General features: G+C 35.3%; 3 pseudogenes; all 3 read left to right on the top strand.

Moving 5' to 3' along the window:
* Positions 1-5,081: 5,081 nt before the first annotated feature.
* LOC147793124 (14 kDa proline-rich protein DC2.15 pseudogene) lies at positions 5,082-5,429 on the top strand (annotated as a pseudogene).
* A 17,418-nt stretch (positions 5,430-22,847) lies between these two features.
* On the top strand, positions 22,848-23,258 carry LOC147793123 (14 kDa proline-rich protein DC2.15 pseudogene; annotated as a pseudogene).
* A 34,111-nt stretch (positions 23,259-57,369) lies between these two features.
* Positions 57,370-57,717, top strand: LOC147793122 (14 kDa proline-rich protein DC2.15 pseudogene; annotated as a pseudogene).
* Positions 57,718-72,089: the final 14,372 nt, after the last annotated feature.

The following is a 72,089-nucleotide window of genomic DNA, read 5'->3' as shown; positions in this document are numbered from 1 at the left end:
GGGCTGAAGGTCATCTTCATCAGCTATGAACCCGGAGCAAGGCGTACAAACTCTATGATCCTGTAGGGGGCGAGCTCACGTGTCTCGCGACGTCGTCTTCGACGAAAGCACCTTCTGGCAGTGGAATGACGTGATCGAGGCAGACCATAATCCAAATCAATTTACGGTGGAGTACCTCGTCACCGAGACGGAAGAAGAAGGAGCCCAGCATCAGGAGCCGTCACCGCCGCCAGCAGGTGCACCCCTTGAACTAGTGGAATTCGCAACACCACGGACTGCGGATTCGACACTGGATGTCGATCACGATACTGATCTGGAGGCCAGGTACTAGAGGATGGACGATCTAGTGGGAGGAGGTGAACCACCTGGACTGGCAGCGCGCGAGCTCGAAGAAGTTGCCGAACTACATGCCATCAGTGCAGATGAACCGAACACATTCGCCGAAGCAGAAAAGAACCCGTGCTGGCTGAAGGCAATGCAGGAGGAGATGACATCCATCACCGAGAACCAGACATGGAGTCTGGAGGATATGCCGCCGGGACACTAAGCCATAGGGCTCAAATGGGTCTTCAAACTGAAGCGCAACGAAAAAGGAGAAGTTGTGAAGCACAAGGCCCGTCTGGTGGTGAAGGGCTATGTCCAGAAGCAAGGAGTGGACTTCAAAGAGGTATTTGCGCCAGTGGCAAGGTTAGAATCCGTTCGTTTCTTGCTGGAAATTGCGGCACATTACTCTTGGGAGGTTCACCATATGGACGTAAAGTCTACTTTCTTTAACGGAGAGCTGAAGGAGACCGTCTATGTCCGACAACCACCTGGCTTCCTGGACAACGACAACTCCAATAAGGTACTGGGCCTGCACAAGGCACTCTACGGGTTTCGACAAGCCCCACGAGCCTGGAACGCGAAGCTCGACAGTACCCTACTGTCACTGAAATTCAAACGTTGTGCCTCTGAGCATGGCATGTACACACACGGCCATGACACTCGTGGAAGTGTACGTCGACAACCTCATAATCACTGGAGGCGACGTGGAAGTCCTCGGAAGGTTCAAGAAGGAGATGTCGTAAAACTTCGAGATGAGCGATCTCGGCGTGCTCAGCTACTAAATTATACCGGCATCTCCATCTGCCAAAGTGCATAGGCGAAGAAGCTGTTGGACACAACTGGGCTTGTGGACAGTAATCCTACAAGGACGCCAATGGAGGCCCGACTCTAACTAAGGAAGGTCGGCACTACATCGACAGTCGACTCCACCAATTACCGTAGCATTGTCGGGAATCTGCGCTATCTGGTAAACTCTCATCCTGATCTTGCTTATTCTGTTGGATATGTGAGCAGGTTTATGGAAGCACCTAGGGAGGAGCATCTAGTGGCTGTCAAGCGCATCCTGAGCTATGTAGCCGGAACCAGAGGTTGGGGTGTAAGATACTGTGCAGGGAGCGAAAAGGAGAAACTCAAGCTAGTCGGCTACAGTGATAGTGACATATTTTTGTTGTATATATATATTTTTTTTTTTCAAAATTATCTATTGATATTGACATTTCCATAAAATCGAGACTTCCACATTTTAAACATTAATGTTAAGTAACTAATTTTGATATCTAACCCAAAGGCTATAATTTGAATAGAAAATGCAACTATCATACCTTCATTCTCATAGCCTATATAGTGACCCTACATGGTTCTCTTGCCTTCATCTAAAAAAAATAGCACTTGGTTTGATAATTTAAAAAAATACTCAGTAAATAATCACACTGTTGCGGTCGGAAAATGCAAATACATGCAACGATCTCTACTCTTCAGTCTTGATAGAGTTGAATGTGTAATATTTCTCTACACATGTACACATAGATACACCTAGCAGACTCGTATACGTATCCTCTAAGTTTACTTGTTGGGCTAGCATAAACTCACGTTGGCAGAAGCTATGGAGGGAAAGGAGCATGCATAATACCACGACGTACATGATATCGTAGTTTATGTAGTGTAATATATGGAGGTTTATGCATCATACCACATCAATATCACAACATAGTTCCATAACATGACATAATCATATTATAGTACATCTTGTATCATTGCATAAACATAACATAACACAAAACGCATCAAACAATCATGAAAAATTCGTCATTCGTACATCATACAAGTCATTCAACCAAGCCAACATTAAAGCCATTTCGTAGGCGAAGTTATTAACGTATGGAAAATTAGAGTATCTTTGTTTAAGACCTACCTTGATCGGCACAAATGTGAGGATTGTTAAGCTATTCTTAGATATATTTATATTTTAAGTCTCTCCTTTCTACGGTAGAGTTGAAGCCTCAAGAAAAACAGCCTAATAAATAGTTCATACTCGCAATTGTACTCCGTACATTAAACCTATGATAATTACCCATACTATCAAGTTTGAATAGTTCATGACACTATGGGGTTCCGCTAACTTCCAGACGTTGTTACAGATTAGCTTGATTAGAGGGTCCAAGCGAGCGCCCAGAGGATTCACGCTCGCACGTGTGGGTCATGTGTAAAGAAGTACTACACATCCAATTTGTTCGAGATTGGAGGTCACTCCTAGATGAGTTAGAGCTCAATCCCAAGAGCATGTTGCACGTGTTTGCATCAGCATGACCCCTACAGTGGGTCACTTACTGAGTATTCTTCGAAATACTCAAGCCGTGTGCCAAATATCATTTTTCAGGTAAAAAGAAGACGCCCATGTACGGACGACGACGACATCGGAAATAGATACTGTGGCTCGTGCATAAGGTAGTTGCATGTTTAAATTCTTAGTCATAGGAGTATAGGACGCTTTTATTTCATTATTTACATTATTCCATTTGTAATTGTTTTGTTTTAATTTTAAATTCCAACGTTATATTTTGAAACACGTAAGACCGATAATGTGTTCTGGTAGTTTGAAGTGTTCTGAATGTGTTTTAAATTTTCCGTTATTTATGATGAGTATCTAAGAGCTATATTCCGCATTTAAGAGATAAGCATGAGACTTGGTAGTGACTCTGAGTATGTAAAAATTTAGTATCGTTACATAAAACATTAACTTGAGACTAAAGGAGAAGCTAAACCTTAATGGGAATGAGTGAATAAAAATGCCAAACCGAATCAAATAAGTTAACAAATCAAAATTTGTTACCCATGCAGTATTAGAAAGCCATTTCAAAGGGATGATCTTAGAGTCAAGGTCGAGGCCTAAGCCATCGAGGCTAGAAATAAGTCACTTAGGTTGAGGCCACCTTGGTCGAGTTGAGAAAATCTTAATGAATAGCTTTACTGAGTAAGCCTAGGTCGAGGCAAACACATTCATCCAAGTCTACGATGAATCTCTCTGCCTTCTTTGTCTTAATGTAGACCAATTTCGAGGCTAGGCTAAGCTCATTCGCCTCCTGAATTCTTGGTGAATTCCTATTGTTTTATACATGTGGCCATGCTCAAGTAATACTCTTCTCATAATGTCGTGTGATTACACCACCATTAGGACTGAGAAACACATTTGTGCATCATCCTAGAACATGAACGATGCACAAGATACTTTATGGTCATCTAAACTCTTCAATAGATGAAATATCATCTCCATTATGAATCTATTCCTCCTTTCACTGACGTCATTCTGTTCAGGAGTGTATAGTGCTGTCAATTGATGTTCAATTCCAGCCTCTTCACAAAACCTGTTAAAAGTTTCTGAAGTGTACTCCTTGCCATTATCTGATCTTATAGTCTGAATCAAGCATGCACTTTCATTCTCAACTCTGGCTTTGAATTTCAAAATACGCCCGCTACTTCTGGCTTTTGCTTGAGCAAGAAGATCCAACACATTCTCGTTGGATCATAAATAAAAACAATGTAATAAAGATTACCATTTAATGATGTTGTTCGTTGACGACCACGAAGATCAGTATGAACCAGCTGCAGTTTTTTCGAGGCTCTCCATGAATGTTTAGGAAAGGGTTGCCTATGTTGCTCCCCAAAATTACAAGCACGGCAAAGAGGAATGTAATCATTAATGTCAGCGAGTCTTTTTACCAGCTTCTTTGACTGCATCTAAAGCAAACCTCGATGATGAAAGTGCCCAAGTCTTTTGTGCCAAATCTCAGTGGCACTAGCTCTTGGTATAAAGGTCATCTGCTCTCTCTCCATCGGATTTAGAGCAAAGCTTTTTCCTTTCATTTTGACATTGAACAAGTCTTTGCCACTACATCTCTAATCAATCACTGCTTATTCGCAAACAACGGTCCAATTTATGTTTTAGAATTCATTTTTGGGATCCTAAAAAAATTCTTTTTTTTTTTTTTTTTTTTTTTGAGAGATCTTTTATCTTATAACCATTTTCATCTTAAGTAAACTTTAAAAGATTTTCAAAGCATGAATGTAATAACAATCTTGTTAATATATATTTATCCGCTTTGACTCATTATATATCGCCGCCAATTTTACAATTTACTAGGGAGAGGTTTCCACACCCTTATAAAAAAAAAAATGTCTCGTTACTCCTTCAAAATGACGTGGAATCTCATAGTTATATTTAAAAAGAAACCATATTATATTTGTAAAAATTATTTGTGCTAAAAATAATCTCTAGATTATCATCTATTACCTACTTGTCTGGAAGGGTTCTATCAAATATTATTTTCCAACCATACAAACCACAATAATTTATATCAAATATTATTTTCCAACCATACAAACCACAATAATTTATTTTAAAAAGTATGTGATATCTTATTATCGAACATCACTATGTCTAGTTTGTAGGCCATTTGACATTTTTATAATACTTTAAAAAAAGACAAACTAATTAAAAACCCATCTCTCAAATCAATTCCTCAAAACTTAATAAAGTAACTGAAAGAGTTAAGTGTTTCATATCCAGCAATTTATAAGGAATTTTTGTTTTAAAATACAACAAATTCCCAAACCCCATTTATAAAAACCCTAACCCTTCTCATAATTCTTCACAAGCCATCCCACAAACCTACAAACCCTTCAATATCTCTCCATCAATGGCTTCCAAGCTCTCTTCACCCATTGCCCTCCTCCTCCTCCTCAACCTCCTCTTCTTCACTATGGTCAGCTCCACCTATGTCCCTTGCCCACCGCCGCCACCCAAGCCCCACAAGCCCACCCCGTCAAGGCAGCAACCATCACTCTCCAAGTGCCCCAGGGACACCCTCAAGCTTGGCATCTGCGCCGACTTGCTGGACGATCTAGTGCACTTAGTGATCGGCTCACCACCAAAATCCCCATGCTGCACCCTAATCCAAGGCCTTGTTGACCTGGAAGCTGCTGTGTACCTTTGCACTGCGGTGAAGGCCAGAGCCTTGGGTCTCAAGATTGACCTCTCAGTTTCCCTCAGCTTGCTTTTGAACTACTGTGGACAGAAGGTTCCGTCCGGCTTCCAATGCCCTGCTTGAAACCAAATCCTTTCATTTCCGTTTCTTGTTTCTTCTTCAATTTTCCATTTCAATGTCGTGTTTAAATAATCGGTTTGGTCGTACGTCGTGTTATGATGGGTTTGGAAATCTTCTTAGAATTCCACCATCTTTTTATAGTTTCTTTTAATGCAATGTAACATAATGGTACGTAGTTCTTTTTTCAAATGAACAACGTTGTTCGTCTATTCTTGTGTCTTATTACAAATTCAACGATGCATATGTTTGAAACCTCAAATCTTGTTTCACCTGTGTCACTTGCATGAAATCATAATAAACCCTTAACTCCAAAATTTTCATGACGAAAAATTAAAGAGATGTAACGACTCGAAATTTTTTACTTAATTTAAGGTCGCTACTGTATACATACCATAAACATTGAATGCGGAAGACTTCATTTAAATTTCATAAAACATAACCTTTAACTTAAAAACACAGCCATGGACTTACGTGTTTCGAAAACATCTTTAAAACGACAAAACAAAAGACTCGAAATAAAATAAATAAGCGTTTAAGTTTAAAACATCCTATTCTATCCTAAGTCTAAGAAAATAAATACCACTATCATATGCATGTGCCATGATCTCGAGTTGCGATGCCGTCGTCAGCCGTACAGGAATGCCTTGCCTTAACCTGAAAAATGTAGTAGCACATGGCCTGAGTATTTAAAGAAATACTCAGTAAGTGACCCCACTATTGGGATTAGATGCAACAATCACATGCAATGAAATGATGGGACCTATCTTTCGTTTCGTTTCATTTCGTTTCGTTTCTTTTTCGTTTCGTTTCGTTTCATTTTCCCTACGGTGTAATCCTAACAGGTAATCGTGGACGTGTACCATATACTCTACACGCAGCCCATACGTGCGAGTATGAGCTCACCAGCTAGTTCGCACACCGCTGGGCCACTGTCCCTAGCCGGTGGGCATGCTCTGGGGGCCCACCGAGACCCGTTAAAACTAAAACCGTCACGGCAGCGCTATGCAGGGCATAACGATCGTTGTCCTGCCATTTGGATGTACGCGTCCGTACCCTCGTGATGGGATAGGGGTATCCCCCCAAATGCATGATCACACAATATGCATGAGGTCCCACTAGTCCTACAGTCATCATTTAATGAACATAACCCCGTGTCACGTTTTCATGCTTACATGTCATTCTCTTTCTCATTCTGTTACATATCATACATATTCCTAGCGAGGTTATGTATCATGCAATTTACTGTATTTCATGTCATATAATTCATTCAGTTACATTCCAATACTCATACAACAAGCCATAATCGTACAAGGGTCACACATCGTCACATGCATTCATATCACATCAACTAAGCAACATAAATAACATACATTCACGTTCACATGATTTCGTACTTAAGCACAATAATCTAGCATACAATGTATCACATCATAACCAAGTCATAACGTAAACACTTCATAGTCATATCGTTCTCTAACTTACCATAGCCTTAACGTTCCTATACCTATCACAGACATATCATTACGTGACGTACCTTGGTCATATCGTCACAAGAACGTACCCTAACGATATCGTTCTATCAATCTATCACAAACCTATCCCTTTCTACCCATAACCTGACCGTATTCTTTCATCAATCTCTCCTATCCATAGCACTCTGGTATGTAACCTCACTCTAACATTTCATGAACGTATCTTACTCCTATCGTTACATTTCGTTTTGTGCATCCTTCTTGTACCCTATCTCAAACATCTCCTAGAGCACATCGTACCATAATTATTATCATACAATCCACATATAATAACATAACATAACATAACATATAGGAAGCATATCGATCCTCAGACAACAAACACATATCAATATATATGACACGTGCAGAACCACAGGACACGTGTCAACATCAAATATAACCTTGCCGATAGTAAGGTCACTTACTGAGTATTTCTTTAAATACTCAGGCCATGTGCTACTACATTTTTCAGGTTAAGGCAAGGCATTCCTGTACGGCTGACGACGGCATCGCAACTCGAGATCATGGCACATGCATATGATAGTGGTATTTATTTTCTTAGACTTAGGATAGAATAGGATGTTTTAAACTTAAACGCTTATTTATTTTATTTCAGGTCTTTTGTTGTGTCGTTTTAAAGATGTTTTCGAAACACGTAAGTCCATGGCTGTGTTTTTAAGTTAAAGGTTATGTTTTATGGAATTTAAATGAAGTCTTCCGCATTCAATGTTTATGGTATGTATACAGTAGCGACCTTAAATTAAGTAGAAAATTTGAGGTCGTTACAGTTGGTATCAGAGCTCTAGGTTATAGATCTTGTAGACTAGCCTACGATGTAGGCTTGGCATGTTCCATGGTCCCACCGTCGGTGCCCCGTCTCCGTCAGGTATGTCTTGCGTAAGATAAGAAAATGAAATGTCGTTGATTGTGTATGTTGTTATTGTTTGGTCATTATAAAATATAACTCATAATTGGACTTTATTTTATTGATTGTAATATTATTTACTGCATTCATGTTAGCTCAATTCTATATTTATTATAATTTAGAATACGTTATGTTTTACCTTGCATGGAATGTGAATGTAAATTGTTGTATTGAAGATGTTTAGATTTACTGAGATTGTTGGTGTGAATTAGTAGCTATAGTTTTAGTAAGCTACTAAATGTTAGGGTTGCTATGAAAATGACTTTGCCAAGCAAGATCATATGTTTTAGTTAGACGTCTTGAATATAGATAAACTACACAGTCTTATGATCATAGAGATGGGGAGGACTATACCAATGTATACGGAACAGTAAGTAGTTTTAGATGAAATAAAATGACCTAAGAAGCTTGATATAGATGTCAATATCCTATAGCCTTTAATGGAAGCTGAGCTTTGGAAGTACTTTGGAAGTACTGAGATTAGAAAATTGTTGTCCTACCTTAATACAAGTTGAAAATTAAAATCATAATAATAATAATAATAATAATAATAATAATAATAATAATAATAATACAACCAATTATAAGGTGATTTAAAAGCATAGAGCCACAGTTTGGACGAGGCATTACGATTATGGTCAAAATTTTAGAGGTATACGGGGAGGGACTACGGTATGAGATTGTCAAGATACCTTAAATTTAAGAAACCATAATTTAAGATGAATTTGAGTGGGGGATACACGAGGATTAGGGTGGAACATTGTCTCTAAATCAACTAGAAGTTTTGTGGTAACCCTCCTTAGGGTACATGAATGCACTCCGGAAGCTCAACGTAAACAAATTGTAGTAGAAAATTATCGAACAATTTTTCCAGCAATGTCAATCTGGTTAAAAGGTATTACCATAGTTAAGGTATCAAGACTGTAATTTTATGTTGGATTTTTTTTTATGTATCCCAAGTTTATGGCATTTGAGGATATCCACCATGCTTATATAATACCAATTTTTAGAAGAGAATTTTGTTAAGCCCATTCTTGATATTACAAAGGCGTTGAAAGGGTTGTGTTGTCTTTCCGTTATGGTTATAGGAGCATTAGTTTTGGGCTGTACTAGATAAGGTATACCAAGAGAAAAGCCTATTTGACAATGTTTCCTATGAAAGTTACCAAATCCTCCAACTCTAGCTTGGCCACAAATCAAATACAGGAAGTCGTTCCTAGATCCATGTGATTTACTAGTGCATTCTATTTGCATTGGGATAGGGTGGAGTTCTTACCCAGGTTCATGTCATGATTTTGACTCCAAAAAATTTACTAGAATTGGTATAGGTAGCCAAAAGAGAAAAGTATTACAAATTTCTTGATTTTGTATGGGAAAATAGGCAAATTTGTATATGAAATTCATCTACAAAGATGAGACATTAATGATGAACCAAATCAAGTGAACACAAACAATAATGAGGAAAGGAAAGCAATTCTTTCTTCTTTTTAATTATTAAAAATATAGAGAACGAACAATTTTAATTGGAAATATTCCTCTAATGAATTCCTGGGGAACTCCTATAGTAAATGGACTATACAGAATTGTGATCAGTTAAATATTGCAAAGCCCGGTATCTATTACCGGTCAGTATTGGACTGTAACGAAATTTCGGTCTACCGGCACCATAATATTTGATTGGGGAGGAAGATTAGAATTAAAGATTGATCGAGAAACAAAGGTACGAGTGCGTGTGAGTAGGAAACAAAAAATATCTATTCTAGTTCTATCATCAGCTATGGGTTCGAATCTTAAGAGAAATTCTCGAGAATGTTTCTAACCCAGAATATTTTTCTTTTCTTTTCTTTTCTTTTTTTTTTTTTTTTTTTTTTTTGTATTTCTTTAATGATAGGGAGAGAAAAAAAAATGGATCAAAAGAAAATGCCATTTTGGATATTTAAAAATGAGATTTTGAGAACGCATGGACAAACAGGTCAATTAGTGAACCTTTAGCTAAGTGTAGAAAATTGGATTTGGAGAACAATGTAGAGCAGAAACTAGTAAAACTATTGATCTAGTAGATGGAATCATAGTAATAATAATAATAATAAAAAAATTAAAAAAAAAAAAAAAAAAAAAAGTGAGGAACTAGGTAAGTTTTCCAACCTTATTGTATACATGAACATTTATTTCAATGAAGTGCCAGAGCCACAAACCTTAGATGAATTATGTTGTCCATGAAATTTTAGAAGAAGACCCAATATGACATGATAAGGCTATGTACGAAATTTGGTGACCATTAGGTTATGATAATGGGCTAGGTGTAAAATGACTAAAATGCCCCTATAATTACGTACCACTAGTTAATGACCAAAGTGACCTCTAAATGACATGAAATTTGAGGAGGAGCCTTATATCATGGTGTATAGGGATTACACAAAGTTATAAGGCCATTAGAATATGTTGAAGAATTAAACCAAGATTTGGGGGTAAATGACCAAAAGACCCTTTTGGAGTATGAATTAAGATTTAAAATATCTAACTATCTGACAAGACACCTTATAAGGATTCAAAGATTTTATGAATGCAAAGTGATAGACTTATGAAAGTTTTATGCATGCAAATAAATGTTATGACTCATACGAATTAAGGTATACTTGTTAAGAATTTTTACTTAGTGGAACTTGAAGACTTAACAGAGAACTCTTAGAATAAGGACCCGAGTTATTCCAAGATTAAAACACTTTCGAGGACGAAAGTTTCTTTTAGAGGGATATAATGTAATAGCCCAAACCTAAATAAAGAAATAAAGAATAAAAATAATTATAAAAAATAGTTAAAATTATAATAATAAAAAAATAAAATTAATTAATTAATTAATTAAAAAAAATAAACCTTTCCCCATCTCTCTCCACTAACCTCTCATCCCTTCCCACAATTATCTCTCCTCTGCCCATCTACGCTGCAAAAAAGAAACAGAAAACCTGACAAAAAAAAAAGAGAGAAAGAAACAGAAAACAACCATCGTCATATTTGAGAAGAAGTATTTGAACAGATTGCAGATTTAGAGATTTTTGTCAGTTATTACGGTAAAATTCTATCTCACAACTCCTTTTCCTTTATAGTTATGCTTATAAGAAATTAATTTAGGATCAAATCTTCTTTCCTATCTTACCGTATGTAATAATCAGATCCCATGTTCAATTAATTAGATTTTTTTTAGCATCGGAAGTGATAGGAAATAAGGTTAGAATCAATATAATTTTAGCTGGCAGATCCATCAATCTGTAAGATAGTAGCCAAATTAAAATTGGCCAATAATATCGATTTACAGAAGGAAAATAAATATAGAATTAGAGTAATATCTTATTTACAGAGGTTTACAAAACTGAGAATCTATTTACATAATGGGAATGAAAATAATTACCATGAGGGAGGAGGGAAGATTGAGGGAAGATTTGTTAAACAGAATTTAAAAATATAACCGGAGATATCAGAGTGCATGAAACTCCATTAAAATTTTGTCTAACAGTAAATATCATTATTTTAACAAGGTAAATTAGAGAAATAATTGTATAGAGTTCAAACTTGAAACTGATGTTATGGGCTCACATAGGTTGGCTTGGATTTCAAAGGACGGAATCGAACTTTCAGTAAGGATATATACGTGACAACGACTTAAGCTAGCCAGGTAAGTGACCTTACTATCGGCAAGGTTATATTTGATGTTGACACGTGTCCTGTGGTTCTGCACGTGTCATATATATTGATATGTGTTTATTGTCTGAGGATCGATATGCTTCCTATATGTTATGTTATGTTATGTTATGTTATTATATGTGGATTGTATGATAATAATTATGGTACGATGTGCTCTAGGAGATGTTTGAGATAGGGTACGAGAAGGATGCACAAAACGAAATGTAACGATAGGAGTAAGATACGTTCATGAAATGTTAGAGTGAGGTTACATACCGGAGTGCTATGGATAGGAGAGATTGATGAAAGAATACGGTCAGGTTATGGGTAGAAAGGGATAGGTTTGTGATAGATTGATAGAACGATATCGTTAGGGTACGTTCTTGTGACGATATGACCAAGGTACGTCACGTAATGATATGTCTGTGATAGGTATAGGAACGTTAAGGCTATGGTAAGTTAGAGAACGATATGACTATGAAGTGTTTACTTTATGACTTGGTTATGATATGATACATTGTATGCTAGATTATTGTGCTTAAGTACGAAATCATGTGAACGTGAATGTATATTATTTATGTTGCTTAGTTGATGTGATATGAATGCATGTGACGATGTGTGACCCTTGTACGATTATGGCTTGTTGTATGAGTATTGGAATGTAACTGAATGAATTGTATGACAGTAAATTGCATGATACATAACCCTGCTAGGAATATGTATGATATGTAACAGAATGAGAAAGAGAATGACATGTAAGCATGAAAACGTGACACGGGGTTATGTTCATTAAATGATGACTGTAGGACTAGTGGGACCTCATGCATATTGTGTGATCATGCATTTGGGGGGATACCCCTATCCCATCACGAGGGTACGGACGCGTACATCCAAATGGCAGGACAACGATCGTTATGCCCTGCATAGCGCTGCCGTGACGGTTTTAGTTTTAACGGGTCCCGGTGGGCCCCCAGAGCATGCCCACCGGCTAGAGACAGTGGCCCAGCGGTGTGCGAACTAGCTGGTGAGCTCATACTCGCACGTATGGGCTGCGTGTAGAGTATATGGTACACGTCCACGATTACCTGTTAGGATTACACCGTAGGGAAAACGAAACGAAAAAGAAACGAAACAAAATTAAACGAAACGAAAGATAGGTCCCATCATTTCATTGCATGTGATTGTTGCATCTAACCCCAATAGTGGGGTCACTAACTGAGTATTTCTTTAAATACTCAGGCCATGTGCTACTACATTTTTCAGGTTAAGGCAAGGCATTCCTGTACGGCTGACGACGGCATCGCAACTCGAGATCATGGCACATGCATATGATAGTGGTATTTATTTTCTTAGACTTAGGATAGAATAGGATGTTTTAAACTTAAACGCTTATTTATTTTATTTCAGGTCTTTTGTTGTGTCGTTTTAAAGATGTTTTCGAAACACGTAAGTCCATGGCTGTGTTTTTAAGTTAAAGGTTATGTTTTATGGAATTTAAATGAAGTCTTCCGCATTCAATGTTTATGGTATGTATATAGTAGCGACCTTAAATTAAGTAGAAAATTTCGGGTCGTTACAAGAGAGTAATATTAACACTCAAGTTTTAAATGACAATGTTGATGAAAAATGTAGAGACCTCAATTGAATGAAAATATGGATGTAGTGTAATAGCCCAAGTACGCCGCTAGTAGATATTATCCGTTTGGAATCGTTATGTATGGCCGTCAGCCTACAGTTTTAAAACATGTTTGTTAGGGAGAGGTTTTCACATTCCTATAAAGAACGCTTCGTTCTCCTCTCCAACTGACGGTGGATCTCACAATCCACCCCCTTGGGGGCCAGCGTCTTTCTTGGCACACCGCTCGGTGTCTGGCTCTGATGCCATTTGTAATAGCCTAAGCTCGCCGTTAGCAGGGATTATCTACTTTGGCCCGTTACGTATCGCCATTAGTCTCACGGTTTTAAAATGTGTATGTGAGAGATGTTTCCACATTACTTTAAAAAATGTTTCGTTCTCTTTTTCAACCGACGTGAGATCTCATAGTCCATGGGAACTTTTGAAAAATTTATGAGAATATTTAAAGAATAAGAATTTACTATTCTAAACGAGGAAGAGGGTTATTATTAATATTATGTGTTGATATTTTTATTAAATATAAGGTCAATTTTATACAATATGATTAAAAAGAGGATTTGGTGGACAATATTAGATATCGACATATTAATGAAAAAAAAATACAATGGTCCGTGTCAATACTCTCGGTCACGGTCAATGAAAAGCAAATTGTAGAGATAATTGCTACATTTTTCTTTTTCTTTTATATATTAATTTATTTAATTATTTATAGAAACAACTTTAATTTTAATTTTGAAGAAGACGATGAATAATTCGTGGTTCACTAAGCTGGGCAATTAATTTTTTTTTTCTAATAATTATTTATTACAACCTTTTCATAATTTTTTGAATTGTTATCCATTATACTTCATATTAATTACATCATCATATGCCTCTTTTATCTCGAGTCAATGATAAGTATTTTAATGTATTTAAAATTGTAAAATAGGTTTTTTTTTTTATTCTTATTAATTTAATTTATTAGTATTTTTGTTGTATATATTTTTTTTTTTTTCAAAATTATCTATTGATATTGACATTTCCATAAAATCGAGACTTCCACATTTTAAACATTAATGTTAAGTAACTAATTTTGATATCTAATCCAAGGGCTATAATTTGAATAGAAAATGCAACTATCATACCTTCATTCTCATAGCCTATATAGTGACCCTACATGGTTCTCTTGCCTTCATCTAAAAAAAATAGCACTTGGTTTGATAATTTGAAAAAATACTCAGTAAATAATCACACTGTTGCGGTCGCTTTTCAGTCTTGATAGAGTTGAATGTGTAATATTTCTCTACACATGCACACATAGATCCATCTAGCAGACTCGTATACGTGTCCTCTAAGTCTACTTGTTGGGCTAGCTTAAACTCACGTTGGCAGAAGCTATGGAGGGAAAGGAGCGTGCATAATACCACGACGTTCATGATATCGTAGTTTATGTAGTGTAATATATGGAGGTTTATGCATCATACAACATTAATATCACAACATAGTTCCATAACATGACATAATCATATTATAGTACATCTTGTATCATTGCATAAACATAACATAACACAAAACGCATCAAACAATCATGAAAAATTCGTCATTCGTACATCATACAAGTCATTCAACCAAGCAAACATGAAAGCCATTTCGTAGGCGAAGTTATTAATGTATGGAAAATTAGAGTATCTTTGTTTAAGACCTACCTTGATCGGCACAAATGTGAGGATTGTTAAGCTATTCTTAGATATATTTGTATTTTAAGTCTCTCCTTTCTATGGTAGAGTTGAAGCCTCAAGAAAAAACCCCAATAAATAGTTCATACTCGCAATTGTGCTCCATACATTAAACCTATGATAATTACCCATACTATCAAGTTTGAATAGTTCATGACACTATGGGGTTCCGCTAACATCCAGAGGTCGTTACATATTAGCTTGATTAGAGGGTCCAGGCAAGCGCCCGGAGGATTCACGCTCGCCCGTGTGGGTCATGTGTAAAGAAGTACTACACATCCAATTTGTTCGAGATTGGAGGTCACTCCTAGATGAGTTAGAGCTCGATCCCAATGGCATGTTGCAGTGTGCGAATTAGCTGGTGAGCCCATACTCGCACATATGGGCTGTGTGTAGTACTAGTATATGGTACACGTCCAAAATTATCCGTTACGACAACATCGTAGGAAAAACGAAACGAAAGATAGGTCTCATCATTTCATTGCATGTGATTGTTGCATTTAACCCGAATAGTGGGGTCACTTGCTGAGTATTTCTTTAAATACTCAAGCCATATGCTACTACATTTTTCAGGTTAAGGCAAGGCATTCCGGTACGGTTGACGACGACATCGCAACTCGAGACCAAGGCACATGCAGAGGGTAGTGGTATTTATTTTCTTAGACTTGGGCTAGAATAGGACGTTTTTAACTTAAACTCTTATTCATTTTATTTAAGTCTTTTGTTGTGTCGTTTTAAAGATGTTTTCAAAACACGTAAGTCCATGACTTTGTTTTAAAATAAAGGTCATGTTTTATGGAATTCAAATAAAGTCTTCCGCATTCAATGTTTATGGTACGTATACAGTAGCGACCTTAAATTAAGCAGAAAATTTCGGGTCGTTACAGCGCACATGCGCACATGGACCGTTAAGGATGGACTCGTTTACATACCCCTAAGGCTTGACTCGTTGGGTTAAATGTGCTGACGCGCCGAACACCACAGAGGGAAAGACCCACATGATATCATGACGAACATAAATATCGAAAGTACACATATGTACTAACATAACGGAGATGTATCATGATGCACAACATACATAAATGCGTGAGGTCCCAATTGCTTAAAATCAGTAAGAATCATTTCATTTATCCTTTTATTCATGTCATAGTACAAATACGAGACATGTATGCATAGTATTCATCATGGCTTTCAGCATGCATCATCATTAGTATAATATAATCTATAACATGCCTTTACTTTACATGACATGACATAACATTAGGTATATAACATGTTTTAGTTCCTGCTTGGTACAAAATTTAATTCTAAAACTAAAACGTGATCCCTAAGTTCAAATTTGAACTATTGCTACAAAATTAACACAATGAACAAAAAGAGGGTTCAAGAATAGAATTTACTCAGATGACCTCCTTAAACGGCGATTCTTCCTTCAAAAAATTGATGTTGATATCCAACGCAAATTAGGCGATTGATCCAATAACTCACTTCTATTTACGGTATATTTTTTTTCAAAACTTTGTTTTACTCCTTTAATTACATTCTACCCCTTAAGTAACATTAATCCTCTAATTAAGACTTTGTTTATGATTGTATCTACTAATCCTAGAAATAAGATTATTTACTAAATATTTTTTATAATTAATATTTTCTATTTTTTAGGTAAAGGCAAAGAAATCTTAAGCAGCACAGTGATTGCTATAGAAGTTAGGAGAGACTTTCGATAGTGTTTTGTTTATATTTCAATTTTTCATTCTTTTAATACCTTATTCAAACATGTTTTTATTTGAAACAATGATGGGTTTCATGCTATCGAAGTTTAACCGTCCAATATATGTTTTAAAATTCATTTTTGGGATCCCAAATAAAAGTCTAATTTTTTTTTTTTTTTTTTTTTTTTTTTTTTTAGATCTTTTATCTTATAACTATTTTCATCTTAAGTAAACTTTAAAAGATTTTCAAAGCATGCATGTAATAACAATCTTACTCTTGTCATGTTTTAGAAGTTGTACTGTTATGTCATACTAACATCAATATATATCAAAACTCATTGTTAACATATATTTATCCGCTTTGACTCATTATATATCGCCGCCAATTTTACAATTTACTAGGGAGAGGTTCCACACCCTTATAAAAAAAATGTTTCGTTACTCCTTCAAAATGACATGGAATCTCATAGTTATATTTAAAAAAAAACCATATTATATTTGTAAAAATTATTTGTGCTAAAAATAATCTCTAGATTATCATCTATTACCCACTTGTCTCGAAGGGTTCTATCAAATATTATTTTCCAACCATACAAACCACAATAATTGATTTAAAAAGTATTTGATATCTTATTATCGAACATCACTTCGTCTAGTTTGTAGGCCATTTGACATTTTTATAATACTTTATAAAAAGACAAACTAATTAAAAACCCATCTCTCAAATCAATTCCTCAAAACTTAATAAAGTAACTGAAAGAGTTAGGTGTTTCATATCCAGCAATTTATAAGGAATTTTTGTTTTAAAATATAACAAATTCCCAAACCCCATTTATAAAAACTAACCCTTCTCATAATTCTTTACAAGCCATCCCACAAACCTACAAACCGTTCAATATCTCTCCACCAATGGCTTCCAAGCTCTCTTCACCCATTGCCCTCCTCCTCCTCCTCAACCTCCTCTTCTTCACTATGGGCAGCTCCACCTATGTCCCTTGCACACCGCCGCCACCCAAGCCCCACAAGCCCACCCCGTCAAGGCAGCAACCATCACTCCCCAAGTGCCCCAGGGACACCCTCAAGCTTGGTGACTGCGCTGACTTGCTGGACGATCTAGTGCACTTAGTGATCGGCTCACCACCAAAATCCCCATGCTGCACCCTAATCCAAGGCCTTGTTGACCTGGAAGCTGCTGTGTGCCTTTGCACTGCGGTGAAGAGCAGAGCCTTGGGTCTCAAGATTGACCTCTCAGTTTCCCTTAGCTTGCTTTTGAACTACTGTGGAAAGAAGGTTCCGTCCGGCTTCCAATGCCCTGCTTGAAACCAAATCCTTTCATTTCCGTTTCTGGTTTCTTCTTCAATTTTCCATTTCAACGTCATGTTTAAATAATCAGTTTGGTCGTACATCGTGTTATGCTGGGTTTGGAAATCTTTTCAGAATTCCACCATCTTTTTATAGTTTCATTACAATGCAATGTAACATAATGGTACGTAGTTTTTTTTTTTTTCAAATGAACAACGTTGTTCGTCTATTCTTGTGTCTTATTACAAATTTGAAGATGCATATGTTTGAAACCTCAAATCTTGTTTCACCTGTGTCACTTGAATGAAATCATAATAAACCCTTAACTTCAAAATTTTCATGACGAAAAATTAAAGAGAGTAATATTAACACTCAAGTTTTAAATGACAATGTTGATGAAAAATGTAGAGACCTCAATTTAATGAAAATATGGATGTCAGTGTAACAGCCCAAGTACGCCGCTAGTAGATATTATCCGTTTGGAATCGTTATGTATCGCCGTCAGCCTTGCGTTTTTAAAATTTGTTTGTTAGGGAGAGGTTTTCACATTCCTATAAAGAACGCTTCGTTCTCCTCTCCAACTGACGTGGGATCTCACAATCCACCTCCTTGGGGGCCAGCGTATTTGTTGGCACACCGCTCGGTGTCTGGCTCTGATGCCATTTGTAATAGCCTAAGCTCACCGTTAGCAGAGATTATCTACTTTGGCCCGTTACGTATCGCCGTTAGTCTCAAGGTTTTAAAATGTGTCTGTGAGAGATGTTTCCACATTACTTTAAGAAATGTTTCGTTCTCTTTCTCAACCGACGTGAGATCTCATAGTCCATGGGAACTTTTGAAAAATTTATGATAATATTTAAACCGTCGTATAAGAATTTACTATTCTAAACGAGGAAGAGGGTTATTATTAATATTATGTGTTGATATTTTTATTAAATATAAGGTCAATTTTATACAATATGATTAAAAAGTGGATTTGGTGGACAATATTAGATATCAACATATTAATGAAAAAAGAATACAATGGTCCGTGTCAATACTCTCGGTCACGGTTAATGAAAAGCAAATTGTAGAGATAATTGCTACATTTTTCTTTTTCTTTTCTTTATTCATTTATTTAATTATTTATAGAAACAACTTTAATTTTAATTTTGAAAAAGACGATGAATAATTCGTTGTTCACTAAGCTGGGCAATTAAATTTTTTTTAATAATTATTTATTACAACCTTTTCATAATTTTTGAATTGTTATCCTTTATAATTCATATTAATTACATCATCGTAGGCCTCTTTTATCTCGAGTCAATGATAAGTATTTTAATATATTTAAAATTGTAAAATAGTTTTTTTTTTTTATTTTATTAATTTAATTTATTAGTATTTTTGTTGTATATATTTTTTTTTTTCAAAATTATCTATTGATATTGACATTTCCATAAAATCGAGACTTCCACATTTTAAACATTAATGTTAAGTAACTAATTTTGATATCTAACCCAAGGGCTATAACTTGAATAGAAAATGCAACTATCATACCTTCATTCTCATAGCCTATATAGTGACCCTACATAGTTCTCTTGCCTTCATCTAAAAAAAATAGCACTTGGTTTCATAATTTAAAAAAATACTCAGTAAATAATCACACTGTTGCGGTCGGAAAATGCAAATACATGCAACGATCTCTACTTTTCAGTCTGGATAGAGTTGAATGTGTAATATTTATCTACACATGCACACATAGATCCACCTAGCAGACTCGTATACGTATCCTCTAAGTCTACTTGTTGGGCTAGCTTAAACTCACGTTGGCAAAAGCTATGGAGGGAAAGGAGCGTGCATAATACCACGACGTACATGATATCGTAGTTTATGTAGTGTAATATATGGAGGTTCATGCATCATACAACATTAATATCACAACATAGTTCCATAACATGACATAATCATATTATAGTACATCTTGTATCATTGCATAAACATAACATAACACAAAACGCATCAAACAATCATGAAAAATTCGTCATTCGTACATCATACAAGTCATTCAACCAAGCCAACATTAAAGCCATTTCGTAGGCGAAGTTATTAACGTATGGAAAATTAGAGTATCTTTGTTTAAGACCTACCTTGATCGGCACAAATGTGAGGATTCTTAAGCTATTCTTAGATATATTTATATTTTAAGTCTCTCCTTTCTACGATAGAGTTGAAGCCTCAAGAAAAACAGCCCAATAAATAGTTCATACTCGCAATTGTGCTCCATACATTAAACCTATGATAATTACCCATACTATCAAGTTTGAATAGTTCATGACACTATGGGGTTCCGCTAACTTCCAGACGTCGTTACAGATTAGCTTGATTAGAGGGTCCAGGCGAGCGCCCGGAGGATTCACGCTGGCACGTGTGGGTCATGTGTAAAGAAGTACTACACATCCAATTTGTTTGAGATTGGAGGTCACTCCTAGATGAGTTAGAGCTCGATCCCAAGAGCATGTTGCACGTGTTTGCATCAGCATGACCCCTACAGTGAGTCACTTACTGAGTATTCTTCGAAATACTCAAGCCGTGTGCCAAATATCATTTTTCAGGTAAAGAGAAGATGCCCATGTACGGACGACGACGACATCGAAAATAGATACTGTGGCACGTGCATAAGGTAGTTGCATGTTTAAATTCTTAGTCATAGGAGTATAGGACGTTTTCATTTCATTATTTAGATTATTCCATTTGTAATTGTTTTGTTTTAATTTTAAATTCCAACGTTATATTTGGAAACACGTAAGACCGACAATGTGTTCTAGTAGTTTGAAGTGTTCTGAATGTGTTTTAAATTTTTCGTTATTTATGATGAGTATCAAAGAGTTATATTCCGCATTTAAGAGATAAGCATGAGACTTGGTAGCGACTCTGAGTATGTAAAAATTTAGGATCGTTACATAAAACATTAACTTGAGACTAAAGGAGAAGCTAAACCTTAATGGGAATGAGTGAATAAAAACGCCAAACCGAATCAAATAAGTTAACAAATCAAAATTTGTTACCCATGCAGTATTAGAAAGCCATGACAAAGGGATGATCTTAGAGTCAAGGTCGAGGCCTAAGCCATCGAGGCTAGAAATAAGTCACTTAGGTTGAGGCCACCTTGGTCGAGTTGAGAAAATCTTAATGAATAGCTTTACTGAGTAAGCCTAGGTCGAGGCAAACACCTTCATCCAAGTCTACGATGAATCTCGCTGCCTTCTTTGTCTTAATGTAGACCAATTTTGAGGCTAGGCTAAGCTCATTCGCCTCATGAATTCTTGGTGAATTCCTATTATTTTATACATGTGGCCATGCTCAAGTAATACTCTTCTCATAATGTCGTGTGATTACACCACCATTAGGACTGAGAAACACATTTGTGCATCATCCTAGAACATGAACGATGCACAAGATACTTTATGGTCATCTAAACTCTTCAATAGATGAAATATCATCTCCATTATGAATCTATTCCTCCTTTCACTGACGTCATTCTGTTGAGGGTGTATAGTGCTGTCAATTGATGTTCAATTCCAGCCTCTTCACAAAACCTATTAAAAGTTTCTGAAGTGTACTCCTTGCCATTATCTGATCTTATAGTCTGAATCAGGCATGCACTTTCATTCTCAACTCTGGCTTTGAATTTCAAAATACGCCGGCTACTTCTGGCTTTTGCTTCAGCAAGAAGATCCAACACATTCTCATTGGATCATAAATAAAAATAATGTAATAAAGATTACCATTTAATGATGTTGTTCGTTGACGAACACAAAGATCAGTATGAACCAGCTGTAGTTTTTTCGAGGCTCTCCATGAATGTTTAGGAAAGGGTTACCTATGTTGCTCCCCGAAATTACAAGCACGGCAAAGAGGAATGTAATCATTAATGTCAGCGAGTCTTTTTACCAGCTTCTTTGACTGCATCTAAAGCAAACCTCAATGATGAAAGTGCCCATGTCTTTTGTGTCAAATCTCAGTGGCACTAGCTCTTGATATAAAGGTAATCTGCTCTCTCTCCATCGGATTTAGAGCAAAGCTTTTTCCTTTCATTTTGACATTGAACAACTCTTTGCCACTACATCTTTAATCAATCACTGCTTATTCGCAAACAACACTTTATATCCTATATCGAAGTTTAACAGTCCAATTTATGTTTTAAAATTCATTTTTGGGATCCTAAATAAAAGTCAATTTTTTTTTTTAGAGATCTTTTATCTTATAACAATTTTCATCTTAAGTAAACTTTAAAAGATTTTCAAAGCCTGCATGTAATAACAATCTTAGTCTTGTCGTGTTTTAGAAGTTGTACTGTTAGTGAGTATATATCAAAACTCATTGTTAACATATATTTATCCGCTTTGCTCATTATATATCGCCGCCAATTTTACAATTTACTAGGGAGAGGTTTCCACACCCTTATAAAAAAAAAAAAAAATGTTTCGTTACTCCTTCAAAATGACTTGGAATCTCATAGTTATATTTAATAAAAACCATATTATATTTGTAAAAATTATTTGTGCTAAAAATAATCTCTAGTTTATCATCTATTACCCACTTGTCTGGAAGGGTTCTATCAAATATTATTTTCCAACCATACAAACCACAATAATTTATTTTAAAAAGTATTTGATAATTTATTATTGAACATCACTTCGTCTAGTTTGTAGGCCATTTGACATTTTTATAATACTTTAAAAAAAGACAAACTAATTAAAATCCCATCTCTCAAATCAATTCCTCAAAACTTAATAAACTAACTCAAAGAGTTAGGTGTTTCATATCCAGCAATTTATAAGGAATTTTTGTTTTAAAATACAACAAATTCCCAAACCCCATTTATAAAAACTCTAACCCTTCTCATAATTCTTCACAAGCCATCCCACAATTCTACAAACCGTTCAATATCTCTCCACCAATGGCTTCCAAGCTCTCTTCGCCCATTGCCCTCCTCCTCCTCCTTAACCTCCTCTTCTTCACTATGGTCAGCTCCACCTATGTCCCTTGCCCACCGCCGCCACCCAAGCCCCACAAGCCCACCCCGTCAAGGCAGGAACCATCACTCCCCAAGTGCCCCAGGGACACCCTCAAGCTGGGTGTCTGCGCCGACTTGCTGGACGATCTAGTGCACTTAGTGATCGGCTCACCACCAAAATCCCCATGCTGCACCCTAATCCAAGGCCTTGTTGACCTGGAAGCTGCTGTGTGCCTTTGCACTGCGGTGAAGGCCAGAGCCTTGGGTCACAAGATTGACCTCTCAGTTTCCCTCAGCTTGCTTTTGAACTACTGTGGAAAGAAGGTTCCGTCCGGCTTTCAATGCCCTGCTTGAAACCAAATCCTTTCATTTTCATTTCTTGTTTCTTCTTCAATTTTCTATTTCAATGTCGTGTTTAAATAATCAGTTTGGTCGTACGTCGTGTTATGATGGGTTTGGAAATCTTCTCAGGATTCCACCATCTTTTTATAGTTTCATTACAATGCAATGTAACATAATGGTACGTAGTTTTTTTTTTCAAATGAACAACGTTGTTCGTCTATTCTTGTGTCTTATTACAAATTTGACGATGCATATGTTTGAAACCTCAAATCTTGTTTCACCTGTGTCACTTGCATGAAATCATAATAAACCCTTAACTTCAAAATTTTCATGACGAAAAATTAAAGAGAGTAATATTAACACGCAAGTTTTAAATGACAATGTTGTTGAAAAATGTAGAGACCTCAATTTAATGAAAATATGGATGTCAGTGTAACAGCCCAAGTACGCTGCTAGTAGATATTATTCGTTTGGAATCGTTATGTATAGCCGTCAGCCTTACGGTTCTAAAACATGTTTGTTAGGGAGAGGTTTTCACATTCCTATAAAGAACGCTTCGTTCTCCTCTCCATCTGACGTGGGATCTCACAATCCACCCCCTTGGGGGCCAGCGTCTTTGTTGGCACACCGCTCGGTGTCTGGCTCTGATGCCATTTGTAATAGCCTAAGCTCACCGTTAGCAGAGATTATCTACTTTGGCCCGTTACGTATCGCCGTTAGTCTCACGGTTTTAAAATGTGTCAGTGAGAGATGTTTTCACATTACTTTAAGAAATGTTTCGTTCTCTTTTTCAACCGACGTGAGATCTCATAGTCCATGGGAACTTTTGAAAAATTTATGAGAATATTTAAACCGTCGTATAAGAATTTACTATTCTAAACGAGGAAGAGGGTTATTATTAATATTATGTGTTGATATTTTTATTAAATATAAGGTTAATTTTATACAATATGATTAAAAAGTGGATTTGGTGGACAATATTAGATATCGACATATTAATGAAAAAAGAATACAATGGTCCGTGTCAATACTCTCGGTCACGGTCAATGAAAAGCAAATTGTAGAGATAATTGCTACGTTTTTCTTTTTCTTTTCTTTATTTATTTAATTATTTATAGAAACAACTTTAATTTTAATTTTGAAGAAGACGATGAATAATTCGTGGTTCACTAAGGTGGGCAATTAATTTTTTTTTTCTAATAATTATTTATTACAACCTTTTCATAATTTTTGAATTGTTATCCATTATACTTCATATTAATTACATCATCATATGCCTCTTTTATCTCGAGTCAATGATAAGTATTTTAATATATTTAAAATTGGAAAATAGTTTGTTTTTTTTATTTTTATTAATTTAATTTATTAGTATTTTTGTTGTATATATTTTTTTTTCAAAATTATCTATTGATATTGACATTTTCATAATATCGAGACTACCATATTTTAAACATTAATGTTAAGTAACTAATTTTGATATCTAACCTAAGGGTTATAACTTGAATAGAAAATGCAACTATCATACCTTTATTCTCATAGCCTATATAGTGACCCTACATGGTTGTCTTACCTTCATCTAAAAAAAATAGCACTTGGTTTGATAATTTAAAAAAATACTCAGTAAATAATCACACTGTTGCGGTCGAAAAATACAAATACATGCAACCATCTCTACTTTTCAGTCTGGATAGAGTTGAATGTGTAATATTTATCTACACATGCACACATAGATCCACCTAGTAGACTCGTATACGTATCCTCTAAGTCTACTTCTTGGGCTAGCTTAAACTCACGTTGGCAGAAGCTATGGAGGGAAAGGAGCGTGCATAATACCACGACGTACAGGATATCGTAGTTTATGTAGTGTAATATATGGAGGTTCATGCATAATACAACATTAATATTACAACATAGTTCCATAACATGACATAATCATATTATAGTACATCTTGTATCATTGCATAAACATAACATAACACAAAACGCATCAAACAATCATGAAAAATTCGTCATTCGTACATCATACAAGTCATTCAACCAAGCCAACATTAAAGCCATTTCGTAGGCGAAGTTATTAACGTATGGAAAATTAGAGTATCTTTGTTTAAGACCTACCTTAATTGGCACAAATGTGAGGATTGTTAAGCTATTCTTAGATATATTTATATCTTAAGTCTCTCCTTTCTACGGTAGAGTTGAAGCCTCAAGAAAAACAGCCCAATAAATAGTTCATACTCGCAATTGTGCTCCATACATTAAACCTATGATAATTACCCATACTATCAAGTTTGAATAGTTCATGACACTATGGGATTCCGCTAACTTCCAGACGTCGTTACAGATTATGTAACGACCCGAAATTTTCTACTTAATTTAAGGTCGCTACTGTATACATACCTTAAACATTGAATGCGGAAGACTTCATTTAAATTCCATAAAACATAACCTTTAACTTAAAAACACAGCCATGGACTTACGTGTTTCGAAAACATCCTTAAAAGGACACAACAAAAGACCCGAAATAAAATAAATAAGTGTTTAAGTTTAAAACATCCTATTCTATCCTAAGTCTAAGAAAATAAATACCACTATCCTATGCATGTGCCATGATCTCGAGTTGCGATGCCGTCGTTAGCCGTACAGAAATGCCTTGCCTTAACCTGAAAAATGTAGTAGCACATGGCCTGAGTATTTAAAGAAATACTCAGTAAGTGACCCCACTATTTGGGTTAAATGCAACAATCACATGCAATGAAATGATGGGACCTATCTTTCTTTTCGTTTCATTTCGTTTCGTTTCGTTTCGTTTCCTTTTCGTTTCGTTTCGTTTCATTTTCCCTACGGTGTAATCCTAACAGGTAATCGTGGACGTGTACCATATACTCTACACGCAGCCCATACGTGCGAGTATGAGCTCACCAGCTAGTTCGCACACCGCTGGGCCACTGTCCCTAGCCGGTGGGCATGCTCTAGGGGCCCACCGGGACCCGTTAAAACTAAAACCGTCACGGCAGCTCTATGCAGGGCATAACGATCGTTGTCCTGCCATTTGGATGTACGCGTCCGTACCCTCGTGATGCGATAGGGGTATCCCCCCAAATGCATGATCACACAATAAGCATGAGGTCCCACTAGTCCTACAGTCATCATTTAATGAACATAATCCCGTTTCACGTTTTCATGCTTACATGTCATTCTCTTTCTCATTCTGTTACATATCATACATATTCCTAGCGGGGTTATGTATCATGCAATTTACCGTATTTCATGTCATATAATTCATTCAGTTACATTCCAATACTCATACAACAAGCCATAATCGTACAAGGGTCACACATCGTCACATGCATTCATATCACATCAACTAAGCAACATAAATAACATACATTCACGTTCACATGATTTCGTACTTAAGCACAATAATCTAGCAGTATCATATCATAACCAAGTCATAACGTAAACACTTCATAGTCATATCGTTCTCTAACTTACCATAGCCTCAACGTTCCTATACCTATCACAGACATATCATTACGTGACGTACCTTGGTCATATTGTCACAAGAACGTACCCTAACGATATCGTTCTATCAATCTATCACAAACCTATCCCTTTCTACCCATAACCTGACCGTATTCTTTTATCAATCTCTCCTATCCATAGCACTCCGGTATGTAACCTAACTCTAACATTTCATGAACGTATCTTACTCCTATCGTTACATTTCGTTTTGTGCATCCTTCTCGTACCCTATCTCAAACATCTCCTAGAGCACATCGTACCATAATTATTATCATACAGTCCACATATAATAACATAACATAACATAACATATAGGAAGCATATCGATCCTCAGACAATTCACACATATCAATATATATGACACGTGCAGAACCACAGGGCACGTGTCAACATCAAATATAACCTTGCCGATAGTAAGGTCACTTACCTGGCTAGCTTAAGTCGTTGTCACGTATATATCCTTACTGAAAGTTCGATTCCGTCCTTTGAAATCCAAGCCAACCTATGTGAGCCCATAACATCAGTTTCAAGTTTGAACTCTATACAATTATTTCTCTAATTTACCTTGTTAAAATTCTGATATTTACTATTAGACAGAATTTAATGGAGTTTCATGCCCTCTGATATCATCTCCTGTTATATTTTTAAATTCTGTTTAACAAATCTTCCCTCAATCTTCCCTCCTCCCCTATGGTAATTATTTTCATTCCCATTATGTAAATAGATTCTCAGTTTTGTAAACATCTGTAAATAAGATATTACTCTAATTCTATATTTATTTTCCTTCTGTAAATCGATATTATTGGCCAATTTTAATTTGGCTACTATCTTACCGATTGATGGATCTGCCAGCTAAAATTATATTGATTTTAACCTTATTTCCTATAACTTCTGATGTTAAAAAAAATCTAATTAATTGAACATGGGATCTGATTATTACATAAGGTAAGATAGGAAAGAAGATTTGATCCTAAATTAATTTCTTATAAGCATAACTATAAAGGAAAAGGAGTTCTGAGATAGAATTTTACCGTAATAACTTACAAAAATCTCTAAATCTGCAATCTGTTCAAATACTTCTTCTCAAATGTGACGATGGTTGTTTTCTGTTTCTTTCTTTTTTTTTTTGTCAGAAACTTTTTTGCAGCCTAGAGGGCAGAGGAGAGATAATTGTGGGAAGGGATGAGAGGTTAGTGGGGAGAGATGGGGAAAGGTTTTTTTTTTTTTTTTTTTTTTTTTTTTTTTTTTTTTTTTTTTTTTTTTTTTTAAATTAATTAATTAATTAAATTTATTTTTTATTATTATAATTTTAACTATTTTTATAATTATTTTTATTATTTATTTATTTATTTATTTTTGGGCTATTACGGATTAGCTTGATTAGAGGGTCTAGGCGAGCGCCCGGAGGATTCACGCTGGCACGTGTGGGTCATGTGTAAAGAAGTACTACACATCCAATTTGTTCGAGATTAGAGGTCACTCCTAGATGAGTTAGAGCTCGATCCCAAGAGTAAGTTGCACGTGTTTGCATCAGCATGACCCCTACAGTGGGTCACTTACTGAGTATTCTTCGAAATACTCAAGCTGTGTGCCAAATATCATTTTTCAGGTAAAGAGAAGACGCCCATGTACGGACGACGACGACATCGGAAATAGATACTGTGGCACGTGCATAAGGTAGTTGCATGTTTAAATTCTTAGTCATAGGAGTATAGGACGCTTTTATTTCATTATTTAGATTATTCCATTTGTAATTGTTTTGTTTTAATTTTAAATTCCAACGTTATATTTTGAAACACGTAAGACAGACAATGTGTTCTATTAGTTTGAAGTGTTCTGAAACATGTTTGTTAGGGAGAGGTTTTCATATTCCTATAAAGAATGCTTCGTTCTCCTCTCCAACTAATGTGGGATCTCACAATCCACCCCCTTGGGGGCCAGCGTCTTTGTTGGCACACCGCTCGGTGTCTGACTCTAATGCCATTTGTAATAGCCTAAGCTCACCGTTAGCAGGGATTATCTACTTTGGCCCGTTACGTATCACCGTTAGTCTCACGGTTTTAAAATGTGTCTGTGAGAGATGTTTCCACATTATTTTAAGAAATGTTTCGTTTTCTTTTTCAACTGACGTGAGATCTCATAGTCCATGGGAACTTTTGAAAAATTTATGAAAATATTTAAACCGTCGCATAAGAATTTACTATTTTAAACGAGGAAGAGGGTTATTATTAATATTATGTGTTGATATTTTTATAAAATATAAGGTCAATTTTATGCGATATGATTAAAAAGTGGATTTGGTTGACAATATTAGATATCGACATACTAATGAAAAAAATAATACAATGGTCCGTGTCAATACTCTCGATCAATGAAAAGCAAATTGTAGAGATAATTGCTACATTTTTTTTTTTCTTTTCTTTATTTATTTATTTAATTATTTATAGATCCAACTTTCATTTTAATTATGAAAAAGATGATGAATAATTGGTGGTTCACTCAGCTGGGCAATTAATTTTTTTTCCAATAATTATTTATTACAACCTTTTCATAATTTTTGAATTGTTAATCATTAAAATTCATATTAATTACATCATCATATGCCTCTTTTATCTCGAGTCAATAATAAGTATTTTAATATATTTAAAATTGTAAAATAGGTTTTTTTTTTTATTAATTTAATTTATTAGTATTTTTGTTTTATATATATATATTTTTTCAAAATTATCTATTGATATTGACATTTCCATAAAATCGAGACTTCGATATTTTTTTGTCAACATTAACATTTGAAACATTAATGTTAAGTAAATAATCACACTGTTGTGGTCGGAAAATGGATAACTTGAATAGAAAATGCAACTATCATACTCTCATTCTCATAGCCTATATAGTGACCCTACATGGTTGTCTTGCCTTCATCTAAAAAAACTAGCACTTGATTTGATAATTTAAAAAAATACTCAGTAAATAATCACACTGTTGTGGTCGGAAAATGGAAATACATGCAACGATCTCTACTTTTCAGTCTGGATAGAGCTGAATGTGTAATATTTCTCTACACATGCACACATAGATCCACCTAGCAGACTCGTATACATATCCTCTACGTCTACTTGTTGGGCTAGCTTACACTCACGTTGGCAGAAGCTATGGAGGGAAAGGAGCGTGCATAATATCACGACGTACATGATATCGTAGTTTATGTAGTGTAATATATGGAGGTTCATGCATCATAGAACATTAACATCACAACTAGTTCCATAACATGACATAATCATATTATAGTACATCTTGTATCATTGCATAAACATAACATACCACAAAACGCATCAAACAATCATGAAAAATTCGTCATTCGTACATCATACAAGTCATTCAACCAAGCCAACCTTAAAGCCATTTCGTAGGCGAAGTTATTAACGTATGGAAAATTAGAGTATCTTTGTTTAAGACCTACCTTGATCGGCACAAATGTGAGGATTGTTGAGCTATTGATAACTCTCTAATAGTAGAGTCATATCAAGTCCTTTTGTAGTTAATATTGCACTCTTATTCACAATTTAATCATTTATTACCCCAATTATTCTACTTAGTGAGCATGAAATCGTTTATTGCGGTCCAACATGAAAAAAAATATGATTTTGCATAAATCGATCTTAATTGTATGTTTAATTGAGTTACGTGGTAAAATTTCAGACATTTATGCTAAACCATGTGGGAGTAGCAAATTTGGAAACAAATGGGGGATGACATGGAAATTTTAAATCCACGTCAGCAGTTCAAGTGGGTCATTGATTACCCAATGAGGAACATTCTATGTGGACAACTTATTCATTTTCAGCCCTAAAGGGGAACCCATGCTCAATATAAAAGGAAAAGGAAGACCAAGGGGAGGAGAGCCACACTTTGCGGAGAAAAATCGAATTACACAGCAGCAGCCTCTGCTGCAGTGAACTGCTATGAAATAGAGAAGAAGAAGAAAACCCTAATCCAGCAGATGTTGACAGCAGAAGGAAAAGGAGACCAACAAGGATTGATTAGGGCAAAGAGGTGGACGTGAGAGCTCAAGAGAAGGGAACTTCCATTGACGAACGACAACAAACCGGGATAACTCTTTATTTCCTTATTCTCTTTTCTTTTTCCATCAATTTTACTTGATCAAGATGCAGATTTCTCTGTTTAATTCAGTTTGTATGGAGAGCTAAACTTAATAGGGGAGGCGAGAGAGTTTTATATAGTTTAAGTATGTTGACGGTATGATTTTAGTTTATTAAAGAGTTGTTGTTAATGATTTACATGTATGTTTAATTAGCTACTTTACATACATAGTTGTTCTCTTGTTCGGGAGAAGAGAGGGAGCAATGAAATCCTCTTTAATACTCTAGTTTGATAGCAAGGAGACTTGAAGGGTAATAGAAGGGTTAGGAATAATTCTTCTCCTATATCCTTGTTAATAGAAATTACAACGATTATGAAAATAATCACCATTCATGACCCTCGGAAGTGGGTTTGAGAATCTATTAAAAGGAACTAAAATCAACCACAAAACATAACAACTTATCTATTTAATCTCTCTGAGCCGAACCTTCCTCATCATAGTTGATTGTCTCATAATTTTCTATTTTTCGACAGCAGTAGCACTCTGTTTTAGTTTTGTTTAAATAGTTAAAATCTCCAACACCCATTTGAATTTTACCAAAAAACTCAATTTCCAGCGAAAAAATTAATAAAAAAGATAGGTTCCCTGTGGAATCGATAATTTACTTATTACTTGGTACTTGTGATAGTGTATACTTGCACTTATTCTTGTGAATTTTACATCATTTTATTCTATACATCCACAAGCGATCAGCTATTCTTAGATATATTTATATTTTAAGTCTCTCCTTTCACCGGTAGAGTTGAAGCCTCAAGAAAAAGAGCCCAATAAATAGTTCATACTCGTAATTGTGCTCCATACATTAAACCTATGACAATTAGCCAAACTATCAAGTTTGAATAGTTCATGACACTATGGGGTTCCACTGACTTCCAGACGTCGTTACATATTAGCTTGATTAAAGGGTCCAGGCGAGCGCCCGGAGGATTCACGCTCGCATGTGTTGGTCATGTGTAAAGGAAGTACTACACATCCAATTTGTTTGAGATTGGAGGTCACTCCTAGATGAGCTAGAGCTCGATCCCAAGAGCATGTTGCATGTGTTTGCATCAGCATGACCCCTACAGTGGGTCACTTACTGAGTATTCTTTGAAATACTCAAGCCGTGTGCCACATATCATTTTTCAGGTAAAGACAAAACGCCCATGTACAGACGACGACGACATCGGAAATAGATACTGTGGTACGTGCATAAGGTAGTTGCATGTTAAATTCTTCGTCATAGGAGTATAGGACACTTTTATTTCATTATTTAGATTATTCCATTTGTAATTGTTTTGTGTTAATTTTAAATTCCAACGTTATATTTTGAAACACGTAAGACCGACAATGTGTTCTAGTAGTTTGAAGTGTTCTGAATGTGTTTTAAATTTTTCTTTATTTATGATGAGTATCTAAGAGTTATATTCCGCATTTAAGAGATAAGCATGAGACTTGGTAGCGACCCTGAGTATGTAAAAATTTAGGATCGTTACATAAAACATTAACTTGAAACTAAAGAAGAAGCTAAACCTAAATGGGAATGAGTGAATAAAAAATAAAATACGAGGAATCCAAACCGAATCAAATAAGTTAAATCAAAATTTTTTACCCATGCAGTATTAGAAAGCCATGACAAAGGGATGATCTTAGAGTCAAGGTCGAGGCCTAAGCCATCGAGGCTAGAAATAAGTCACTTAGGTTGAGGCCACCTTGGTCGAGTTGAGAAAATCTTGATGAATAGCTTTATAGAGTAAGCCTAGGTCGAGGCAAACACCTTCATCCAAGTCTACGATGAATCTCTCTACCTTCTTTGTCTTCATGTAGACCAATTTCGAGGCTAGGCTAAGCTCATTCGCCTCATGAATTCTTGGTGAGTTCCTATTGTTTTATACATGTGACCATGCTCAAGTAATACTCTTCTCATAATGTCGTGTGATTACACCACCATTAGGACTGAGAAACATATTTGTGCATCATCCTAGAACATGAACGATGCACAAGATTAATTTTGAAGAAGACGATGAATAATTCGTGGTTCACTAAGCTGGGCAATTAATTTTTTTTTCTAATAATTATTTATTACAACCTTTTCTTAATTTTTGAATTGTTATCCATTATACTTCATATTAATTACATCATCATATGCCTCTTTTATCTCTAGTTAATGATAAGTATTTTAATATATTTAAAATTGTAAAATAGTTTTTATTTTATTTTATTAATTTAATTTATTAGTATTTTTGTTGTATATATATATTTTTTTCAAAATTATCAATTGATATTGAAGTTTACTTAAGATAAAAATTGTTATAAGATAAAAGATCTCTCAAAAAAGAAAAAAAATAGACTTTTATTTAGGATCCCAAAAATGAATTTGAAAACATAAATTGGACCGTTAAACTTCGATATAGGCTATAAAGTGTTGTTTGCGAATAAGCAGTGATTGATTAGAGATGTAGTGTCAAAGACTTGTTCAATGTCAAAATGAAAGGAAAAAGCTTTGCTCTAAATCCGATGGAGAAAGAGCAGATGACCTTTATATCAAGAGCTAGTGCCACTGAGATTTGGCACAAAAGACTTGGGCACTTTCATCATTGACGTTTGCTTTAGATGCAGTCAAAGAAGCTGGTAAAAAGACTCGCTGACATTAATGATTACATTCCTCTTTGCCGTGCTTGTAATTTTGGGGAGCAACATAGGCAACCCTTTCCTAAACATTCATGGAGAGCCTCGAAAAAACTGCAGCTGGTTCATATTGATCTTCGTGGTCGTCAACGAACAACATCATTAAATGGTAATCTTTATTACATTGTTTTTATTTATGATCTAACGAGAATGTCTTGGATCTTCTTGCTGAAGCAAAAGCCAGAAGTAGCGGGCGTATTTTAAAATTCAAAGCCAGAATTGAGAATGAAAGTGCATGCTTGATTCAGACTATAAGATCAGATAATGGCAAGGAGTACACTTCAGAAACTTTTAACAGGTTTTGTGAAGAGGCTGGAATTGAACATCAATTGACAGCACTATACACTCCTCAACAGAATGACGTCAGTGAAAGGAGGAATAGATTCATAATGGAGATGATATTTCATCTATTGAAGAGTAAGAGCAAAATAGAAATAGTTGGTAATGGGGGGGTTTGTTTCCAAAGCAGACATGCACACGAAAATGACCATAAAGTATCTTGTGCATCGTTCATGTTCTAGGATGATGCACAAATGTGTTTCTCAGTCCTAATGGTGGTGTAATCACACGACATTATGAGAAGAGTATTACTTGAGCATGGCCACATGTATAAAACAATAGGAATTCACCAAGAATTCATGAGGCGAATGAGCTTAGCCTAGCCTCGAAATTGGTCTACATTAAGACAAAGAAGGCAGAGAGATTCATCGTAGACTTGGATGAAGGTGTTTGCCTCGACCTAGGCTTACTCAGTAAAGCTATTCATTAAGATTTTCTCAACTCGACCAAGGTGGCCTCAACCTAAGTGACTTATTTCTAGCCTCGATGGCTTAGGCCTCGACCTTGACTCTAAGATTATCCCTTTGTCATGGCTTTCTAATACTGCATGGGTAACAAATTTTGATTTGTTAACTTATTTGATTCGGTTTGGTGTTTTTATTCACTCATTCCCATTAAGGTTTAGCTTCTCCTTTAGTCTCAAGTTAATGTTTTATGTAACGATCCTAAATTTTTACATCCTAAATTTTTACATACTTAGAGTCGCTACCAAGACTTCCACATTTTAAACATTAATGTTTAGTAACTAATTTTGATATCTAACCTAAGGGCTATAACTTGAATAGAAAATGCAACTATCATACCTTCATTCTCATAGCCTATATAGTGACCCTACATGGTTGTCTTACCTTCATCTAAAAAAAATAGCACTTGGTTTGATAATTTAAAAAAATACTCAGTAAATAATCACACTGTTGCGGTCGGAAAATGCAAATACATGCAACGATCTCTACTTTTCAGTCTGGATAGAGTTGAATGTGTAATATTTATCTACACATGCACACATAGATCCACCTAGCAGACTCGTATACGTATCCTCTAAGTCTACTTCTTGGGCTAGCTTAAACTCACGTTGGCAGAAGCTATAGAGGGAAAGGAGCGTGCATAATACCACGACGTACATGATATCGTAGTTTATGTAGTGTAATATATGGAGGTTCATGCAGCATACAACATTAATATCACAACATAGTTCCATAACATGACATAATCATATTATAGTACATCTTGTATCATTGCATAAACATAACATAACACAAAACGCATCAAACAATCATGAAAAATTCGTCATTCATACATCGTACAAGTCATTCAACCAAGCAAACATTAAAGCCATTTCGTAGGCGAAGTTATTAACGTATGGAAAATTAGAGTATCTTTGTTTAAGACCTACCTTGATCGGCATAAATGTGAGGATTGTTAAGCTATTCTTAGATATATTTATATTTTAAGTCTCTTCTTTCTACGGTAGAGTTGAAGCCTCAAGAAAAACAGCCCAATAAATAGTTCATACTCGCAATTGTGCTCCATACATTAAACCTATGATAATTAACCATACTATCAAGTTTGAATAGTTCATGACACTATGGGGTTGTGCTAACTTCCAGACGTCATTACAGATTAGCTTGATTAGAGGGTCCAGGCGAGCGCCTTGAGGATTCACGCTCGCACATGTGGGTCATGTGTAAAGAAGTACTACACATCCAATTTGTTCGAGATTGGAGGTCACTCCTAGATGAGTTAGAGCTCGATCCCAAGAGCATGTTGCATGTGTTTGCATCAGCATGACCCCTACAGTGGGTCACTTACTGAGTATTCTTCGAAATACTCAAGCCGTGTGCCAAATATCATTTTTCAGGTAAAGAGAAGACGCCCATGTACGGATGACGACGACATCGAAAATAGATACTGTGGCACGTGCATAAGGTAGTTGCATATTTAAATTCTTAGTCATAGGAGTATAGGAAGCTTTTATTTCATTATTTAGATTATTCCATTTGTAATTGTTTTGTTTTAATTTTAAATTCCAACGTTATATTTTGAAACACGTAAGACCGACAATGTGTTTTATTAGTTTGAAGTGTTCTGAAACATGTTTGTTAGGGAGAGGTTTTCACATTCCTATAAAGAATGCTTCGTTCTCCTCCCAACTAACGTGGGATCTCACAATCCACCCCCTTGGCGGGCCAGCGTCTTTGTTGGCACACCGCTCGGTGTCTGACTCTAATGCCATTTTAATAGCCTAAGCTCACCGTTAGCAGGGATTATCTACTTCGGCCGGTTACGTATCGCCGTTAGTCTCACGGTTTTAAAATGTATCTGTGAGAGATGTTTCCACATTATTTTAAGAAATGTTTCGTTCTCTTTTTCAACCGACGTGAGATCTCATAGTCCATGGGAACTTTTGAAAAATTTATGAAAATATTTAAACCGTTGCATAAGAATTTACTATTTTAAACGAGGAAGAGGGTTATTATTAATATTATGTGTTGATATTTTTATAAAATATAAGGTCAATTTTATACGATATGATTAAAAAGTGGATTTGGTTGACAATATTAGATATCGACATACTAATTTAAAAAAAAATACAATGGTCCGTGTCAATACTCTCGGTCAATGAAAAGCAAATTGTAGAGATAATTGCTACATTTTTCTTTTTCTTTTCTTTATTTATTTATTTATAAATCCAACTTTAATTTTAATTTTGAAAAAGATGATGAATAATTGGTGGTTCACTCAGCTGGACAATTAATTTTTTTTTTTCCAATAATTATTTATTACAACCTTTTTATAATTTTTGAATTGTTAACCATTAAAATTCATATTAATTACATGATCATATGCCTCTTTTATCTCGAGTCAATAATAAGTATTTTAATATATTTAAAATTGTAAAATAGGTTTTTTTTTATTAATTTAATTTATTAGTATTTTTGTTTTATATATATATTTTTTTTTTCAAAATTATCTATTGATATTGACATTTCCATAAAATCGAGATTTCGATATTTTTTTGTCAAAATTAACATTTGAAACATTAATGTTAAGTAACTAATTTTGATATCTAACCTAAGGGCTATAACTTGAATAGAAAATGCAACTATCATACTCTCATTCTCATAGCCTATATAGTGACCCTACATGGTTGTCTTGCCTTCATCTAAAAAAAATAGCACTTGGTTTGATAATTTAAAAAAATACTCAGTAAATAATCACACTGTTGCGGTCGAAAAATGGAAATACATGCAACGATCTCTACTTTTCAGTCTGGATAGAGCTGAATGTGTATTTCTCTAAACATGCACACATAGATCCACCTAGCAGACTCGTATACGTATCCTCTAAGTCTACTTGTTGGGCTAGCTTACACTCACGTTGGCAGAAGCTATGGAGGGAAAGGAGCGTGCATAATATCACGACGTACATGATATCGTAGTTTATGTAGTGTAATATATGGAGGTTCATGCATCATAGAACATTAACATCACAACATAGTTCCATAACATGACATAATCATATTATAGTACATCTTGTATCATTGCATAAACATAACATACCACAAAACGCATCAAACAATCATGAAAAATTCGTCATTCGTACATCATACAAGTCATTCAACCAAGCCAACATTAAAGCCATTTCGTAGGCGAAGTTATTAACGTATGGAAAATTAGAGTATCTTTGTTTAAGACCTACCTTGATGGGCACAAATGTGAGGATTGTTGAGCTATTGATAACTCTCTAATAGTAGAGTCATATCAAGTCCTTTTGTAGTTAATACTGCACTCTTATTCACAATTTAATCATTTATTACCCCAATTATTCTACTTAGTGAGCATGAAATCGTTTATTGCGGTCCAACATGAAAAAAATATGATTTTGCATAAATCGATCTTAATTGTATGTTTAATTGAGTTACGTGGTAAAATTTCAGACATTTATGCTAAACCATGTGGAAGTAGCAAATTTGGAAACAAATGGGGGATGACATGGAAATTTTAAATCCACGTCAGCAGTTCAAGTGGGTCATTGATTACCCAATGAGGAACATTCTATGTGGACAACTTATTCATTTTCAGCCCTAAAGGGGAACCCATGTTCAATATAAAAGGAAAAGAAAGACCAAGAGGAGGAGAGCCACACTTTAGGGAGAAAAATCGAATTACACAGCAGCAGCCTCTGCTGCAGTGAACTGCTATGAAATAGAGAAGAAGAAGAAAACCCTAATCCAGTAGCTGTTGACAACAGAAGAAAAAGGAGACCAACAAGGATTGATTAGGGCAAAGAGGTGGACATGAGAGCTTAAGAGAAGGGAACTTCCATTGACGAACGACAACAAACCGGGATAACTCTCTATTTCCTTATTCTCTTTTCTTATTCCATCAATTTTACTTGACCAAGATGCAGATTCCTCTGTTTAATTCAGTTTGTATGGAGAGCTAAACTTAATAGGGGAGGCGAGAGAGTTTTATATAGTTTAAGTATGTTGACGGTATGATTTTAGTTTATTAAAGAGTTGTTGTTAATGATTTACATGTATGTTTAATTAGCAACTTTACATACATAGTTGTTCTCTTGTTCGGGAGAAGAGAGGGAGCAATGAAATCCTCTTTAATACTCTAGTTTGATAGCAAGGAGACTTGAAGGGTAATAGAAGGGTTAGGAATAATTCTTCTCTTATATCCTTGATAATAGAAATTACAACGATTATTGAAATAATCACCATTCAAGACCCTCGGAAGTGGGCTTGAGAATCTATTAAAAGGAACTAAAATCAACCACAAAACTCAACAACTTATCTATTTAATCTCTCTTAGTCGAACCTTCCTCATTATAGTTGATTGTCTCATAATTTTCTATTTTTCGACAGCAGTAGCACTCTGTTTTAGTTTTGTTTAAATAGTTAAAATCTCCAACACCCATTTGAATGTTACACAAAAACTCAATTTTCAGCCAAAAAATTAATAAAAAAGATAGGTTCCCTGTGGAATCGATAATTTACTTATTACTTGGTATTTGTGATAGTGTATACTTGCACTTATTCTTGTGAATTTTACATCATTTTATTCTATACATCCACAAGCGATCAGCTATTTTTAGATATATTTATATTTTAAGTCTCTCCTTTCTCCGGTAGAGTTGAAGCCTCAAGAAAAATAGCCCAATAAATAGTTCATACTTGTAATTGTGCTCCATACATTAAACCTATGATAATTAGCCAAACTATCAAGTTTGAATAGTTCATGACACTATGGGGTTCCACTGACTTCCAGACGTCGTTACATATTAGCTTGATTAAAGGGTCCAGGCGAGCGCCCGGAGGATTCACGCTCGCATGTGTTGGTCATGTGTAAAGGAAGTACTACACATCCAATTTGTTCGAGATTGGAGGTCACTCTTAGATGAGCTAGAGCTTGATCCCAAGAGCATGTTGCATGTGTTTGCATCAGCATGACCCCTATAGTGGGTCACTTATTGAGTATTCTTTGAAATACTCAAGCCGTGTGCCACATATCATTTTTCAGGTAAAGACAAAACGCCCATGTACGGACGACGACGATATCGAAAATAGATACTGTGGTACGTGCATAAGGTAGTTGCATGTTTAAATTCTTAGTCATAGGAGTATAGGACGCTTTTATTTCATTATTTAGATTATTCCATTTGTAATTGTTTTGTGTTAATTTTAAATTCCAACGTTATATTTTGAAACACGTAAGACCGACAATGTGTTCTAGTAGTTTGAAGTGTTCTGAATGTGTTTTAAATTTTTCGTTATTTATGATGAGTATCTAAGAGCTATATTCCGCATTTAAGAGGTAAGCATGAGACTTGGTAGCGACTCTGAGTATGTAAAAATTTAGGATCGTTACATAAAACATTAACTTGAGACTAAAGAAGAAGCTAAACCTAAATGGGAATGAGTGAATAAAAAATAAAATACGAGGAATGCCAAACCGAATCAAATAAGTTAAATCAAAATTTGTTACCCATGCAGTATTAGAAAGCCATGACAAAGGGATGATCTTAGAGTCAAGGTCGAGGCCTAAGCCATCGAGGCTAGAAATAAGTCACTTAGGTTGAGGCCACCTTGGTCGAGTTGAGAAAATCTTGATGAATAGCTTTATAGAGTAAGCCTAGGTCGAGGCAAACACCTTCATCTAAGTCTATGATGAATCTCTCTACCTTCTTTGTCTTCATGTAGACCAATTTCGAGGCTAGGCTAAGCTCATTCGCCTCATGAATTCTTGGTGAGTTCCTATTGTTTTATACATGTGACCATGCTCAAGTATTACTCTTCTCATAATGTCGTGTGATTACACCACCATTAGAACTGAGAAACATATTTGTGCATCATCCTACAACATGAACGATGCACAAGATACTTTATGGTCATGTAAACTCTTCAATAGATGAAATATCATCTCCATTATGAATCTATTCCTCCTTTCACTGACGTCATTCTGTTGAGGAGTGTATAGTGCTGTCAATTTTTATTCAATTCCAGCCTCTTCACAAAAACTGTTAAATGTACTCCTTGCAATTATCTGATCTTATAGTCTTAATCAAGCATGCACTTTCATTCTCAACTCTGGCTTTGAATTTCAAAATACATCCGCAACTTCTGGCCTTTGCTTGAGCAAGAAGATCCAACACATTCTCGTTAGATCATCAATAAAAACAATGTAATAAAGATTACCATTTAATGATGGTGTTCGTTGACGACCACAAAGATCAGTATGAACCAGCTGCAGTTTTTTCGAGGCTCTCCATGAATGTTTAGGAAAGGGTTGCCTATGTTGTTCCCTAAAATTACAAGCACGACAAAAAGGAATGTAATCATTAATGTCGGCGAGTCTTTCTACCAGCTTCTTTGACTACATCTATAGCAAACCTCGATGATGAAAGAGCCCAAGTCTTTTGTACCAAATCTTAGTGGCACTAGCTATGGATATAAAGGTCATCTGCTCTTTCTCCATCGGATTTAGATTAAAGCTTTTTACTTTCATTTTGACATTGAACAAGTCTTTGCACTACATATCTAATCAATCACTCCTTATTCTCAAACAACACTTTATAGCCTATATCGAAGTTTAACCGTCCAATTTATGTTTTAAAATTCATTTTTTAATTTTTCTTTTAGATCTTTTATCTTATATCCATTTTCATCTTAAGTAAACTTTAAAACATTTTTAAAGCATGCATGTAATAACAATCTTAGTCTTGTCATGTTTTAGAAGTTGTATTGTTATGTCATACTAACATCAATATATATCAAAACTCATTGTTAACATATATTTATCTGCTTTGACTCATTATATATCGCCGCCAATTTTACAATTTACTAGGGAGAGGTTTCCACAGCCTTATAAAATAAAATGTTTCGTTACTCCTTCAGACAAACGTGGAATCTCATAGTTATATTTAAAAAAAAAAACCATATTATATTTGTAAAAATTATTTGTGCTAAAAATAATCTCTAGATTATCATTTATTACCCACTTCGTAAAAATTATTAGGCATGATGATTTTGAACAGAATGTTTCAGAAACCGAGTGTATAAAGCAATAAAAAAGTTCTTTAAATCGAAACTCTAATTCGGAAACCCCAAACCGGGACGTTTGATATAGGTGCTAAAAAAACCGAATAACTATTCATGTTTTTTGAAACTTTTGTTGGGAATGATTAGAAATGATGATTTAGAATAGAATGTCGAAGAAGCGAAGTGTTTAAAGCAGTAAAAAAAGTGCTTAAAATCAAAACCCTAATTCAGAAACCCCAAACCGGGACGTTTGAAGCACGTGCTACAAAAATCGGGGAACTATCCATGTTTTTCGGATCTTTTGTGGAGAATGATTAGGCATGCTGATTTAGAATAGAATGTTGAAGAAACGGAGTGTGTAAAAAAGTAAAAAAGTGCTTAAAATCGAAACCCTAATTCGGAAACTCGAAACCGGGACGTTTGAAACACGTGCTAAAGAATCCAAGTAACTTTCCATCTTTTTCAAAACTTTTGTGGGGAATGATTAGAAATGATGATTGAGGATAGAATGTCGAAGAAGCGGAGTGTATAAAGCAGTAAAAGAGTGCTTAAAATCGAATCCCTAATTCGAAAACCCCAAACCGGGACGTTTGAAACATGTGTAAAAAAAATCGGGTAACTGTCCATGTTTTTCAAAACTTTTGTGGGAAATGATTAGGTATGATGATTTAGAATAGAATGTCGAAGAAAAGGAGTGTATAAAGCAGTAAATAAGTGCTTAAAATCGATACCCTATTTCAAAAACTCAAAACCGGGACGTTTGAAACACGTGCTAAAAAAATCGAGAAACTGTCCACGTTTTAAGAAACTTTTGTGGGGAATGATTAGGCATGATGATTTAGAACAGAATGTCGAAAAACAGAGTGTATAAAGCAGTAAAAAAGTGCTTAAAATCGAAACCCTAATTCGGAAATCCCAAACCGAGACGTTTGAAACACGAGCTAAAAAAACCGAGTAACTATACATGTTTATAAAATTTTTGTGGGAAACGATTAGGCATGATGATTTAGAATAGAATGTCGAAGAAACGGAGTGTATAAAGCAGTAAAAAAGTGCTTGAAATCGTAACCCAAATTCAGAAACCCCAAACCGGGACGTTTGAAACACGTGCTAAAAGCACCGAGTAACTGTCCATGTTTTTCGAAACTTTTGTGGGGAATGATTAGGCATGATGATTTAGAATAGAATGTCAAAGAAACGGAGTGTATAAAGCAGTAAAAAAGTGCTTAAAATTGAACCCTAATTTGAAAACCCCAAACCGGGACGTTTGAAACACGTGGTAAAATAACCCAGTAACTGTCCATATTTTTTGAAACTTTTGTTGGGAATAATTAGGCTTGATGATTTAGTATAGAATGTCGAAGAAACGGAGTGTATAAAGAAGTGAAAAAGTGCTTCAAATCGAAAATCTAATTCGGAAACCCTAAACCGGAACGTTTGAAACACGTGCTAAACAAACCAAGTAACTTTCCATCTTTTAATAACCCTATTTGGGAATGATTAGGCATGATTATTAAGAATAAAATGTTGAAGAAGTGGAGTGTATAAAGCAGTAAAAAAGTGCTTGAAATAGTAACCCAAATTCGGAAACCCCAAACCGGGACGTTTGAAACACGTGCTAAAAAACCGAGTAACTGTCCATGGTTTTCAAAACTTTAAAGGGGAATAATTAGCATGATGATTTAGAATAGAATGTCGAAGAAACGGAGTGTATAAAGCAGTAAAAAAGTGCTTGAAATCGTAACCCAAATTCGGAAACCCCAAATCGGGACGTTTGAAACACGTGCTAAAAAATCGAGTAACTGTCCATGGTTTTCAAAACTTTAAAGGGGAATAATTAGGCATAATGATTTAGAATAGAATGTCGAAGAAACGGAGTGTATAAAGCAGTAAAAAAGTGCTTGAAATCGTAACCCTAATTCGGAAACCCCAAATAGGGACGTTTGAAACAAGTGCTACAAAAACCGAGTAACTATCCATGTTTTTGAAACTTTTATGGGAATGATTAGGTATGATGATTTAGAAGAGAATGTCAAAGAAACAGAGTGTATAAAGTAGTAAAATTTGCTTAAAATCGAAATCCTAATTCGGAAACCCCAAACCGGGATGTTTGAAACACGTGCTAAAAAAACCGAGTAACTGTCCATGTTTTAAAAACCTTTTGTGGGGAATGATTAGGCATTTTGATTTCGAATAGAATGTTGAAGAAACGGAGTGTATAAAGCAGTTAAAAAGAGCTTCAAATTGAAAACCTAATTCGAAAACCCCAAACCGGGACGTTTGAAACACGTGCTAAAAAAACCTAGTAACTGTCCATGTTTTCAGAAACTTTTGTGAGGAATGATCAGGCATGATGATTTAGAATAGAATTTTGAAAAACGGAGTGTATAAAGCAGTAAAAAAGTGCTTAAATTCGAAACACTAATTCGGAGACCCCAAACCGGGACGTTTGAAACACGTGCTACAAAAATCGGGGAACTGTCCATGTCTTTCGAAACTTTTATGGGGAATTATTAGGCATACTGATTAGAATAGAATGTCGAAGAAACGGAGTGTATAAAGCAGTAAAAAAATGCTTAAAATCGAAATCGTAATTCTGAAACCCCAAACCGGGACGTTTGAAACAGGTGCTAAAAAAATTGAGTAACTGTCCATGTTTTAAGAATCTTTTGTGGGGAATGATTAGGAATGATGATTTAGAACAGAATGTCGAAGAAATAGAGTGTATAAAGGAGTAAAAAAGTGCTTAAAATCGAAACCCTAATTCGGAAACTCGAAACTGGGACGTTTGAAATACGTGCTAAAATAATCCAGTAACTGTCCATGTTTTTCGAAACTTTCATGGGGAATGATTAGGCATGATGATTTAGAATAGAATGTCGAAGAAACAGAGGGTATAAAGCAGTAAAAAAATGCTTGAAATCGTAACCCTAATTCGGAAACCCCAAACCGGTACGTTTGAAATAAGTACCACAAAAATCGAGTAACTGTCCATGTTTTTTGACACTTTTATGGGGAATGATTAGGCATGATGATTTAGAAGAGAATGTCGAAGAAACCGAGTGTATAAAGAAGTAAAAAGTGCTTAAAATCGAAATCCTAATTCGGAAACCCCAAACCGGAACGTTTGAAACACGTGCTAAAAAAACCGAGTAACTGTCCATGTTTTAAGAACCTTTTGTGGGGAATGATTGGCATGATGATTTAGAATAGAATGTCGAAGAAACGGAGTGTATAATGCTGTAAAAAAGTGCTTAAAATTGAACCCTAATTCGGAAACCCCAAATTGGGACGTTTGAAACACTTGCTAGAAAAACTGAGTAACTGTCCATGTTTTAAGAAACTTTTGTGGGGAATGCTTAGGCATGATGATTTAGAATAGAATTTCGAACAAACGGAGTGTATAAAGCACTAAAAAAGTTCTTCAAATCGAAACCCTAATTAAGAAACCCCAAACCGGAACGTTTGAAACACGTGCTATAAAAACCGATAAATTGTCCATGTTTTTCGAAAATTTTATGAGAAATGATTAGCCATGATGATTAAGAATAGAATGTCGAAGAAACGGAGTGTATAAATCAATAAAAAAGTGCTTAAAATTGAAACCCTAATTCAGAAACCCCAAATCGGGACGTTTGAAACACGTGCTAAAAAACTGTGTAACTGTCCATGTTTTTTCGCAACTTTTTTAGGGAATGACGAGGCATGATGATTTAGAATAGAATTTCGAAGAAACGGAGTGTAGAAAGCAGTAAAAAAGTGCTTAAAATCGAAACCCTAATTCGGAAACCCCAAACCGAGACGTTTGAAACTCGTGCTAAAAAAACCGAGCAACCGTACATGTTTTTCAAAACTTTTGTGGGGAATTATTAGGCACGATGTTTTAGAATAGAATTTTGAAGAAATGGAGTTTATAAAGCAGTAAAAAAGTGCTTCAAATTGAAACCTTAATTCCGAAAACCCAAATCGGGACGTTGAAACACGTGCTAAAGAAACCGAGTAACTATCCATGTTTTAAGAAACTTTTTTTGGGAAGGATTAGGCATGATGATTTAGAATGGAATGTTGAATAAAAAGAGTGTATAAAGCAGTAAAAAAGTGCTTAAAATCGAACCCTATTTCGGAAACTGCAAACTGGGACGTTTCAAACACGTTCTAAAAAACCGATAAACTGTCCATGTTTTTCGAAAATTTTGTGGGAAATGATTAGCCATGATGATGAAGTATAGAATGTCGAAGAAACGGAGTGTATAAAGCAGTAAAAAAGGGCTTAAAATTGAAACCCTAATTCAGAAACCCCAAACCGGGACGTTTGAAACACGTGCTAAAAAACCAAGTAACTGTTCATGTGTTTCGAAACTTTTGTAGGGAATGATGAGGCATGATGATTTAGAATAGAATTTTGAAGAAACGGAGTGGATAAAGCAATAAAAAAGTGTTTAAAATCGAAACCCTAATTCGGAAACCTCAAACCAAGACGTTTGAAACATGTGCTAAAGAAACCGAGTAACTTTCCATGTTTTAAGAAACTTTTGTGAGGAATGATTAGGCATGATGATTTAGAATAGATTGTCGAACAAACAGTGTGTATAAAGCAGTAAAAAAGTGCTTAAAATCGAACCCCTAATTCGGAAACCCCAAATCGGGACATTTGAAACACATGCTAAAATAACCGAGTAAATGTCCATGTTTTTGAAACTTTTGTGGGGAATGCTTAGGCATGATGATTTAGAATAGAATGTCAAAGAAACGGAGTGTATAAAGCACTAAAAAAATGCTTAAAATCGAAATCCTAATTTGGAAACCCCAAACCGGGACGTTTGAAACACGTGCTAAAAAACTTATTAATTGTCCATGTTTTAAGAACTTTTTTTGGGGAATAATTAGGCATGACGATTTAGAATAGAATGTCGAAGAAATGGAGGGTATAAAGCAGTAAAAAAGTTCTTAAAATCCAAACCCTAATTCAGAAACCCCAAACCGGGCCGTTTGAAACACGTGCTAAAAAAACCGACTAACTGTCCATGTTTTAAGAAACTTTTGTGAGGAATGCTTAGGCATGATGATTTAGAATAGAATTTCGAAGAAACGGAGTGTATAAAGCACTAAAAAAGTGCTTCAAATCGAAACCCTAATTCGGAAACCCCAAACCGAGACGTTTGAAACACGTGCTATAAAAACCGATAAACTGTCCATGTTTTTCGAAAATTTTATGGGAAATGATTAGCCATGATGATGAAGAATAGAATGTCGACGAAACGGAGTGTATAAAGCAGTAAAAAAGAGCTTAAAATTGAAACCCTAATTCAGAAACCCCAAATCGGGACGTTTGAAACACATGCTAAAAAACCAAGTAACTGTTCATGTTTTTTGAAACTTTTGTAGGGAATGATGAGGCATGATGATTTAGAATAGAATTTTGAAGAAACAGAGTGGATAAAGCAATAAAAAAGTGTTTAAAATCGAAACCCTTATTCGGAAACCTCAAACCAAGACGTTTGAAACACGTGCTAAAGAAACCGAGTAACTTTCCATGTTTTAAGAAACTTTTGTGAGGAATGATTAGGCATAATGATTTAGAATAGATTGTCGAAGAAACAGTGTGTATAAAGCAGTAAAAAAGTGCTTAAAATTGAACCCCTAATTCGGAAACCCCAAACCGGGAAGGTTGAAACACATGCTAAAATAACTGAGTAACTATCCATGTTTTTTGAAACTTTTATGGGGAATGATTAGGCATGATGATTAAGAATAGAATGTCGAAGAAACGGAGTGTATAAAGCAGTAAAAAAGTGCTTAAAATCAAAATCCTAAACCGGGTCGTTTGAAACACGGGCTAAAAAAATCCGAGTAAACTACCCATGTTTTAAGAAACTTTTTTGGGGAATGATTAGGCATGATGATTAAGAATAGAATGTCAATGAAACGAAGTGTATAAAGCAGTAAAAAAGTGCTTAACATCGAAAAAAAATGTTTCGTTCCTCCTTCCAACTAACGTCTCTAGTTGATCAATACAGATATATGTGGACCAATTAACCCCGAGTCCTTCAGCGAAAATAGGTATTTCATTTCCTTTATCGATGATCACTCACGGAAAACTTGGGCTTACTATCTAAAAGGAAAATCCAAGGCATTCGAGGTGTTAAAAAATTTCAAAGTAATGGTGGAGAAGGAAACTGGTAGACACATCAAAGCTGTACGTTCCGATAGATGTGGCTAGTATACTTCGACGTCTTTCATGGAGTACTGCGAGGAGCAAGGCATAAGGTGATTTTTAACCGCACCGTACACCCCTCAATAAAATGGTGTGGCCGAGAGAAAGAACTGGGCCATTCTCGACATGGTTATCTCAATGCTTAAGAGAAAAAGGATGTCGAAGGAATTTTGGGCAGAAGCCATGCAATGCACCATCTACGTACAAAATCGATGTCCACATGCAAAGTTAGATGATCAAACACCACAAGAGGCTTGGAATGGACAAAAGCCTACAATTTCTCACCCTTAAAGTGTTCGATAGTGTGGCTTATGCTCAGGTACCGGACCAACGAAGAACGAAGCTCGAAGACAAAAGCAAAAGGTATATCTTTATTTGATATGATGAGAAGACAAAAGGATAATGGCTACTTGACCCGATCAGTAAGATGATGATAGTGAGTCACAATGTGCGAGTAAATGAAGCAAGCGAATGGGATTGGAACAATTCGACGGATGTCAACATCGAAGTAGGAGAATCATCAGTCGCTACACCAACAGACTCAGAAATTTTCAATGATGAAGATGAACCACGACAACCCAAAATGCGGAGTTTGCGAGTTTTGTATGACTCAACTAATGAGGTACATCTTGTATGTCTTATTGCAGATGCTGAAAATATCAGCTTTGAAGAGGCGGTGCGAGACACGAAGTGGCAAACCGATTCATCGCAACAACACATGGGAAGTGACAAAATTACCGGTAGGAAGTCAGCCCATAGGTGGGAAGTGGGTATTCAAGAAAAAGATGAATGCTCAAGGCGAGATTGAACAGTACAAGGCGCGACTTGTTGCGAAGGGATACAAGCAAAAGGTGGGAATCGACTATGACGAAGTGTTTGTTCCCGTCGCTAGAATTTCCCAAGCAGCCTAATTCAAATGGCCGATTTTTCAAATGGATGTCAAGTCAGCATTCTTGAATGGTGTGCTTAAAGAAGAAGTATACCTCGAACAACCTCCTGGGTATGTGAAAATTGGAGAAGAGAAGAAGGTACTAAAATTGAAGAAGGCGCTTTACGGGTTGAAACAAGCACCACGAGGATGGAATACTCGTATCGACACATACTTCAAGGAGAACGGGTACAAGGAATGTCCCCACGAACATTCACATTATACAAAGAAGAGTGGAGGCAATGTGATACTTGTCGCTCTCTATGTCGATGACCTCATCTTCTCAGGCAACAATAATGAAATGATAGAAGAGTTCAAAAGCACAATGACGCGAGAATTTTAGATGACAGACTTGGGCTTGTTAAAGTTTTTCCTCGGTTTAGAGGTTAAACAAGGAGAAACATGTATTTTTATATCATAGGAGAAATATGCAAAGGAAATTTTGAAGAAGTACAAGATGAAAAATTGCAACCCGGTATCTACACCAATGGAACCAGGTGCAAAGCTCTCAAAGTACGATGAAGGAGAACGAGTTAGATGCAAATAGGTACAGAAGCCTGGTGGGAAGCCTTCGCAATCTTACATGCACAAGGCTAGATCTTTCATTAAGTGTTGGCATAATAAGTCGGTTCATGGAGGAGCCAATTTATTCACATTGAAAAGCGTTGAAGCTAGTTCTCGATACGTCCAATGAACATTGTCACTTGAGTTATTCTACTGAAAAACAGAATATTACAAGTTAGTCGATTACTCTAACAGTGATTGGTGCAGAGACATAGACGATCGAAAAAGTACATCGGGTTATGTATTCTTCATGGGCAACACAGCATTTACTTGGCTTTCAAAGAAGCAACCGATCGTGACACTCTCGACGTGTGAAGCTGAGTATGTAGCAGCATCTTGATGTGTGTGTCACGTAATATGGCTTAGAAACTTGTTGAGTAAGATGGAGAAAAAGCATCGAGGTGCAACCGTAATACAAGTTGACAACAAATCAACAATTGAGTTGGCCAAGAACCTAGTAAACCGTGAAAGAAGCAAACACATTGACGTTCGATTAAATTTAATCTGAGATCATGTGAAGGAAGGAAACGTGAAATTGCTGCATGTGGCAAGTCAGGATCAAGTTAAGGACATCTTTACAAAACCGCTACCAAAAGTACTTTTTGACAAATACAAGAAGACGATTGGCATGGCAGACGACAAGAGCATTGAAGTTTATGTGGGGGAGTTTTGTTGGGAATAAACTTAAATGAAAAAAAGAAGAGAAGGGTAGTTTTTTATTTTGTTAAACTTAGTAAGACTTTTGAAATTTGAGTGAAAAGGCCAAAGAAAATATAAAGGGCCAAGAATCATTCTAGGAGAAAATAGGTGATGGAATAACTAATTTTATATCGTAGAAACCCTATAAATTGATTCGTTTTTATTGTAAAATGCAAGAGGCAGAGAGCAAGAACAAGAGACAGAAAGCAAAGTGTACAGTGTAATAGAAAATAGCTTTTTCATAATTTTTTTTGTCCCCTTGTCTCTCCCGTCTTGACACCTCCTTCACAGGTTCGTGAGAGTTATTTAAACAAGTTGATTTCAGAGCGAGCGTCTATTTTCTACAAGTTGGTATCAGAGACATTGTTATTTTCAACAAACTCAAAATCCCTAATCAAATTCAGGACTTTTATTCCACGAATCCTCTCATCTCCTTCATATTCCGCCTTGAGGTAATCCCAGATTTCCTTTGCTGTTTTGAGAGACATTATTCACATGAAGATCATTTGAGATATGGCTGCAAATAGGCAAGCTTTTGTCTTTGATTTTCTTGTCTTCTTTTCCTTATGTGCTTTGATTTTTGCTACAATAGGATTTGCTGGAAGTGGAGGGACCTCGTAATCCTCTTCTATTGCTTCCCAAAGATCCAAAGCCTCCAAATAAGTCTCCATACGAACTTTTCACATTTGATAATTGTCTCCATCGAAGACTGGCGGTGCAACAGCTAAAAAACTGGATTCTCCTTCAATTTTGATCTCACAGATCCTTAAAAAGACGGCTTTGATACCAATTTGTTAGTGAAAGAACGAGTGATTGAATGGTTCAGGAGAAAATTGTATTCTGAAGACCAAGAAAGGTCTAAATATATAGAGAATATAAAAAGATATTAAAAAAGCTACCTAGAAATCTGCAGTAACAAACCAGTAAAAAAATTAAAACTAAATCAACTCCTAACTACAACGAGATTTAATTAGATATTAGCTGATAGCAATCTAAATAAACATGTGATCTTTAACAGTCCAATTGATGATACAAAGGCTATTTCTCTTACAATTTCATAATTATTTCATCTCTTGCATCATCTTAGGGTTGTTGGTTGCCTACGCTCGTTATTTGGTTGTCATAGTCTATATTTATTAAACGAAAGGTCTCCCACATTAGGGTAGTCGTAGTGGGGACCGACACTACTACAGGCATCGATGGTGCCACTTGTGGTACTCTAGGTAGTGACAAGGCTAGGCCTATACGACCCTAATTTTCCTAATCAAATATAGATACTACTACATGCATGACATGGCTAATACGTGTGGAAAAGTCTATGAAAATATTTCATAAACGATGTCGTGGACTTAAACATTCATAATAAATTCATTAAAACAATATTTCTATGAACAATATAGCAAAAAATAGCTAATGTGAATTTAAATGAGATAAAAAAAAATAAGGCGATGGCGTGATATAACCTGAGGACTACTAAAACAAACATGAACACAATACCCTAGCTTTGATCTCATGGCCTTCACCGCGACGCCGTCACATCCATACGAGAGTACCTTACCTGTACCTAAAAAAGAAGAGTAACATGCGACTTAGTATTTTAAGAAATAATCCATAAGTAACCCCACTGTTGAAGTAAGAAAAATGCAATCAAATGCAATATGGTGGGACCTATCATTTCATAAAACCATCATGACATGACTTTAAACTCAGTCCGGGTAGAGTTGAATGTGTAGTACTTTTATACACATGGCCCACGCACGTGCACATAGTCTCACCAGATAGACTCATGTATATATTCCCTAGGCCTCATTCATCGGGTTAATGCACGCTCATGCTACCGAAAACCACATGGAGAAAGGACCCACGTAATATCACGACAAAAATAGATATTGTAATGTACGCATTCGTATTAATCACAATGGGAAAGTATCCTGGTGCAAATGACGCACATAAATGCATGAGGTCCCCATAGCTTAAAACCATGACATAAGTTTATGATTCAAGTCATACCTCCATTCATTCATGACATACCAAGTTTGTGAGACATGCATCCGTAATAATTGTCATATCTTCCCTAATTAACATAATTTACATAGCTTGGTGTATGAAGTTTTATGCATCATATCATCAATATCATAAATATAATTCCACAAGATGGTAACATGATATGGTCGTATTATAGCATAGCTTATAACAATACATAATACGACATAGCGTAATTTATAACATAGCATAGCATCACATAATACATGCAAACAATCATAGTAATGACATGTGCAGGGTTCACTAAATTTCTTGAGTTGATGTTCGTTTTATCCTACTCGTTGAGGAATAGTTCCAAAACTAACTCCAAATCGACTTCCTCCATTTTCTTTTTTCTTCATCATGTTCTCCAAATTGGCGTTGGCTAGAAATAAAAGAAATGATAGTATGAAGATTGAGAAATAACACACACATCTTAAGCTTGGAATAACTCTAGGAACTTCTCCATCATCATTTTCATGTGATAAATGTTATCTCTCTAATGTGCAATTTCATCACTTATCGAGCTAAAATCTATATAGATATTTTTTTTCTTTACTCAAGCTTTTGTCTAACTGCAAAGGCTCATAATATATCACTAGAGTCTTGTCGATCATGTACTTACCGAGCATAAACACATGGAACACATGAAGTAGGGTAAACATTCTTGTATTGAGAAGTAAATTTGTATTTGTTTCAAAATCCTTATGTGTAGTAATGACTTAATTTAAAATAATTATAAATTCCACCTCTTAATTTTTAAAATCTACTTTAATTAAAAGAATTAAATTTATTTCACATGAAATTAAAATTATAAATATGAAACCTATCTTTTTAATAAAAGGTAGACTATTAACCAAAATGAACATATATCATTGGATTGGATTATATCATTGACTATAATGTTTGATTTGAATTTAAAAATAAATAAATAAATATATGGATATTAATTTCTTGTAGGTCGATTTCATTCAGTTTTTTTTTTTTTTTTTTTACTTTAATTTATTAGTCGTAATGGTCCCTCACGTAAATAACTGATATGAACCGTTATGACATTTTCATCGATAGTTGACATATACATTCATTGTTCAACAATTTATTTAACTTGCGTTTACTGTTTCGATCATAAAGAAAAATATAATTAAAAAAAAAACTTATACAAAGATAAATATTTAACCTAAACAGTATTTCTAAATTATGATTAGTAGAAATTTAAGTTTAGTTATTGACATGCAAAACTACAATATTTGAATAGTTAAAGAGAAACTATTGGTAGAGTTGATATGGCTTTTTTGGGATTGATTAAGAATGAACAACAAAGGAAATATAATGTTTTTTAATGGATCAAATCTTGAAGGTTTGACTTTTGATGTATGGTTGCAAGTGGAGAATAAAGTTTAAATTAAGAGTACAAAAAAAAAAAAAGAAGAAATAAAAGTCATTAAATTGACTAATTAATGTTTTTATATTTGATTATGCAATGTATTGATTGGTGGAGTTCTAGGATGTGTCACACACCTCTCTTTGCTTGTCCATTACTTTGACTTTCTTTTAAGTAAATTGTCTTGGAGTGATGCCTTCCAATTTTTCAAGTTCTTCTTTTTTCTTTTTTTGATATATTTTAATTATAAACTTTCTATTTTCCATCATTCATATGAATTCTAGCAAATCATTAGTAATATTAGATTAAATTTATATCAGTAGCCAATTTGGAAACAGAGATCCACTGTAAATTTAGAATACATGAGAACAGAATGAAAAGTGCAGACCGAACAAAAAAAAAATTAGGGAATTAAAAACCACAAACTAAACATAGAGGGAAAGGTAAATGCTAAATACAGAGAGTAGTAAAGGCGAGAATAACTTAAATAGTTGTATATACTTCTCTTTCTACCACAATAACCATGGAAAATAAGATTTTTAATAAAAATATAATTATTGATTATATTTCAAGACTTTTAAGAATGGACCCATGTAAATGAGAGAAATAATTTTGTAGATTTCAAATTTGAAACTGATGTCATGGGCTCACATAGGTTGACTCGGATTTCAAAGGACGGAATCAAACATTCATTAAAGATATATTCGTGGCAACGATTTAAGCTAGCCAAGCAAGTGAACTTACTATCGGTATGGTTATATTTGCTGTTGACACGTGCCCCGTGATTCTGCACGTGTCATATATATTGATATGTGTGAATTGTCTGTGGATCGATATGCTTCTTATTTGTTATGTATATGTTATAATATGTGAATTGTTTAATAATAATTACGGTACGATGTGTTCAATGATATGTTTGAGATAGGATACGAGAAGGATGCACAAAACGAAATGTAACGATAGGAGTAAAATACGTTCATGAAACATTAAGGTTAGGTTACATACTGGAGTGATATGGATAAGAGAGATTGATGGAAGAATACAGTTAGGCTACGGGTAGAAAGGGATAGGTTTGTGATAAATTGATAGAACGATAGCGTTAGGTTAAGTTCTTGTGATGAGATGACTAAGGTACGTTAACGTAATGATATGTCTGTGATAAGTAAAGAACGTTAAGGCTATGATAAGTTAGAGAACGATATGACTATGAAGTGTTTATGTTATGACTCGTTTATGATATCAGACATTGTGATGCAATATGTTATGGTATGATGTGTATATGATGAAATGTTATGTTAAAAGCATAGAACGTTCTGTTAGGTCTCCTAAATTGTGTGTATACAGCACGATATGAATGACATGAAATTACGATAAATGACATGAAGTATAACCCCGTTAGAATTATGTATGATTTGAGAATTGAAGGATGAGAAACGATATGACATGAATAATGAACGATATTTGAAACGATATGAAAAATGATATGATACGTACATAATGCTAGCGGGGTTGTATTAAAGGATAATGAAAATGGAAAAGTTTTGGGACCTTATGCATTATGTGTGCTCATGCATTTGGGACGGATACCCCTATCCCATCACGAAGGTACGGACGCGTACATCCAATGGAAGGACAACGATCGTTATGTCTGCATAGCGCTGCCGTGACGGTTACTAGTTCTAGCGAGTGTCTGGCCTAAGGGGCTCCCAGAGTTTGCCCACCGGGTAAGGAAGGTGGCCCAGGAGTGTGTGAATTAGCTGGTGAGCCCATACTCGCAAGTATGGGCTGTGTGTAGTACTAGTATATGGTACACGTCCAAAATTATCCGTTACGACAGCATCATAGGGAAAACGAAACGAAAGATAGGTCTCATCATTTCATTGCATGTGATTGTTGCATTTAACCCCAATAGTGGGGTCACTTGCTGAGTATTTCTTTATATACTCAAGCCATATGCTACTACATTTTTCAGGTTAAGGCAAGGCATTCCGGTACGGTTGACGACGACATCGCAACTCGAGACCAAGGCACATGCAGAGGGTAGTGGTATTTATTTTCTTAGACTTGGGCTAGAATAGGATGTTTTTAACTTAAACTCTTATTCATTTTATTTAAGTTTTTGGTTGTGTCGTTTTAAAGATGTTTTCAAAACACGTAAGTCCATGACTTTGTTTTAAAATAAAGGTCATGTTTTATGGAATTCAAATAAAGTCTTCCGCATTCAATGTTTATGGTACGTATACAGTAGCGACCTTAAATTAAGCAAAAAATTTTGGGTCGTTACAGCGCACATGCGCACATGGACCGTTAAGGATGGACTCGTTTACATACCCCTAAGGCTTGACTCGTTGGGTTAAATGTGCTGACGCGCCGAACACCACAGAGGGAAAGACCCACATGATATCATGACGAACATAAATATCGAAATTACACATATGTACTAACATAACGGAGATGTATCATGATGCACAACATACATAAATGCGTGAGGTCCCAATGGCTTAAAATCAATAAGAATCATTTCATTTATCCTTTTATTCATGTCATAGTACACATACGAGACATGTATGCATAGTATTCATCATGGCTTTCATCATGCATCATCATTAGTATAATATAATCTATAACATGCCTTTACTTTACATGACATGACATGACATGACATTAGGTATACAACATATTTTAGTTCTTGCTTGGTACAAAATTTAATTCTAAAACTAAAACGTGATCCCTAAGTTCAAATTTGAACTATTGCTACAAAATTAACACAATGAACAAAAAGAGGGTTCAAGAATAGCATTTACTCAGATGACCTCCTTAAATGGCTATTCTTCCTTCAAAAACTTGATGTTGATATCCAACGCAAATTAAGCGATTGATCCAATAACTCACTTCTATTTACGGTATATTTTTTTTCAAAACTTTGTTTTACTCCTTTAATTACATTCTACCCCTTAAGTAACATTAATCCTCTAATTAAGACTTTGTTTATGATTGTATCTACTAATCCTAGAAATAAGATTATTTACTAAATATTTTTGATAATCAATATTTTCTATTTTTTAGGTAAAGGCAAAGAAATCTTAAGCAGCACAGTGATTGCTATAGAAGTTGGGAGAGACTTTCGATAGTGTTTTGTTTATATTTCAATTTTTCATTCTTTTAATATCTTATTCAAACATGTTTTTATTTGAAACAAGGATGGGTTTCATGCTATCGAAGTTTAACCGTCCAATATATGTTTTAAAATTGATTTTTGGGATCCTAAATAAAAGTCTAATTTTTTTTTTTTTTTTTTTAGATCTTTTATCTTATAACCATTTTCATCTTAAGTAAACTTTAAAAGATTTTCAAAGCATGCATGTAATAACAATCTTAGTCTTGTCATGTTTTAGAAGTTGTACTGTTATGTCATACTAACATCAATATATATCAAAACTCATTGTTAACATATATTTATCCGCTTTGACTCATTATATATCGCCGCCAATTTTACAATTTACTAGGGAGAGGTTTCCACACCCTTATAAAAAAAATATGTTTCGTTACTCCTTCAAAATGACGTGGAATCTCATAGTTATATTTAAAAAAAAACCATATTATATTTGTAAAAATTATTTGTGCTAAAAATAATCTCTAGATTATCATCTATTACCCACTTGTCTGGAAGGGTTCTATCAAATATTATATTCCAACCATACAAACCACAATTTCATTTTAAAAAGTATTTGATATCTTATTATCGAACATCACTTCGTCTAGTTTGTAGGCCATTTGACATTTTTATAATACTTTAAAAAAGACAAACTAATTAAAAACCCATCTCTCAAATCAATTCCTCAAAACTTAATAAAGTAACTCAAAGAGTTAGGTGTTTCATATCCAGCAATTTATAAGGAATTTTTGTTTTTAAATACAACAAATTCCCAAACCCCATTTATAAAAACCCTAACCCTTCTCATAATTCTTCACAAGCCATCCCACAAACCTACAAACCCTTCAATATCTCTCCACCAATGGCTTCCAAGCTCTCTTCACCCATTGCCCTCCTCCTCCTCCTCAACCTCCTCTTCTTCACTATGGTCAGCTCCACCTATGTCCCTTGCCCACCGCCGCCACCCAAGCCCCACAAGCCCACCCCGTCAAGGCAGCAACCATCACTCCCCAAGTGCCCCTGGGACACCCTCAAGCTCGATGTCTGCGTCGACTTGCTGGACGATCTAGTGCACTTAGTGATCCGCTCACCACCAAAATCCCCATGCTGCACCCTAATCCAAGGCCTTGTTGACCTGGAAGCTGCTGTGTGCCTTTGCACTGCGGTGAAGGCCAGAGCCTTGGTTCTCAAGATTGACCTCTCAGTTTCCCTCAGCTTGCTTTTGAACTACTGTGGAAAGAAGGTTCCGTCCGGCTTCCAATGCGCTGCTTGAAACCAAATCCTTTCATTTCCGTTTCTTGTTTCTTCTTCAATTTTCCATTTCAATGTCATGTTTAAATAATTAGTTTGGTCGTACATCATGTTATGATGGGTTTGGAAATCTTCTCAGAATTCCACCATCTTTTTATAGTTTCATTACAATGCAATGTAACATAATGGTACGTAGTTTTTTTTTTCAAATGAACAATGTTGTTCGTCTATTCTTGTGTCTTATTACAAATTTGACGATGCATATGTTTGAAACCTCAAATCTTGTTTCACGTGTGTTACTTGCATGAAATCATAATAAACCCTTAACTTCAAAATTTTCATGACGAAAAATTAAAGAGAGTAATATTAACACTCAAGTTTTAAATGACAATGTTGATGATGTTGGGTTTTATGTCTTAAAACTAATAGTTTGTAAACAAAAACATATTCTATTTTCAATAAAGTTATTATTGTTGTTTATTCAGTAAAGATTGTTATTGAATAAAGTGAACTTTACGATCATCAATCTAAATCCAATAAACTAAGAACACTGGCTATAGTATGATTACTTGAACTATATGTAGAGACATAAGAGTGGATCAAGTTCAAGTATATATAGTCAAAATGATCTATAGTATAAGGATAAGGTTGGGTACCTTATTATGGGGACACTATGGATGGCCCACTTTTGTATATGATATAAACAATGTGATCACTAAATTGTACATGTGGAGACATTGGAGTGGGGGCGTCCTATGCAATGAGTATTGCATAAGATCGGACCATGAAGAAAACCACTCTCACTTTATAATGTCGTTTACTATTGAGACTGATTTTCTTTTCATTCGATAACCTAGGTAACTCGGTTTTAATCCTGAGCTAACCATGAACTCCTGTTTATTCGGAATTATCCTTAAATTTGCATGGGTGAGAGTGGCTCTAGTTCGCCGACTCAATAGGCCTCCCATTTCAGGGGTAAGACTGGGTGAATGGCTGGGGACGTGGGGTGCAAGATGGAATTCACTCCTACCCACTTTTAGGGATAGAAGAGGGCTAGTTCCCTTAAGCACTGACTCAAGGTCTTGAACAAGGGGTCCCACCCACTCATTAGCATGAGAGGGATTCGGTTTACTGGTTGGACCACAAACCAATTGTTCATTAGAGGATCAGTGAGACATAAGGAACAAGAAGTAACTTTAGGGGTAGAACGGTAAATTGATCCAGCTCTAGTTATGAACAACCTGTTAAGGATCGAGTTACTAATCATGGTTATACCAAATGGACAGAAATATATCTACAGTGAGGAGAGTGCAACTACTAGGCTATAGTGGAGTGTCCTAGTAGTTAATGAATGTTGGTTAACAAGGTTAATGAGTTTAACCGATTAATCTTGGATCGTTGGAGCCCGTGATCTATAGGTCCATTAGGTCCCTCTGCTAGCTCATATCGGACTAAATCATAGAACAGTGTGACGAGTGAGTTCGAAATGTTCGAATTCAAATTAGGGAATATGCGCTACATATATACGATATATTTAACCGCATTTTTGTTTTATTTACGAATTAAAGAAAAAGAGAGAATCTGAGATATTTAAATAAGATTTAAATATCTTAATCAATTATGTGTCGGAATTGATTGGGATTGACATTTGGATTAATATTAAACATTAATTAAATAGTTTAATTAATCATTTAATGTTACTTTAATTTGAAATTCATTATTCAAATTAATTGTTGAATTAAAATGAAGAAAGTCAAAATGTTGACTCCATTTAATGAAAAATTCTGGAATTTTGAGGTGTCAAAATTTGGTTTAACCAAACTTGCATGCTTGCCAAATAAACCCCACAAGTTTGAGTGGAATTTTGAGTGTCAAAATTTGGTTAACTCAAACATGCATGCTTGCCACATAATCCCAAACATTTGAGTGGAATTTTAAGTTTCAAAATTTGGTGATCTCAAATTTGCATGAACATGCAAACATGACTCTTTAAATAGAGTGATCATGGTGCATGGAAGATCTTCTTCTTCTTGGTGAAAAACATTGAGAAAAACCTCTCAAAAACACTCTCTTCACATATACAAAATCCCTCCCAAGTTTAGTCACTCACCGGATTCCACAATCCCGTTCCAAAGCCGGAGGATAGTGGAAAAGACACTAGTGGTGGTTCGAAACCGGTTCGTGAGGAAAAAGGAGTTTGAACTACAAAAGGTAAGTATCTAAACTCATTAAGTTTTAATACTCATGAACATGCTAGTTATTTACTATAATTGATGTTCTAAAAGTGCCAAGATCCAAATTGCTTCCACATGTGCTATGTTAACACCATCAGATGAAAAATGTAGAGACCTCAATTTAATGAAAATATGGATGTCAGTGTAATAGGCCAAGTACGCCGCTAGTAGATATTATCCGTTTTGAATCGTTATGTATCCCCGTCAACCTTTTAAAACATGTTTGTTAGGGAGAGGTTTTCACATTCCTATAAAGAATGCTTTGTTCTCCTCTCCAACTCACGTGGGATCTCACAATCCACCCCCTTGGGGGCCAGCGTCTTTGTTGGCACACCGCTCGGTGTCTGGCTCTGGTGCCATTTGTAATAGCCTAAGCTCACCGTTAGCAGGGATTATCTACTTTGGCCCGTTACGTATCACCGTTAGTCTCACGGTTTTAAAATGTGTCTGTGAGAGATGTTTCCACATTATTTTAAGAAATGTTTCGTTCTCTTTTTCAACCGACGTGAGATCTCATAGTCCATGGGAACTTTTGAAAAATTTATTAAAATATTTAAACCGTCGCATAAGAATTTACTATTTTAAACGAGGAATAGGGTTATTATTAATATTATGTGTTGATATTTTTATAAAATATAAGGTCAATTTTATACGATATGATTAAAAAGTGGATTTGGTTGACAATATTAGATATCGACATACTAATGAAAAAAAAATACAATGGTCCGTGTCAATACTCTCGGTCAATGAAAAGCAAATTGTAGAGATAATTGCTACATTTTTCGTTTTCTTTTCTTTATTTATTTATTTAATTATTTATAGATCCAACTTTAATTTTAATTTTGAAAAAGATGATGAATAATTAGTGGTTCATTCATCTCGGTAATTAATTTTTTTTTCCAATAATTATTTATAACAACCTTTTTCATAATTTTTGAATTGTTAACCATTAAAATTCATATTAATTACATCATCATATGCCTCTTTTATCTCGAGTCAATAATAAGTATTTTAATATATTTAAAATTGTAAAATAGGGTTTTTTTTTATTAATTTAATTTATTAGTATTTTTGTTTTATATATATATATTTTTTTCAAAATTATCTATTGATATTGACATTTCCATAAAATCGAGACTTCGATATTTTGTTGTCAACATTAACATTTGAAACATTAATGTTAAGTAACTAATTTTGATATCTAACCTAAGGGCTATAACTTGAATAGAAAATGCAACTATCATACCTTCATTCTCATAGCCTATATAGTGACCCTACATGGTTGTCTTGCATTCATCTAAAAAAAAATAGCACTTGGTTTGATAATTTAAAAAAATACTCAGCAAATAATCACACTGTTGCGGTCGGAAAATGGAAATACATGCAATGATCTCTACTTTTCAGTCTGGATAGAGCTGAATGCGTAATATTTCTCTACACATGCACACAAAAGATTTTCAAAGCATGCATGTAATAACAATCTTAGTCTTGTCATGTTTTAGAAGTTGTATTGTTATGTCATACTGACATCAATATATATCAAAACTCATTGTTAACATATATTTATCCGCTTTGACTCATTATATATTGCTGCCAATTTCACAATTTACTAGGGAGAGGTTTCCACACCGTTATAAAAAAAAATGTTTCGTTACTCCTTCAAACAGACGTGGAATCTCATAGTTATATTTAAAAAAAAAAAACCATATTATATTTGTAAAAATTATTTGTGCTAAAAATAATCTCTAGATTATCATTTATTACCCACTTCGTAAAAATTATTAGGCAAGATGATTTAGAACAGAATGTTTCAGAAACTGAGTGTATAAAGCAATAAAAAAGTTCTTTAAATCAAAACCCTAATTCGGAAACCCCAAACCGGGACGTTTGATACAGGTGCTAAAAAAATCGAATAACTATTCATGTTTTTTAAAACTTTTGTTGGGAATGATTAGAAATGATGATTTAGAATAGAATGTCGAAGAAGCGAAGTGTTTAAAGCAGTAAAAAAAGTGCTTAAAATCAAAACCCTAATTCGGAAACCCCAAACCCGGACGTTTGAAGCACGTGCTACAAAAATTGGGGAACTATCCATGTTTTTCGAATCTTTTGTGGGGAATGATTAGGCATGCTGATTTAGAATAGAATGTTGAAGGAACGGAGTGTATAAAAAAGTAAAAAAGTGCTTAAAATCGAAACCCTAATTCGGAAACCCAAAACCGGGACGTTTGAAACACGTGCTAAAGAAACCAAGTAACTTTCTATCTTTTTCAAAACTTTTGTGGGGAATGATTAAAAATGATGATCTAGAATAGAATGTCGAAGAAGCGGAGTGTATAAAGCAGTAAAAAAGTGCTTAAAATTGAATCCCTAATTCGAAAACCCCAAACCGGGACGTTTGAAACACGTGTAAAAAAAAACTGGGTAACTGTCCATGTTTTTCGAAATTTTGTGGGAAATGAATAGGTATGATGATTTAGAATAGAATGTCGAATAAACGGAGTGTATAAAGCAGTAAATAAGTGCTTAAAATCGATACCCTATTTCGAAAACCCAAAACCGGGACGTTTGAAACACGTGCTAAAAAAATCGAGTAATTGTCCACGTTTTAAGAAACTTTTGTGAGGAATGATTAGGCATGATGATTTAGAATAGAATGTCGATAAACAAAGTGTATAAAGCAGTAAAAAGTGCTTAAAATCGAAACCCTAATTCGGAAACCCCAAACCGAGACGTTTGAAACACGAGCTAAAAAAACCGAGTAACTGTACATGTTTATAAAATTTTTTGTGGGAAATGATTAGGCATGATGATTTAGAATAAAATGTCGAAGAAACGGAGTGTATAAAGCAGTAAATAAGTGCTTAAAATCGATACCCTATTTCAAAAACTCAAAACCGGGACGTTTGAAACACGTGCTAAAAAAATCGAGAAACTGTCCACGTTTTAAGAAACTTTTGTGGGGAATGATTAGGCATGATGATTTAGAACAGAATGTCGAAAAACAGAGTGTATAAAGCAGTGAAAAAGTGCTTCAAATCGAAAACCTAATTTAGAAACCCCAAACCGGGACGTTTGAAACACGTGCTAAACAAACCAAGTAACTTTCCATCTTTTAATAACCCTATTTGGGAATGATTAGGCATGATTATTAAGAATAGAATGTCGAAGAAGTGGAGTGTATAAAGCAGTAAAAAAGTGCTTGAAATCGTAACCCAAATTCGGAAACCCCAAACCGGGACGTTTGAATCACGTGCTAAAAAACCGAGTAACTGTCCATGGTTTTCAAAACTTTAAAGGGGAATAATTAGGCATGATTATTTAGAATAGAATGTCGAAGAAACGGAGTGTATAAAGCAGTAAAAAAGTGCTTGAAATCGTAACCTTAATTCGGAAACCCCAAATAGGGACGTTTGGAACAAGTGCTACAAAAACCGACTAACGGTCCATGTTTTAAAAACCTTTTATGGGGAATGATTAGGTATGATGATTTAGAAGAGAATGTCAAAGAAACAGAGTGTATAAAGCAGTAAAATTTGCTTAAAATCGAAATCCTAATTCGGAAACCCCAAACCGGGACGTTTGAAACACGTGCTAAAAAAATCGAGTAACTGTCCATGTTTTAAAAACCTTTTGTGGGGAATGATTAGGCATTTTGATTTCGAATAGAATGTTGAAGAAACGGAGTGTATAAAGCAGTGAAAAAGAGCTTCAAATCGAAAACCTAATTCGGAAACCCCAAACCGGGACGTTTGAAACACGTACTAAAAACACCTAGTAACTGTCCATGTTTTTCGAAACTTTTGTGGGGATTGATCAGGCATGATGATTTAGAATAGAATGTCGAAGAAACGGAGTGTATACAACAGTAAAAAATTGCTTAAAGTCAAAACACTAATTCGGAAACCCCAAACCGGGACGTTTGAAACACGTGCTAAAAAAACCCAGTAACTATTCATGTTTTTCGAAACTTTTGCAGGAAATGATGAGACATGATGATTTAGAATAGAATGTCCAAGAAACGGAGTGTATAAAGCAGTAAAAAAGTGCTTAAAATTGAAACCCTAATTCGGAAACCCCAAACCGGGACATTTGAAACACGTGCTACAAAAATCGGGGAACTATTCATGTTTTTCGAAACTTTTATGGGGAATTATTAGGCATACTGATTAGAATAGAATGTCAAAGAAATTGAGTGAATAAAGCAGTAAAAAATGCTTAAAATCGAAATCGTAATTCTTAAACGCCAAACCGGGACGTTTGAAACACGTGCTAAAAAAATCGAGTAACTGTCCATGTTTTAAGAATCTTTTGTGGGGAATGATGATTTAGAACAGAATGTCGAAGAAACGGAGAGTATAAAGGAGTAAAAAAGTGCTTAAAATCGAAACCCTAATTCGGAAACCCGAAACTGGGACGTTTGAAACACGTGCTAAAATAATCCAGTAACTGTCCATGTTTTTCAAAACTTTCGTGGGGAATGATTAGGCATGATGATTTAGAATAGAATGTCGAAGAAACAGAGGGTATAAAGCAGTAAAAAAATTCTTGAAATCGTAACCCTAATTCGGAAACCCCAAACCGATACGTTTCAAATAAGTACTACAAAAATCGAGTAACTGTCCATGTTTTTCGACACTTTTATGGAGAATGATTAGGCATGATGATTTAGAAGAGAATGTCAAAGAAACCGAGAGTATAAAGCAGTAAAAAGTGCTTAAAATCGAAATCCTAATTCGGAAACCCCAAACCGGAACGTTTGAAACACGTGCTAAAAAAACCGAGTAACTGTCCATGTTTTAAGAACCTTTTGTGGGGAATGATTAGGCATGATGATTTATAATAGAATGTCGAAGAAACGGAGTGTATAACGCTGTAGAAAAGTGCTTAAAATCGAAACGCTAATTCAGAAACCCCAAACCGGGACGTTTGAAACACGTGCTATAAAAACCGAGTAACTGTACATGTTTATAAAATTTTTTGTGGGAAATGATTAGGCATGATGATTTAGAATAAAATGTCGAAGAAACGGAGTGTATAAAGCAGTAAATAAGTGCTTAAAATCGATACCCTATTTCAAAAACTCAAAACCGGGACGTTTGAAACACGTGCTAAAAAAATCGAGAAACTGTCCACGTTTTAAGAAACTTTTGTGGGGAATGATTAGGCATGATGATTTAGAACAGAATGTCGAAAAACAGAGTGTATAAAGCAGTGAAAAAGTGCTTCAAATCGAAAACCTAATTTAGAAACCCCAAACCGGGACGTTTGAAACACGTGCTAAACAAACCAAGTAACTTTCCATCTTTTAATAACCCTATTTGGGAATGATTAGGCATGATTATTAAGAATAGAATGTCGAAGAAGTGGAGTGTATAAAGCAGTAAAAAAGTGCTTGAAATCGTAACCCAAATTCGGAAACCCCAAACCGGGACGTTTGAATCACGTGCTAAAAAACCGAGTAACTGTCCATGGTTTTCAAAACTTTAAAGGGGAATAATTAGGCATGATTATTTAGAATAGAATGTCGAAGAAACGGAGTGTATAAAGCAGTAAAAAAGTGCTTGAAATCGTAACCTTAATTCGGAAACCCCAAATAGGGACGTTTGGAACAAGTGCTACAAAAACCGACTAACGGTCCATGTTTTAAAAACCTTTTATGGGGAATGATTAGGTATGATGATTTAGAAGAGAATGTCAAAGAAACAGAGTGTATAAAGCAGTAAAATTTGCTTAAAATCGAAATCCTAATTCGGAAACCCCAAACCGGGACGTTTGAAACACGTGCTAAAAAAATCGAGTAACTGTCCATGTTTTAAAAACCTTTTGTGGGGAATGATTAGGCATTTTGATTTCGAATAGAATGTTGAAGAAACGGAGTGTATAAAGCAGTGAAAAAGAGCTTCAAATCGAAAACCTAATTCGGAAACCCCAAACCGGGACGTTTGAAACACGTACTAAAAACACCTAGTAACTGTCCATGTTTTTCGAAACTTTTGTGGGGATTGATCAGGCATGATGATTTAGAATAGAATGTCGAAGAAACGGAGTGTATACAACAGTAAAAAATTGCTTAAAGTCAAAACACTAATTCGGAAACCCCAAACCGGGACGTTTGAAACACGTGCTAAAAAAACCCAGTAACTATTCATGTTTTTCGAAACTTTTGCAGGAAATGATGAGACATGATGATTTAGAATAGAATGTCCAAGAAACGGAGTGTATAAAGCAGTAAAAAAGTGCTTAAAATTGAAACCCTAATTCGGAAACCCCAAACCGGGACATTTGAAACACGTGCTACAAAAATCGGGGAACTATTCATGTTTTTCGAAACTTTTATGGGGAATTATTAGGCATACTGATTAGAATAGAATGTCAAAGAAATTGAGTGAATAAAGCAGTAAAAAATGCTTAAAATCGAAATCGTAATTCTTAAACGCCAAACCGGGACGTTTGAAACACGTGCTAAAAAAATCGAGTAACTGTCCATGTTTTAAGAATCTTTTGTGGGGAATGATGATTTAGAACAGAATGTCGAAGAAACGGAGAGTATAAAGGAGTAAAAAAGTGCTTAAAATCGAAACCCTAATTCGGAAACCCGAAACTGGGACGTTTGAAACACGTGCTAAAATAATCCAGTAACTGTCCATGTTTTTCAAAACTTTCGTGGGGAATGATTAGGCATGATGATTTAGAATAGAATGTCGAAGAAACAGAGGGTATAAAGCAGTAAAAAAATTCTTGAAATCGTAACCCTAATTCGGAAACCCCAAACCGATACGTTTCAAATAAGTACTACAAAAATCGAGTAACTGTCCATGTTTTTCGACACTTTTATGGAGAATGATTAGGCATGATGATTTAGAAGAGAATGTCAAAGAAACCGAGAGTATAAAGCAGTAAAAAGTGCTTAAAATCGAAATCCTAATTCGGAAACCCCAAACCGGAACGTTTGAAACACGTGCTAAAAAAACCGAGTAACTGTCCATGTTTTAAGAACCTTTTGTGGGGAATGATTAGGCATGATGATTTATAATAGAATGTCGAAGAAACGGAGTGTATAACGCTGTAGAAAAGTGCTTAAAATCGAAACGCTAATTCAGAAACCCCAAACCGGGACGTTTGAAACACGTGCTATAAAAACCGAGTAACTGTCCATGTTTTATGAAAATTTTGTAGGAAATGATTAGGCATGATGATTTATCAGAGAATTTTGAAGAAACGGAGTGTAAAAGAAGTATTAAAAGTGCTTAAAATCAAACCCTAATTCGGAAACCCCAAACCGGGACGTTTGAAACAAGTGCTAAAAAACAAGTAACTGTCCATATTTTTCGAAAATTTTCTGGGAAATGAATAGAAATGATGATTTAGAATAGAATGTCGAAGAAGCGGTGTGTATAAAGCAGTAAAAAAGTGCTTGAAATCGTAACCTTAATTCAGAAACCCAAAACCAGAACGTTTGAAACACGTGCTAAAAAAACTGAGTAACTGTCCATGTTTTAAGAACCTTTTGTGGGGAATGATTAGGCATGATGATTTAGAATAGAATGTCGAAGAAACGGAGTGTATAACGCTGTAAAAAAGTGCTTAAAATCGAAACCCTAATTCGAAAACCCCAAACTGGGACGTTTGAAACACGTGCTATAAAAACTGAGTAACTGTCCATGTTTTAAGAAACTTTTGTGGGGAATGCTTAGGCATGATGATTTAGAATAGAATGTCGAAGAAATGGACTGTATAAAGAACTAAAAAAGTGCTTAAAATCGAAATCCTAATTCGGAAACCTCAAACCGGGACGTTTGAAACACGTGCTAAAAAACTGAGTAACTGGCCATGTTTTAAGAACCTTTTGTGGGGAATGATTAGGCATGATGATTTATAAGAGAATTTCGAAGAAACTGAGTGTATAAAGAAGTAAAAAAGTGCTTAAAATCAAAACCCTGATTCGCATGCCCCAAACCGGGACGTTTGAAACTCGTGCTAAAAAACTGAGTAACTGTTCATGTTTTAAGAAACTTTAGGGGTGAATGATTAGGCATGATGATTTAGAAGAGAATGTCGGATAAACCGAGTGTATAAATAAGTAAGAAGTGCTTCAAATCGAAATCCTAATTTGGAAACCCCAAACCGGGACGTTTGAAAAACGTGCTAAAAAATCGAGTAACTGTCCATGTTTTTAGAACTTTTTTTGGGGAATGATTAGGCATGACGATTTAGAATAGAATGTCGAAGAAATGGAGTGTATAAAGCACTAAAAAAGGGCTTCAAATCGAAACCCTAATTCGCAAACCCCAAACCGGGACGTTTGAAACACGTGCTATAAAAAAAGATAAACTGTCTATGTTTTTCGAAATTTTTGTGAGGAATAATTACGCATGATGATTAAGAATAGAATGTCGAAGAAACGGAGTGTATAAATCAATAAAAAAAGTGCTTAAAATTTAAACCCTAATTCGGAAACCCCAAACCGGGACGTTTGAAACACGTGCTAAAAAACTGAGTAACTGTCCATGTTTTAAGAACCTTTTGTGGGGAATGATTAGGCATGATGATTTATAAGAGAATGTCGAAGAAACTGAGTGTATAAAGAAGTAAAAAAGTGCTTAAAATCGAAACCCTGATTCGGAAACCCCAAACCGAGACGTTTGAAACACGTGCTAAAAAACCGAGTAACTGTCCATGTTTTAAGAAACTTTTGTGGGGAATGCTTAGGCATGATGATTTAGAATAGAATGTCGAAGAAATGGAGTGTATAAAGCACTAAAAAAGTGCTTCAAATCGAAACCCTAATTCGGAAACCCAAAACAAGGACATTTGAAACACGTGCTATAAAAACCGATAAACTGTCCATGTTTTTCGAAATTTTTTTGAGGAATGATTAGGCATGATGATTGAGAATAGAATGTCGAAGAAACGAAGTGTATAAATCAATAAAAAAAGTGCTTAAAATTTAAACCCTAATTCGGAAACCCCAAACCGGGACGTTTGAAACACGTGCTAAAAAATCGAGTAACTGTCCATGTTTTTCGCAACTTTTTTAGGGAATGATGAGGCATGATGATTTAGAATAGAATTTCGAAGAAACGGAGTGTATAAAGCAGTAAAATTTGCTTAAAATCGAAACCTTAATTCGAAAACCCCAAATCGAGATGTTTGAAACTCGTGCTAAAAAAACCGAGCAACCGTACATGTTTTTCAAAACTTTTGTGGGGAATTATTAGCCATGATGATTTAGAATAGAATGTTGAAGAAATGGAGTGTATAAAGCAGTACAAAAGTCCTTCAAATCGAAACCCTAATTCGGAAAACCCAAATCGGGACGTTGAAACACGTGCTAAAGAAACCGAGAAACTTTCCATGTTTTAAAAAACTTTTTTGGGGAAGGATTAGGCATGATGATTTAGAATAGAATGTTGAATAAAAATAGTGTATAAAGCAGTAAAAAAGTGCTTAAAATCGAACTCTATTTCGGAAACTTCAAACTGGGACGTTTCAAACACGTTCTAAAAAACCGATAAACTATCCATGTTTTTCGAAACTTTTGTGGTGAATGATTAGCCATGATAATGAAGAATAGAATGTCGAAGAAACGGAGTGTATAAAGCAGTAAAAAAGGGCTGAAAATTGAAACCCTAATTCAGAAACCCCAAACCGGGACGTTGGAAACACGTGCTAAAAAACCAAGTAACTGTTCATGTTTTTCGAAACTTTTGTAGGGAATGATGAGGCATGATGATTTAGAATAAAATTTTGAAGAAACGGAGTGGATAAAAAAATAAAAAAGTGTTTAAAATCGAAACCCTAATTCGGAAACCTCAAACCAAGACGTTTGAAACACGTTCTAAAGAAACCGAGTAACTTTCCATGCCATAGATACACGTAGAATTATCGAGTCATGTCATGAGACGTTTATGCAACTGAAATGTTTATGTAATATGTCATGTAATGTAAGTCATGTGAGATGCCATGTGATGTAAGAAACGTAAATGCGATGTTAGCACTGCTTATGTAATGCCATGTTAAATATGTTAAGGGACCTCATGCATATATGTATGTCACGTGCATCAGGATTCTTCCCCTTTATGATACGAAAGAATGAAATACGATATTTATGTTCGCCATGATATCATGCAGGCCCTTTTCTGTTCTGTGGTGTCCGGCTACGTGTAACACGTTGTGCCCAACCAAGTCAGGCCCAGGGGGTACGTATAAGAGCCCGCCTGGTGGGTTCATGTACACGTACATGGGCCATGTGTGAAGGAGTACCACACATCCAACCCTACCCGGAATAGAAAAGCGCCCAAGGCTATGAAAAGTTTATGAAAAGTTAGGTCCCGCTCATATGTTGCATGTGTTTGCATTCCTAACCCCAACAGTGGGGTGACTTACTGAGTATTTCATAAAATACTCAAGCCACGTGCTACCTACATTTTTCAGGTAAAGGCAAGGCGCAATTGTACGGCTGACGGCGGAGCTGAGGCCACCATGGAAGTTGGAGACGGGATATTTTTAGGAGTTTACTTTTATTAGACTGTTTTAAGTTATAGGATTGAGTATCGTTTTATTTGGATTTATTTTGAATTCAGTATTGAAGGTTTATTTTCGGAGTTTAGGTTTTGTTTTGGATTCATGAATTTTTATGAAAGACTATTTCAAGGTTATTTATGATGAGCTTCCGCCTAATGAGATAAGTATGCATGGGTGACGTCACTAATTATGTTAAAGAAAATTAGGGGCGTTACAATCAAGTTTGAATAGTTCATGACACTATGGGGTTCCGCTAACTTCCAGACGTCGTTACAGATTAGCTTGATTAGAGGGTCCAAGCGAGCGCCCGGAGGATTCACGCTTGCACGTGTCGGTCATGTGTAAAGAAGTACTACACATCCAATTTGTTCGAGATTGGAGGTCACTCCTAGATGAGTTAGAGCTCGATCCCAAGAGCATGTTGCACGTGTTTGCATCAGCATGACCCCTACAGTGGGTCACTTACTGAGTATTCTTCGAAATACTCAAGCCGTGTGCCAAATATCATTTTTCAGGTAAAAAGAAGACGCCCATGTACGGACGACGACGACATCGGAAATAGATACTGTGGCTCGTGCATAAGGTAGTTGCATGTTTAAATTCTTAGTCATAGGAGTATAGGACGCTTTTATTTCATTATTTAGATTATTCCATTTGTAATTGTTTTGTTTTAATTTTAAATTCCAACGTTATATTTTGAAACACGTAAGACCGACAATGTGTTCTAGTAGTTTGAAGTGTTCTGAATGTGTTTTAAATTTTCCGTTATTTATGATGAGTATCTAAGAGCTATATTCCGCATTTAAGAGATAAGCATGAGACTTGGTAGCGACTCTGAGTATGTAAAAATTTAGGATCGTTACATAAACCATTAACTTGAGACTAAAGGAGAAGCTAAACCTTAATGGGAATGAGTGAATAAAAACGCCAAATCGAATCAAATAAGTTAACAAATCAAAATTTGTTACCCATGCAGTATTAGAAAGCCATTTCAAAGGGATGATCTTAGAGTCAAGGTCGAGGCCTAAGCCATCGAGGCTAGAAATAAGTCACTTAGGTTGAGGCCACCTTGGTCGAGTTGAGAAAATCTTAATGAATAGCTTTACTGAGTAAGCCTAGGTCGAGGCAAACACATTCATCCAAGTCTACGATGAATCTCTCTGCCTTCTTTGTCTTAATGTAGAACAATTTCGAGGCTAGGCTAAGCTCATTCGCCTCCTGAATTCTTGGTGAATTCCTATTATTTTATACATGTGGCCATGCTCAAGTAATACTCTTCTCATAATGTCGTGTGATTACACCACCATTAGGACTGAGAAACACATTTGTGCATCATCCTAGAACATGAACGATGCACAAGATACTTTATGGTCATCTAAACTCTTCAATAGATGAAATATCATCTCCATTATGAATCTATTCCTCCTTTCACTGACGTCATTCTGTTGAGGAGTGTATAGTGCTGTCAATTGATGTTCAATTCCAGCCTCTTCACAAAACCTGTTAAAAGTTTCTGAAGTGTACTCCTTGCCATTATCTAATCTTATAGTCTGAATCAAGCATGCACTTTAATTCTCAACTCTGGCTTTGAATTTCAAAATACGTCCGCTACTTCTTGCTTTTGCTTCAGCAA

The sequence above is a fragment of the Cucurbita pepo genome, chromosome 3 (assembly GCF_057944985.1).
Source record: "Cucurbita pepo subsp. pepo isolate OVF chromosome 3, ASM5794498v1, whole genome shotgun sequence".
NCBI classification, from domain to species: domain Eukaryota; kingdom Viridiplantae; phylum Streptophyta; class Magnoliopsida; order Cucurbitales; family Cucurbitaceae; genus Cucurbita; species Cucurbita pepo.
Note: the sequence above shows the minus strand (reverse complement) of the source record. Positions and strands in the feature narration are given on the sequence as shown.